The sequence below is a fragment of the Quercus lobata genome, chromosome 7, assembly GCF_001633185.2.
Source record: "Quercus lobata isolate SW786 chromosome 7, ValleyOak3.0 Primary Assembly, whole genome shotgun sequence".
Lineage (NCBI taxonomy): Eukaryota > Viridiplantae > Streptophyta > Magnoliopsida > Fagales > Fagaceae > Quercus > Quercus lobata.
The window spans coordinates 30,431,763-30,493,076 of NC_044910.1; the positions used below are offsets into that span (position 1 = coordinate 30,431,763).

The 61,314-nt window shown below is 37.0% G+C and overlaps 5 protein-coding genes, 1 long non-coding RNA gene and 1 pseudogene across 7 annotated transcripts in view; 3 read left to right on the top strand and 4 right to left on the bottom strand.

Moving 5' to 3' along the window:
• LOC115951888 (KH domain-containing protein HEN4-like) overlaps positions 1 to 2,050 on the top strand; it is a 2,984-nt gene extending 934 nt beyond the window's left edge. The window contains exons 1-2 of the mRNA XM_031069015.1: positions 1 to 282; positions 1,404 to 2,050. The exon at positions 1 to 282 is cut by the window's left edge and continues 934 nt beyond it. Of these exons, the coding sequence (XP_030924875.1) occupies position 282; positions 1,404 to 2,050 (648 nt within the window). The 5' untranslated portion in view covers positions 1 to 281. The remainder of the gene's footprint in view (positions 283 to 1,403) is intronic.
• A 12,507-nt stretch (positions 2,051 to 14,557) lies between these two features.
• LOC115951889 lies at positions 14,558 to 16,517 on the bottom strand (annotated as a pseudogene).
• A 1,594-nt stretch (positions 16,518 to 18,111) lies between these two features.
• On the bottom strand, positions 18,112 to 19,944 carry LOC115954027 (serine/threonine-protein phosphatase 7 long form homolog). The gene is made up of 4 exons (XM_031071880.1): positions 19,753 to 19,944; positions 18,863 to 19,641; positions 18,651 to 18,754; positions 18,112 to 18,492 (listed from the first exon to the last, which is right to left on the bottom strand). Exons 1-2 carry the CDS (start codon positions 19,858 to 19,860, stop codon positions 18,943 to 18,945), a joined length of 807 nt encoding a protein of 268 aa, XP_030927740.1. The 5' UTR covers positions 19,861 to 19,944; the 3' UTR covers positions 18,112 to 18,492; positions 18,651 to 18,754; positions 18,863 to 18,942.
• Positions 19,945 to 28,876: 8,932 nt separating this feature from the next.
• LOC115951890 (protein FAR1-RELATED SEQUENCE 5-like) lies at positions 28,877 to 30,206 on the top strand. The gene is made up of 2 exons (XM_031069016.1): positions 28,877 to 28,898; positions 29,419 to 30,206. Exons 1-2 carry the CDS (start codon positions 28,877 to 28,879, stop codon positions 30,204 to 30,206), a joined length of 810 nt encoding a protein of 269 aa, XP_030924876.1.
• A 9,882-nt stretch (positions 30,207 to 40,088) lies between these two features.
• LOC115952861 (protein argonaute 2-like) lies at positions 40,089 to 46,516 on the top strand. The gene is made up of 3 exons (XM_031070193.1): positions 40,089 to 40,605; positions 42,086 to 43,262; positions 44,757 to 46,516. The coding sequence occupies exons 1-3, from the start codon at positions 40,089 to 40,091 to the stop codon at positions 46,210 to 46,212; spliced, it is 3,150 nt and encodes a 1,049-aa protein (XP_030926053.1). The 3' UTR covers positions 46,213 to 46,516.
• Positions 46,517 to 47,853: 1,337 nt separating this feature from the next.
• LOC115953600 lies at positions 47,854 to 56,405 on the bottom strand. 2 transcript variants are annotated; one of them, XR_004083749.1, is made up of 3 exons: positions 56,231 to 56,405; positions 52,014 to 52,078; positions 47,854 to 48,035 (listed from the first exon to the last, which is right to left on the bottom strand). It is a non-coding gene; the product is annotated as an uncharacterized LOC115953600 (long non-coding RNA). The 2 variants fall into 2 exon arrangements; XR_004083748.1 differs by lacking the exon at positions 47,854 to 48,035 and adding an exon at positions 48,044 to 48,121.
• LOC115953599 (transcription termination factor MTERF4, chloroplastic-like) lies at positions 54,435 to 56,390 on the bottom strand. The gene has a single exon (XM_031071334.1). The coding sequence runs from the start codon at positions 56,166 to 56,168 to the stop codon at positions 54,633 to 54,635; it is 1,536 nt and encodes a 511-aa protein (XP_030927194.1). The 5' UTR covers positions 56,169 to 56,390; the 3' UTR covers positions 54,435 to 54,632.
• Positions 56,406 to 61,314: the final 4,909 nt, after the last annotated feature.

Sequence of the window (61,314 nt, forward strand, 5' to 3'; positions counted from 1 at the left end):
CTCTAAGTGTTTTTCTGCTGCTTTACATGTTGATTAATTAGTACATATAAGCTCTTTCTAATTATTTTTCTACCACATTACCTGTTAATTAATTAGTACATATAGGCTCTTTCTAATTGTTTTTCTACTGCTTTACCTGTCGATTAATGAGTACAAATAGGCTCTTTCCAACTATATTATCTTTTTGCAAGTGGTTGACTTCATTGTTCAGAAGCTTTATGCATTGAGAAAACCCAAAACAAATATCCAGATCCTTCAACAGAGTGTTCTTTTAAAGTACAAGTGAGTAGAATCTAAATACAGTGCTTAATAGGTCTAATGGGACATTAGAATTTTATATGGTTTTATCATATTTACTTTCAGCACTTATCAAAAAAAAAAAATCATATTTACTTTCATCCTTTTGTTTTTTTTTTGGGTTTTTGTTCTTCCTCCCTGTGTTGCTATTTATATGGATGATTTGTTAATTGATGTGAGAGCTGCTTGATTTTTCCTTTCTTTCTAAAGGAGATGGTGATGGGTTGATTTGATCTTTCCATGGTCTGATTAGTATCTAGCTTGTGTGTTCGCCATAATCAAATGGTTATGCTTTTTATTTTGTTTGACTTATGACTGGAACATCTTTTTATTACTAAAAGTTTCTTATTTTGTTTAATATTATACTAAGGTGCTTCGTGTGATACATCCTTTTCCATTGATTGTTGTCGATTCAAAACAATACTCTCTCCATCCCATATTATTGGTCTTGTGTAGAAACTCCAACTTTTTAAAGGAACCTCATTTAATACATTGTCTTTCAAATAAAAAGTGCATGTTTCCAACTACCCCCTTAATTTAAACTCTAGCGAAAGAGGGATATTGACTTTTTAAATAAAGTAAGGTCAAGTGAGGAAAGTTATCAATAGTGTCCATAGATTTTTCAAAGTTGATTATATTTTGGGACATCTCAAAATGGAATAAAGGACCAACAATATGGGATGGAATACACTATAGTGAGGTAGGGTAGCCATTACTTTTACCAAATAAATTGAAAAACCACTTCAGCCTTAACAAAGTGGAATAAGCACACAAGGTTGCTTTACATTTTTGTTTCTTTAAAATGAGGGATATGTAATGCAAGTCCATTTTGTTGGGATGAGCATAGGTATGAGAATCAAAGTGAAGCATTTGGGTGTGTTCTAGATTACTGAGGCCGGACAAATATAAAAATTTTAGAGTTAATTACAACAATTTTCATAAAATATTTTTAGAGGCTTTGGAAATATAAAATATAAAAATTGTAGAGTTAATTACAATAATCATGGGCTTTGATTCAATTAGAGGCTTTGGAAAATCAATGTTTCTTAAATGCGGATTATTTTTAAATTTTATTTGTCTTTGACATTATAACTTTCGAATTTCAGTGAACTGGTCTGCTATAAATTTAGTAGATATGTCTGTTCCATTGACGCCTTCTAAGAGACCACATGATCGAAACCTTACAGAGTCAAATGGGAAAGGAAAGTGGCAAAAGACACACAAACAATCTGTGAAATTCGCTCCTGGGAGTGTTGTCTTACGCTTACTCTGTCCTGCTTCCAAAACTGGTGGTGTCATTGGAAAAGTGGGCAACATCATATCTGAAATCCGTCAAGAAACTGGCGCAAAGGTCAGAGTTGAGGAAACTGTTCCTGGTTGTGATAAGAGGGTAGTTGTTATCTCAGGTTCTGATAAAGAGATTGAGGTGACGACTGAAGCAAGCCAGGAGGATGGCGGTGAAGAGACAAACATGGATGAAAAGAACGATGATGAAAAGGAACATAATGAAAACAACGAAGATAAAGAATTTGATGCTGTGGGAGATGCCAAATCGGATAAGGGAACTTTAGCCGTGCAGAAGGCCCTTTTTCTTGTTTTTGAGAGAATAATTGAAGGAGAACTAGAGACAGATGGAGGGGATGAAGATGATAATAAGTCTTCTTCAATTGTTTTTAGGCTACTTGTACTTTCCAATCAAGTAGGCTGCCTTTTACTTCTAGGGTGGCAGTGTAATCAAGCAAATGTCAGCTGAAAGTGGGGCACAAATACGGATTCTTCCAAGGGACAAACTTCCTCCATGTGCATCTGCTGCTGATGAATTAGTTCAGGTAGTTTTGATGACATTATTTGTTATGTAGTACTATACTATAATTAGTAATCAGGAATACTGCAGATTGTCAGTTACTTGTGCGAAGTTCTAATGATTCTAATTTTATTGGGTTAACATCTAATGCAAAGGCAATGTCTATATTGATAGTAACCATGAGTAATTGAACTCTCTAGAATGGATCTTTGGGGCAAATTGTCTTTTCTGTTTCCCATTAGTGTTTAGATTTACTTGAAAGAATACACATATTAGGACTAGAAACTGCATTAGTGATTTACTGCTATATATCTGTTCATGAATTATAGTTCTTATATTTCAACAAAATCAAATACTTAGTGAAGAGCTGGAAACTTGTTAAAAAATAAAAAAGGACTATCTATGCAGTTAAGTTTTTTGTTATGCTTCAGAGTTCATTGTCTGGTGGTGTTTTGCCCTCAAAATTTACCCAGGTGACCACTAGTTCAAATAGAATGTGATTTTCAATTTTTATTTCAAGGTTGTCACTCCTTTTGGAATAATATGCATCTAGTAAGGCTAAAATAATAGATCTTGCAGCATTTCTTTGCAGTCAGATTTCAATTTTTTGTATAAGTAATAAAACATTTATTGAAAATTAAAATGAACTCCCAAGTACACAAGCAGTAGACTGGGGAAGCCACAAATAACCATTAAAATTGTCCTTCATAAAAGTCAAAATTTAATATAGTGTAATTTAAAATTGTCCTTCATAAAAGTCAAAATTTAATATAGTGTAATTTTTTATTCTATATTGGACTACATTTCTATTAACTAGAGTAATATTCTTTTTTCTTTTCTTTTTTTTTAAAGAAAAACAAAACAAAAAATTAGGCAGAGATTCTTAAAAATTTGGCAGATTAGTACCCGAGTCCACCAAGCTTGGGTACCAATCTGCCTATTTTCAGAATTAGGCAGTCCAAACTCAAGGTGCTTATTCACTACAGGAAAAAAATTTAGGCAGATTAGTACCCGAGTCCATCAAGCTTGGGTACCAATCTGCCTATTTTCATAATTTACTCGAGTACTATTCACAACTGGAAAAAAACTAGGCAGATTAGTACCCGAGTCCACCAAGCTCGGGTACCAATCTACCTATTCTAGAATTAGGTAGTCCAAATTTCACAACAGGAAAAAATTAGGCAGATTTGTACCCGAGTCCACCAACCTCGGGTACCAATCTGCCTATTTTCAAAATTAGGTAGATTTGTGAGGTACTCGAGTCCACCAAACTCGGGTACCAATCTGCCTAATTTTTTAAAACTATCAGATTTGTACCCGACTTTGGTGAACCAAATCTTTTTTTTTTTTTGGATTGATTTTGGTAAATTAAAATTATAATAAATGAATGCTTGGAACCCGAGTTCACTAAAGTCAGGTACATGGGTAATTCTTTTTTTTTTTTTTTTTGAATTGACGAGAATTAATTAGAATGGTTTCGTATCTTCTTTCAGTATTTCTTTTTGGTGTGTCTTTCAGTATTTCAGTATTTATCTGTCATGTGATGATTTACTTTAAAGTTGTAAATCATGAATCAGACCAATAGGAAAGCATTGAAAAGCTTTAGCTGCCCTGATTATCATCACGAATGTGACCGTAATTATTATCATCATCAAAGCCTGATTCAAGAAGCGATAAAAATGGAGAAAAATATCAAATAGAAATCTACCATTGATCAGTCTTGAAGAGCAATCATATTATTTCTTGTATCAAACTTGAGATCCTGGCCTAGTTTGACATTACGCAACATGTACAGCAGCATAAAATCATGTCTTAGTTTTGGTAGTACTAAAAAGGATATAAATCTAAGCACCCATAAAATGCTTTCAAGCCATTCAAGATGAGAGTAGTATGATAACAAAAAGGAGATCAAAGGCAAGGCCCACTAATAATGACAGCCATGCCATAAAAGGAAACTATAACAATATCAGTAGTAAGATGAGCAGTTGGTAGCACTTCCAACTCTTGGCATGCCGACAGTTTCCCTCTTCGACTCTTCATCCACGGTGAAAGTTACACCACACACCTGACCAGAACTGTCCACCCTTGGCACAGGCTTCACCTCATTAAGGGGGTGTTCATAACTCCTTAAGCCTCCAAACGATGTGAAGAAGCATCCTTTGGAAAACAACAGAAACAGATAAATCAGCAACCTAGTAGTCATGCTCATGAAGTAATATCAAACAAATAGACTATAGTATTAGTATCTGGAAGTTCATGCTAATAATTACACAAAATCAAAACAAGTCCTACTTTTTTGAACTTTTTTTAACAATGTGGTAGATAAATGACAGGGAAGATAAATGGGAAAATGAGTTGATTAGAAAGTAGATTTTGAAGCTCATCTCCTTGCTATAGCAATTTGATATCACCCACATACCTAAAGCTCACATAAAAGCTTTTATCCCCCATATTTTAAAACCAAAAATTTTGACATCTGGATCATTAAGAAAAGCAAAAAGAATCCTAAATAACCACTCCATGAGGGCAACCATTTCCCTAACATGTTAAAACTGGCACATATTATTCATGACCAATAATATGACCAATCTATTATATACCAGCCCAGGCCCAATAAAATGCCACATATTATTCATGACCAATCTATGGTAAAATCATATAAAAAATAAAATAAAATAAGAAATCTGCAGTTAGAAAACATTTAGCAAAAGAATTACAAAATTAAATCTACAGTCAAGTAAAATTGAGCAAAAAAAAAAAAAAAAAAAGATATAAGTTAAACAGAAAGTCTATCAAGGCCTTTAAATGCCAACAACAAATAGCTCTTTCATTTCCTAGTAAGTTTTAAAATGAAATAGAAAATACTATAAGGAGAATGCAAAAAAAAAAAAAATAGAGAACACAAAGGGGTTACGTAGTTTGGTCTACCGGCTTACCTCTACAATTTAAAGTCTTTGAGGCTACATCTTTGATATTAGAACTATGCATATTACAATGAATCATAGTAAGGTATAGGCCAAAATGGCCAAATACCATCAATTGTTGAAATATTCTGCAAAAATAGGGACTTCACCATGTTGAATTTGAATACTTATCACTTCATTCACATCATATCCTATTTTTTGTTTCAATCCAATGGATGATATGATTGAAAAACACTTGTAAGAAATGGGCATTAGCATTTTACACATAATGATCCAACACATACAAAATCAACACTAGAAATAATGCAGTCATCAACACCAAGCATAAGAAGAGAAAGTCTTAGTCCCAAAACTTTGGAATTGGGTATGCATCCTCAAGAGACTAATTGGAATGAACCACATGTACACAAGCAACGATGATATTTTAACGATATATGTCATAGTTGGTCCTTAAAATTTTTTCCAATATTTCTTAAGTTATAAAAATACATAATTGAATGGCATATAGCATGCATTTTGTTTCAAGTTGCATTTAGAAGAATGCAACGGTTCAAAATTAGTGTACCTAGTCTGCGCGACCACCACTCGTCGGTACCTCATTCCGCTTAGGGCATGTTCTTCGATTATGCCCCTCTTGGTCACACAACCCACATTGCACCTTCCTCCCCCCCTCCTTCCATGGTGTGGTTCTCGGCCGGTTCCCACCCTCGTCCATCTCATTCCTGATTCGTGTTGAGACAGGGCGACCTTTCTCTCGAATCAATTGGGGGTTAGGGAGGACCCTTCGAGTTTCTTCAGGATCCGGCCATGATAATCTATCTTTCAACGCAGGGAAAACGGGAGCATAGCTCCGAAACAGTGCATCCATGCTATAGCATGGGTCAATGTATTGCTCTGCATCATGTCGATACCTAATACAAACTGCAATGACATGTGAATATGGTATCTTGTACAACTTCCATTTTTGACATGTGCAAGTTCTTTGCAACAAATTAACTCCATGTGTGTGATCCCCATGTCCATCACACCCTACATTATGTGGTGTATCTACTTGATATGATTGTTGTTGCGCGCTCAATCTCGTCACCCTATAATGCTCCGCCTTCGCCTTATTTCTCATGAAGATATCCAAGCCATATTTAGTCCATTTTTGTCCCGAATTTAACTGTGCTATGCTCTTATTACGACGATCATCGAAGTAAGAATTCAATTTGAACCATGTGTATTTCACCATTGCCGTAATGGGCAAGCTACGAGCACCCTTTAGAACACCATTGAAGCACTCGGAGACGTTTGTAGTCATCGCCCCATAACGATAACCCTTGTCAAAACTTAGAGCCCATTTCTCTTTGGGCACATCCTTCAGATATTGGTGCGCATCCCGGTTGACATTCTCTATTAACTCGAAAGTGGCATTGAACTTTCGCTCCTGGGTAGCACTTGCTGCCCTCCATACTAGATTCTTTAAAGTTTCGTTGTTCCATCTAGTGTTGACGTTACTACATAGATGACGAAGGCAGTAAAGATGTTCTGCCATAGGAGGCCGCAGGGAAAATTCTCGATTAGTGTCTCTAAAGATAGCTTGTATCCCAAGGTGTCTGTTAGATATGATACACAGGTGTCTCCGGTCGGTAACATACGTTCTTATACAAGCCAAGAACCAACCCCAAGTCTCTGTACTCTCGCTCTCAACAACGGCAAAGGCTACTGGATAAATCTTATTATTAGCATTTGTCGCCATTGCAATCATCAATTTCCCTTTATATTTTCCATAGAGGTGGGTTGCATCAATGCTAATCACAGGCCTACACTTCTTGAACCCAACAATACATGGACGAAACGCCCAAAATACGAACTTGAATGTACAGCTTCCCTGTTCATAATTATCGTCCACTATTAACTTATACTCTGTACCCGGACTTGCATCCTTAAGTCCTGCCAAAAAACGCGGCAACTCTACATAAGACTCCTTAAAATCCCCGTATATAGCTGCAACAGCCTTATGTTTGGCATCCCATACCTTGTATGTGAACCATAATGATTACATTAGAAATGAATACAAGTTAAATAAAAAAACTTGAAGAAAACAAATCAAGACTTGTAACGCTATAATATTTCTTCGCTCCGCATTCCTTTCTTCCTTTTCTTTTTTCAATTTCAATTTTCATAATATAAAGTATTCATGGGTTTTGAGAAAAAAATATCATGATTATACTTCCCAAAAGACTGATGTCTCTACGTTGTATTGAAAATAGAATGCAAGTTAAAGAATAGAATACCTTGTAGTGAGATACTTCGTGTTTTAAGTCTGCCAAAGCAACGTGGCGTAAGTTCTTTATCTTATACGCAGGGTCTTCTCGTATATAGAGCTCAAGTACATATGATAGGAACACCGAATCAATCATCCGACCATCATGAGCATTCTTAATTTTGTCGCACGTGTGGGGGCCCTTGCATTTTGCGATCTTCCACACATTGTCTCCCTTTGAACATATCGCACGGACTGACCATGGACAAGAATCATCCTCGCAACTCACCATAAGCCTCTCTAAGTCTGAATGCTCAATTTTGAAGCTAAAATTCTCTCGCACTGCGTACCAGGTCAACGCATGTCGTACCGCCAATTTAGTCGCGAATACCATCCCTTTAATTGGCTGCTCCCCAGGCGTCCATGGCAATACTTCTGCTAGCATAACCGGTGATGGATCAAACATATTATCCCAACTATTTTTGGTGAACCATTCCGGCATAGGATCAGGATCGGGGCACGTCTCTCTATTCTCTTCTACAACCATATCTTCGATATGATCAACATCCTCATGTTCACCCATGGTATCTAGGAGGTCCTCGAAGTCATCCCTAGTAACATCGATATGGGTTGCATCATCACCAAGTCCGTGATCATCTATATTTTCGGATGTGCCCCTATGCAGCTCATCATTAGCTAAATGCTCTCCTTCATGCACTTGCTGGGGCCCTTCCTCCTCCTCAATCGAGTTCACATGGGCAAATGTCTGCCACGATTCACTACCATACCCATCTTCTGTGTTCTCTACACACCCTTGATAAGATCTTTCTGGTATTGAGTCGATGTGCTCATCTACTCTTCCATCCAAAATAGTATGTTGTAAACCCTCTCTAGCCTCTGCTGTGGCGGGTTCAACAGTGATATAGAGATCTGAAGCAATGAATCCTCGAGCCAACATTTGTGCAACCATTTCCCACATCATCTTCACTTCGGTGCCACTTGATAATTGTAGTGAATTGTAGAAAACCTGCGTGTCTACAACCCGTTGAGGTGCTCGATACACGATGGAAATGTTATGCCTAGAGTGGTCTAACCCCATCACCTTCAATATTCTTCGTTGCAAGTTCGTAAGCCCTATCCCACGTTTCACCTTAACATATTTTTGCTTTTGGTTTAAGCCTTGGTATGACAACCCATGCAACTCATGATAATACATCTCCCCGTCGTAGTACAAATAGAAAAAGTGAAAATCCATCAACGACCTGTAATTAACAATATAACAGTTGTCATCATCTATAACCACTTAAATAAATATGGCGTATGATAAAAATAATTTCTATTCAAACTCAACCTCCTCAACTTTGTGTATAGAGATATACATAATTTTCAATCGTTTAACCACATATCTATAATTTATAATAGATTTAATTACAATACTTGGCTGCCAGCAAATTGTTAAAAAAAACTGTATTTTATTTAATATTTAGATAACTTGTAAATTATAGAATAAACAATATACAATGACATAGTATTCTTTTACATCTAAATAAATAAATACATAGAAACATAAAATATGAAATGAATTCTTCAAAGCATAGGCAAATATAATGACAATGACACGAATTTTTTTCTTCTTCTTGAGTTTTTTGTTATTCAGATATATGGTTTATGTTAATTGTGGCCCCCCCAAACCAATTTTGATATTGTATATACGTTCATTTTTTTTACCAATACCACTATTCACAGCACTTGCCTTTCTTGCTTATCTCATAAATAGCTTAACCCATAAATGAATGATGAAATCCTATTATTTCATAATTTTTTTACAATTTTAAAATCTGAATTTTTGTTGTAAACTTAAATTTTAAATATCTAGAAGGATAGAGAAATAAATGCTGAATGGGGCATATTTTAAGAAGCAATCAGACAGTAAGATATATACACAACTTTACAAGTATTTGCTATATTTTTAATATTTTTTCATTTCACAAAATAAAATAAAAAACTTATAGATGATTTTTTTTTTCTTCATTCATTTTAACGAATCAAAGTACATGTCTAAACTTTATGTATTATTCTTCTAAAGCATATAATAATTTATGGATTTACTATCTCTCTTTCAACTATTAGTAATTATGAATTGGTTTTTTTTTTTCTTTATTTAAAAAAATATATATACTTCTAATTGCAATTGTTTCTTTATAATTTATTTTGTTACAATATAGTTGTGCTCCATTTGTTTTGACAAAAAAGTTTTATATATATATATATATATATATATAAATCAGCAGTTGTATATGTGAACATGGTATCTTGCAAAAAACTCAACTCATGAATTGTGGTCATGCAAAAATAATCTCATACGAACCACACATGTAAACACAATGTAACAAAACATTTAACTATATTACCTCTATGTACACAGCAGGCAGGACCCAAAGGTTAAATGGTTTGTCTTCAATGGAAAAACACTGACACTAAGATCCACAGATGGTGACCCAACAGTAGCTTTTGCTTCAGTATTCTTTCACATGGGCATTCTGACTCTTCACATGGACTTGGCAAGTGCAAGAGTCATCTCATAAATTCTAGAAGTAAGCTGGTGAGGGTGGTTGTTAACGTAGACCATTCACTCTATACCATTAAGTTAGAAGTTGGCTTCACTCTATACCATTAACTTAGTAGTAGTTGGCTGGCTTCACTCTATACCATTAAGTTGGTAGTTGGCGTCAGACAAGTGGGCAGGAGCTTTGTAAGGCTGAAATATTAAGAAAAAAATTATTTCCTATAACAAATATTTCCAATTGTAACAAATAGAATAATTGTGTGTAGATTGTAAGTGTCACTCTGTCATAAATTTATATTAGAGTAATGTTACAACCACAAACTATTTTACAATTTTTACAAAATGTTAATATGGTCAACTTCTTATTGGTTTTTATTTATTAATATCAATTTTTTCATTTACTAATAATCACTCACCACATCAGCAGTTTGTAAAAAATTTTGAAAAATAGTTTGTATCTCTAGCATTATTCTTTATATTATATGTGTATGAGTGTATGTAATATTGAGTGTGTGCATTATTTTTTGTTATAATGTTATTTGTGTAAATAATAATGTGTGTGCATTATTCTTTATAAATATAAGAGAAATGTTTTGTCACTACTTTCATGGAAAATATAACAATTGCTTTAAGGGTATCCGTTAACATGACCCTAAATATAATATAACTTTATATGATTTAGTAATTACGAAATAAAGAAGGTTTGTTACATGTGTGTTTATTGTTACCATATTATAATAATTTTTTGTTATAAAGTCAGGAAAATTGAAGAAAAAAAATTTGTAAAATCAGTGATTGTTCAAGTATTTTATTGGTTAAGTAGACACGTAATGTGTTATTTATGTATGAATGATTGTGGTTGTGTGCGTCAATAATTAATACAAAACCAATGAGTTCAGCTTATCCATTCAGTTTAAATATTTTTATAAAAATGAAGACAAATAAATAATAACAACTGCATAAAAATAAAAATATTAGATAAACTTAACAAAATAAAATTGTCATAGCTACCCACAATGACAATTAATACTCATAATGAACTATCATATAACAATTCAAAATTTTAAAACTTGTACAAAGAAATTATAATTTTTTTTTTTTGTACATGTGTACATATTCAAGTAAATTTTTTATTAATTCTCAAAGTCTCGTCAACCCAAAAAAAAAAAATTTACCCAAGGTACGGGTTTGGTGGGCCTGTAGTTTTTGAAATTAGGCAGAGTGGTACCCGAGCCTAGGAAACTCGGGTACCAATCTGCCTAATTTCAAAATGCCCCCAGCTACTGGGCCAGCGTAATTTTCAATTTAGGCAGATTGGTACCCGAGTTTCATGGGCTCGGGTAACAATCTGCCAAATTTGAAAATTACGCTGGCCCACTCCTGGAAACTTTAAAAAAAATTTTAAAAACTTGTTGCTTGAGAAATGACACAAAAAAAAAAAAAAGTATAATAAAACTGTTTTGTATTATGGGTTTGGTTAACGGATACCCTTAGGATATTTGTTAATTGACAGTATTAGGAAAACTTTAATATCGCTTTCATGAGAAATATAAAAAAAACTGTTAAAAAATTAGATATTTTTTCTTTTCTAATAAAAAGTTTTTACAAATATTTTCTAAACTAATACTATTAAAGCACCCATTAACTTTTCCGTTGTATTTTAATGTTTCATAGTTGAATTTAATCTAATTTCATCAATTAATGACTAATGTTTATTATTATTAATCCTCTCTCTCTCTCAAAATGGGTAGGCATTAGTTGTCATTCTGAGAAGAGATTAAATTGGGTCAGGAGCTAGCGTAAAATGTGTGTTTTACGCCAGCTAATCCTGACCTGACACGTCGGCAAATAATAAAAAAAATATTTTTTGTCTGTCCCTTTCCTCTTCCCATCTCCCTCACTTTTTTAGAAACATTGAAGGCATGAAACGACGTTGAAGGAGCCACTTCTTCATATCTCCCTCTGTTTTGCAAAATCCTCTGAAAGCCTGCAAATTTTATAAAATTTTCAAGTGGGTTTCCTTTATTTCCTCAACCCATTTTAGGAAAATTAAGGCTTTTGCATTTGTTTACTGCTGATATAGTTCTGGTGTGTGTTTTTCTTGTTCCAATCAGAAAGAGCAAATGGGTCTTTGCAAGAAAGTTTCTTGCTTTTTGTTAATGGATGGGTCTGCGGATCTATGGATTTGGAAAAACCTCATTTTTGAAAGCTTAAAACTTGTTTTGGTGAAGTGGGTTTTTATAAATTTTTTTGAATATTAATTGGCATTGGAGAGAAAGAAAAATCAAGGCTTGCTTTGTTGAAGGAGAGAAATGATTCAGTTGTTGTTCTTGGTTTTGTTTGCTGAGGGTGTTATGTGGCTCCTTCAACGTTGTTTCAAGCCTTCAATGTTTCTGGACAAGTGAGGGAGATGGGAAGAGGAGAGAGGGAGGGAAAAAATGTTTTTTTATTATTTGCTGACGTGTCAGGTCAGGATTGGCTAGCGTAAATCAGGCCTTTTAAGCCAGCTCCTGATCTAATTTAATCTCTTCTGAGAAACAAATATTGATATTTATGTCAATTTATTATTTCCTTCAAAGGCTGGAATAATGTACGAAAGATCTCTAATGAGGAAAGTCGAGGTTTCAGCTTTAAGTTAAGGTTGTTTTTCACCCAGGTAGTGGGCCAGCGTAGGCAGATTGGTACCCGAGTTTCCTGGGCTCGGGTACTAGTCTGCATAATGACCTAGGAGTGGCCCAGCGTAATTTTGATGTCATGCAAATTGGTACTCGAGTCCAGGAAACTCGAGTACCAATCTGCCTAAGTTCAAGATCACCCAGGTACTGGGCCAGCGTAATCTTGAAGTTAGGCAGATTGGTACCTGAGTTTCATGGGCTCGGGTACCAATCTGCCTAATTTGAAAATTACGCTGGCTTACCTGGGTCATTCTGAAATTAGGCAGATTGGTACCCGAGCTTCCTGGGCTCGGGTACCAATCTGCCTAATTTCAAAAAACAGGCAGATTCGTACCTTGGGTAAATTTTTTTTATTTTTTTAGTTTTTTGGTATTGACGAGAATTTGAGAATTAATAAAAAACGTTGAATATGTGTGTAATTTGAGAATTAATGAAAAACGATAGCAAGATTAACTAGGCAAGAGTCTGGGTTTATATAGATATCTGATAAAAAAAAAAACTAAGTTTTTGTGTTTGTCTAGCTTTTATTTTGGGAGTTTATTTATTTAAAGGTGAAGAAGAACAAAATGAAACTCCCTTCAAAAATAAAATGAACCACCCTTCAAAAATAAAAGGAACCATGAATTTGATAGCCCTACCTCTTGCATTGCTCTTACGTAGGGTTATTCTTTTGTTTATACAAAGTTACATGCCAATGTTGCCAAGGCATTATACCAATCAATTTACGCTTATAATTATCATTAACCATAAACGAATTAGGCACAAAAGCACCAAAAATCTATGTAATATGCTTATAATTTACGCTTATAATTGCCACTTCCTGATGACACGACTTGATCTATGTAATATGCAACAAAAATCACCACCAACCATTCAACAACCATGATGATCAACACCTCCTTCATCCCATTCACGCTATTACTCAAATCTCCCCACCGCATCCCATGAGTCCCCAAAGAGTTTCCAGTGAAGGAAGCTTGTGAAAACTCATATAACCCACGATATAGAGAGAAGCCAGGATGTAACTCCATCACAATAATCCATGCACCTACAGCCAAAAAATAAGTTTCATAATGAGTAGACTAGATTGAAAAATCAATAGAGTAAAACAAGTGCATTCACAAGCTAACATCAAAGTATGACTTCTAAGGTACCAACAAGCTGAGAGAGATATATTTCTGGGAGAATCATATTTCTGGGAGAACAGTGCTCAGCTATGATGCTCTTTTTTCACTAAGAAACAAGCCTAATAATCCAAGTCTTTTCTTTCTTTTTCTTTGTTTTTTTAATTAAATCATGTCATTGAAAATATACAATAGGTGTTGCAACTCATGTATACAAGAAGGTTTTTTTTCCCCCCTCTTTCCTTTTACTTTTGATAAAAGGGGCAAAAATTTTCATAACCAAGTTAACTATGAGGTATAACAGAGACCCAGTTTTCTCCAAACCTTTGCATTCAATCAAGTAACTTTGGTTTCTGACCTTTTTTTATTGGTAAGTTATATGTGTACCCCGTGGACCTTAAAGCCACGATCTTACCCTCCACCTTGCTCTTGCAAGGGAATCAGGTGCCATTTGAGCATTATACAACAATATTGACTAGAACACATACCTTAAAACTCAAAGGATCCTTTGAGATAGCTACGATCATAGATTCCTCTCCTTCAAAGATAAGTGCAGGGCCTGGAGAGCATTTTTGTAATAAATATTTTTGCACACCAAACAGTAAACTTGAATTATATAACATACAACTTCAAGAATAACAGACCAAAAGTAGAACATAAAATAATACCAGAGAAATAAAGCCCCTCTTTTCCAGTGATTTTTGCTACGGAACCATTTGGTGCAAGATTTCCATATAATATTTGGATATGGCCTGTTTTCTTTATGGGGTTTTCCACAGGTCTTATTATATCCTGCATAAAATAAAATAAAAAAGAAAAGCAAAGGAATAACAGCATAAAATGTTTTTCTTCAAAATTCAAATACATTTCATTTATCAATAGTAAAAGCAACAAGACATTGCAATCATTAGCTCTCATAAATAAATAAAATATCAAAGCCATCAAACCTGCCCAATGGCCAAGGGAGGGAAACTTGCGGCATTTTCAGCCAGAGTCTTCCCGGTAACTAGAAAAAGAAAATAACTTTATGTTAATAATAAGATCACTATAACAAAGTACATATTCTCATGACTGCAAAAACCCAAATATATGTACCAGTCAGACAATCCCCATCTAAAAATCCAAGCTCCAAAAGGTAGCGAATGACTCCAAGTGTTCCTCCAATCTATCAATACAATCGTTAAACCAAACATAGATAAACTAATTAAACCAAACCGTATATTAAAAAAAAAATTATCTTCACAAAAAACCAAAAAAGAAGTCTCTTCTGCCATCTTTAATAGAAGCAGTGAATTAAAAGCACAAGACAAGATATTTTTTGAAAAGCCAACCTTGTGTACATCCTCCATGACATATTTTCACTAGGCTTAAGATTTGCAAGAAATGGAACCTCATCACTGACCTTCTGAAAATCATCAAGAGTTAAGTCCAGACCAACAGACCTGCCAAGAATATTGCCATGAGAAACTTCAATGTCATGCAATCAATACCAGCACTGGAAAGTTGGTACCAAAGACTCTCCTCACCTTGCAATAGCAATCAAGTGTAAAACAGCATTTGTAGAGCCACCTAGTGCCATGACAATAACCATTGCATTACGTAAGGATTTTGGAGTGATAATATCTCGTGGTTTCAAGTCCATTTTTAGTAATTCCAAAAGGTATTTTCCAGCTAAACGGCATTCATCCAACTTCAATGGATCTTCAGCAGGTGTCGAAGAGCTTTGAGGGGAAAATAAATAAATAAGAAGATAAGAACAACTATGCTAACTGATGCCAGTTCAAGTGATCAAGCAGAGACAAATTTCCACCTGTAAGGAATAGACATCCCCATAGCTTCAATAGTAGAGGCCATGGTATTGGCTGTATACATACCACCGCAAGCACCTGCCCCAGGGCAGGAGTTACGGATTACATTCTTCCTCTGCTCTTCAGTCATGGATCCACTTACATATTCTCCATAGCACTATAGAAATTAAGATGAGAAATGAAAAGGTTGCATTATTTGGATAACAAAGAACGAGTTACAGCCTTTACATGTCACATGTTATATTTATTTTTCATAAGCTATGGCTATACATATACGCACAATCACATAGTACAAATGGATATAGGTATTTAACAAATTAATTAAATGACCTCAAAATCCAATCAAATAGTGCATAAAGCTACTTAAGCCATCAATATTTAATTATTAAGTTCTAGATTTCCAAAGAAGCTTTTGATAATGGAGCAGCATATGTCATGCATTACAAAGGCACCTTCCTAAGCACGGACATGTATATCACACATATACACCCAGTCAACCACGGCTACAAGAGTTACGGTCCCTCCCTACAAGAGTTAAATTTTTTTTCTTTTAGAATAATAATCATCAAACAAAAAGATATATTAAATGACATGCCTGGTGAATGTTTCAGTCAAAATATTAATAATAAAAAAATGTTAAAACCGCATTATTTGCTAAGAGACAAAAATAAAAATTGAACTAAATTTGACAATTTGAAATAAAAGTTAAAGGACAAAATTGAATTTTAACTTAATAATGCAATAATGTTAGAAGAAATGCGATTAGTGAAGCTTGAAACTCACGTTCTTGTCACAACCAGGAATGGAGATATTGGCATCGTACCACTGTGCATTCATCACAGTCTCAATACTATCAGCAATGAGGTCTCTGGATTGAAGGCTAAACGACATGCCTCTGGTCCCCATGGAGATACCATCAGTGACACCAATGGTGTTGAACCTGAACGGTACCAACCCAGCTTGTCGTACACCTTCTTTGACAGCTTCGGAGAGTTTAAGGAGAAAAAAAATAGGAATCATATCTAAAGCATAGACAGGGCAGAAAACCAGACAACAAAAAGCACAGCACATTTTAACATTAGGACAGACAAACTTAATTTCACATTAGGATGGAAGAAGATATCACATGCAAAATGAAATTAAGAGATAAATAAAAAATATAGCACAAATTCACAATATCAACTACACTAAAAAAAAAAAAAAAAAAAAAAAAAAACACTTGATCCTGACTAACTACGACCAGCTACATAAATCCAATTATTATTCCATTGGCTAAATTCAAAAAATGTATCTACCATCCTAGTGTGGTTGAAGTGATATGTCTGCCCCCAAGGCACATATTTTTTTTTCTTGAGAAAGAGACCAGGAACTTTAATAAATCAAGGCTGAAAATCAGCTAATACAGCAGAAAATGTAAAACCAAGAGGATCTAAGTGCAAGACACTAACCTTTGTACTTCTGAGATAATTGTTGCCATAAGTTAGGACCTTTTGGCTTTCTGTATTGTTGCAATATACTACCCTTGAGAAGCCAGGTCCTCCAATCAGTGAGTGTTCAGGTTGAATTGATTCTTTTCCATGTCTGAAGGGACAGAAGCTGCGTAAATGCAGCTTCTTTCTTGTACCGCCAGCCAGTTTCTAAGATATCATCTCCACCCCTAATTGTTTAAATACTTCTATTCCCAAACCATAGAACAATTGTGAAACTATAGAGCAAATAATTTCTGGGAATTCACCTTTCTAAGGAAGCTTATCCAGTAACAAACTTTCTAAACTCAATTCCCAATTACTAATAACAAGTCCTGCCCCCTCACAATTTAGACTCAATTCCCAATGTCTGGATGAACTCGGTATGCACAAACTCAGGGGGACAGCAACAGGGGTGGGTCGCCCAGGAGTGGGCATGAACCTCATCTCATCTCTACCATCTACAACTGCGGGGGCAGGGCTGCCAGTCAGTGGAGGAGACGTATGGGTGGTGGGCAACGAAGATGTACTAGGGGATGTGGGTGGGCAAGTACCATCGCTCCTCATGGATGGGAACCCAGATGTGTCTCCATGGGCAAACGTATGGGATGGACCCGCATCATCGTGTGCCATGGAGCCTATGTTATAAGTAGTGTCCAAACACATCTCATCTGTTGTCTGACTTGCTTCCTCCATGGTGTGGTCATGCACGGGTCTGTGGCGCCGAGTAGATGTGGGCATGGGTGTGTGACGCCGACTAGATGTGGGCACGGGTGTGTGACGCAAACCAGATGTAGGACGCTGAGCAGATGTGGGACGTCGACTAGATGTGGGCACGGGTGTGTGACGCTAACCAGATGTGAGAGGCCGACTAGATGAATGACGTTGACTAGATTGACGGCCTCCATGCCCTTGACGTCCACCTGCTTGCCGACCACGCTGTACAACCGGTTCACTTGTGTTGCCCACATCACGTGCATGGTCCAAGGTCAACCGACCAATCTCTTCAATAGCTTGCAAGGCATTAATAGAGTCGGTGTAGATCTCAGACCCTGGTTCGCACTTCGCTATAATGCTCAACTGCGATTCAACCTATCACAAATATACAAGAGTAGTGTTAGTAGGTTGAACTAAACTATGCGAAGCAAGGTACATTTATAACGAAACAGTCTTTGTAAATTTACCAAAATGTCCCAGTACAAAGTCTCTTTTGTAATATGGCGAACAGTGCGGGGACGAAACCACACCATATACTCGTCATTGTAGCTCATCTCCCCATGAAAGGCCGGTGCATCGGCAATTTTGGCATGCGCAGCCCATTTAGCAAAATGCGGGGCATGTACTTTGGCCCAATCTTCATGGTGCTTGCCTTGGAGGGTGATCTTGTGCAGTTCAATTGAAGTATCAATATCGACTGGTATGCCTTACTTCATCCCAAACTGTCGGAGAACACGTTCAGGATGATGGCCTTCAACCACCCAAAAATGTATGAGCGGCACAATAGACCTCCATATGTGTTGGCCTGCCGTACAATATGCGTGTAGAGAACGCAAATAATTTCTGTACGGCTCCCAGACAATCTACAATGATTCAACAGATGCAAACAACCATATTAACAATATAATTAGAAAAAATGTGTAACGATTGTGAACAATACATGTAACTCTGAAATAAAAAAGGTTTATTCATTCCAAAGTGAATTGTAAGTACAAAAACTACATGCCAAAGCGGTTCCCACTTGTAAGACATGATACCTGATTTGGCCGTAACGAAGTAAGCGACACACGATAGGCACGTAGGACGTGCACTGAATGTTCAATTGTTATCTTAGCCCCTTTCCATCTAGCAAACAACACAGACATTACCTTCATATTAGTTACTTACATAATTCTCATGCAAACAAAGTTAATGAGGAAATGTAAAACGGTAACTATCTAAGATGCTACTTACCTGACAGCAAGTGGACCTGGAGGCAGTGCCTGGTGTGGATGCCTCATCATAGGACATATGTGGGGAAACCTCGCCCACGCCTACAACTGCACCAATAGCAGTGCACCGCCGATCTGCTTGGCTGTCTTCTCTGATGCCTTACAGAGGTGTCTATAGAGCCAACTTAGTGCTGCACTACCCCAACTATACTTCTTTCCGTTGATGATTGGATCGAAAAATTGCAGATACCTAATTGAGATCCGTTCTCCAGACTTGTCCATAAATAGCGTACCACTTAACAACTCCACTATGTAAAAACGAGCATACTTCTGCACAAGTGCCTCAGGGGCGTCAACCGAGAGAGGGTTGCTAAACCGATCCTCAAGCCATTTGGCTTTTATGCTCGCCCCTTCCAGCACTCCAGTGTTCTTCTTACGACCAAGTTCTCTATCTGGCGGTATATACCCTAGCAATCTAAGGCAGACATCACGCCAACTGCCCGTCGAGGGTATACATTCCACCAACGGCAAGCCATCTATAGGTACCCCCATTATAACCTCCATATCTTGTAGTGTGATGGTCATCTCACCGTGGGGCAAGTGAAATGAGTGCGTCTCCGGCCGCCATCTCTCCACCAACGCTGTGATCAATGCATGGTCAATGTCCATATTTGGGACCCGAAGTAGCCCATCTAACCCCGCATCAGTGATATAAGCGACAATTCGTGGATCTAACCCATCTACCCTACCTTCAAGCAGACCTTTATCTCGGTGACGACAAGTCAATACACCTGGCACTTCCTGCAAATAGAGCAGCGTAGTATTAATAATAATTACAGTACCACATAATAATTACGCTTCAAAGTTAAATTCCAAAAATCTTTCGACTACATATATTGAACAAGTGCATACCTTGCCTTCCAAATGCACATCCCAAAGCAAACTTGAACGATGCTCATCCTGCCTCATCAACAAAGTCTGTATAGCGGGTCCTGCTCCATGTGGGTCCATATCTGGCATTTGGAGACAACAGCAAGACAGTCTTATTTATTTATTTTTAATTATAAATAAATTTGTCTGAAAATGGCAATAATATATATCTAATACAGCCTTCATTGATTTCAATAAAAAAATTTGAATTAAACTTGAGAAAGTGAGAGGGAGACTCAGAAAGGGATGAGAGTCTAGAGGCTAATGCTAATACAGCCTCCATATGTGATATGTTTCAACTTTCAAGCTTAATGCAAAAAAGTGAAACATTAGAAGTGCAACAATGAATTCTATTTGTGTGTAAGAGTTTAGAGGCTATATATCTTAAAACACTGCCACATGAATTTGTTCTATATATAGGTGTTACTTTAATAAGCCTATATTAGGTTATAATAAATATTGCTAAACTATTGCTAAATATTGCCAATTAATAATAAATATTAACTTTTACCATTTCCTAATGTTGGTATGACCCCTTTGAAATCTATTTAATGTGTGCCTAATGCATCAGTTAAGAAAAGCCAAAAGTAAAAACTATAGTTTCACACTTTGAAACATGGCATAAGATTACACAGATAATTCCTAATTTCCTATTAATCACTAAATAGTATGATATGTTGCCTGTATGGTGTATATATGTGTATCATGAAGATCCCTTTTTATTTCCTTAATCTTTGCATTTAAAAAAAAATACTAATTACTTGTGGAGAAAACAGTAAAATATATTTCATGTCCATTCAATTAGTTCACATTTGTCAAAAGATTTTTTTTTTTTTTAAACACCATTTTTTTTCCATCTATTTGTTTTGCATTTATCAGCAATATTTTGACTTTCATTCCATTCTAACCAGAATATTCCGTTCTAGTACATAAATAGGTACACTATATACCTAATATTTTTGTCTTTGTCAAAAGTCAGAAGCTTAAATTGGCCATTTGGACAAAATTTTGGCATGAAATGAGATCTAACTTTGTGGATTAGAGTTTGAGGTTTGGAAACACCTCATTTAAGAGGACCTTTGTTGTAATGCAAGTAACAATGAAAGACAAAGACTAGAATGACTACAATTTCTAAGAAACTAAGTACCGATATCTAAGTTATTTCCAATGCAATTGATTTGAAGTAATCTAATTCGAAATAAATTGGCTTGAAGTGAAATATAAGTAAACAAACTAATTCAAACTGATTCAATTCAAAGTAAACTACATAAACCATATACTAGTCATCATTCTAAAACCAAACTAATTGAAAGCAAGCACAGCAACTAGATACAAGAATCTAACTTAATTAAACTTGATCACAAAGTTCACGGAAAGCACTTACAAACATAAATTCTTCACTACTCCTAAGAACTACAATATCTCCTACAAAACTAAGTACAAATGATCTCAACAAATTTTTTAGTGTATTCGCGGTGTTATTTTCTGTAGAATATGCCTCTATTAATAGTTAAGATTTTAGCGGTTATTATCATTTATCAGTTTATGCCTTCCATGTGTTTCCTTGCTAATTGTTAATGACACTTTCCAAATTTTCAACTATTCTCAGTAAACCTCTTACAACTTCTTTGAGGCAATTATTCCAAAGTTAACTGCATCAATGCCATGTGTCGCTTTTGCAGATGTGTGTTTCTAAAATTGCTCAAGGCCCTTAACTACGTTGAGGGAATTGCTCCACCCTGCCCTCAACTATTCGAGTATTACTAGATTAACTCCACTTGTCAACATCCTAGCATTACTCCTAGTTTTCAATTATTTTTACTGGGGGCACCACATCACCTACACCTTTTCAGTTGTGCGTTTCTTACTGTGCCTCTATTTCATCCCACAAAGAATTATTTTAACCCCAACAGAAACCATTACAAACAACATTTAACTCCATGGCAATTGTCATTTAAGCCCAAGAAGAGAAACACGTGAAATGAACAATTGTCGGTCTCTCACCTAACTGCCAAGGGCCTCAAGTATAAATAGAGGACTCGTTTTCAAGAAAAAGAAACCTAACAAACTTGCTTATACATAATGCAATGATCATTCTCTTTGTTAAGAGTCTTGAAAGCTGATTATAGAGATGTTTTGATGGGATTCAAGGCTGCTATGATGGGTTTCTTCAAGACTTGACTGGTGGCAATAATTGTGGATGGATGGGTATGGATTCGATGGGTATAGAGAGAAAATTTTAATAAATAAAAATAAAAACCAAAAAAATAGTAATTTACTAGAAAAAAAAATTAATATAATTTTTATGTGCTCAAAATAGCATAGTTTACAGGATGTAGTTTAATACTGTATGTCAAAACTACATTGTTTTCAGCTTAGTAGGAATTTAACAACGGCCCCAACAACGGGTATTGACAAAGGGACGCATATCAAAGCGTATTATACTTTTCGGATCCAAAATCTAAATGTTTAAACTTTAAGCTTTAGAGACAAAACAAAATGACCACGTACTTTAAGAAACAAAGTGCAATTTAATCAAATAGAAACATTCCTCATCTCTCTATAACATTTGAGACAAGTAAAGAATATTTCCATTCCTTCCATCGCATATAATCAGCCCTACCAGGAAATTAGAATGGGGCAGAACCATGTCAAATTTTGTTAATTTGCAACAAACTCCTAAAGTATTATTCTCACTGTTTCGATATCACTCATAGCGTTTTATGAGACAGCATGAACAAAACATTTATGTTATATAGGGACGAACTGCTCTAATATATGTCAAATAAAAATTTTATATTTTATAGAATCTTATACTAACAATTGAATTACTTTTCAACACCATTCTCTAGGTTAGAGAGTTTCCAAATACGAATTGAACAACTCTTCTTGTTTGAGCTTACTAAGTTGGTAATCCAGAGTTCAGCATTTCAGCTCCAGTACATGGTTATGACTTAAGAGACAAATATGGCCCTACCTCACAAATCACAATTCACGTGTCTGCTTCCAAAAAAAAATAAATAAAAGTGTTATCTTACATCATTAGCATCATTAGAATCTTAGTAAAACTAGAGTCAAAGCTTGGATCCAATGCACTAGAGCACTGGACCCAATCCCAGTCTGTAAAACTATATGCATTTTTAAATTTAAACACTACTAAAATCAAGTGAAAATTAACACAAATCACACATAGGTCACTTCCTAGTCAGGGTGAAGATCAATATAAGTTGGCTTACTGATCAATATAGCTCATAATTTTGAAACCAAAAATCTACGATCAAGTATACCCAATGCTCCAATCTGGCTCCGGAGAATGGTTCTGTAACTACAAAATAACATTTACAGCATCTCCTCTACAAATACCCACAAAGACCCACATATACCCACAAATACCCACAAATACCCAATGCTCAAACAAATATTGAGATAAGGAGACATAGCTGGTGAATCCAAACTGAAGATGCAGACCGACAGTGAGAGTGAGAGCGAGCGCGAGACTGAGAGGGAGACCGAGACTGAGAGGGAGACAGCGAGCGAGAAGGAGACTGAGAATGAGAGCGAGCGCGAGATTGAGAGGGAGATTGAGACCGTGAGGAAGATGATAGCGAGATTGAAAAAGTGATAGCGAGATTAAGAGGGAGATTGAGAAAGTGATAGCTGAGATTGAGAGGGAGATAGCGAGATTGAGAGGCAGATTGAGAAAGTTTAAGTTTTAAGTGTGGGTAACAGTCTAACAGATGGTTTGGTTTGTGGTTAACAGTGGGACAACGGGCTAGAACAGTACTCGAGCTTCATGAGCTCAGGTACCAAGCTATTTTTTTTAATTAAGCTTTCCATGCCAGGCGGCCAGGTGGATTAAAAAAATATGGTACTCGAGCTCACCAAGCTCGAGTACCAGAAAAAGTGGTAGATTGCTATATTGTTCGGAAACAGTGTTGCTCAGCAAAATATTTCCAAAATTAATGGTAATGGGCCATTTTGCCCTGCATATCAATACATAAAAGATCAACACAAGCCCAAAAAGTGACAGATGCAAAAAGTATGCCATACATAAAATAAAGTCTTTACAAAAAAGGGCCCAAAAAACAAAAGGGCATTTAAACACTGTCTGAAAATTAGACTAAATATACAATAAAATTATTCAAAAAGTAAAAAGCTAAGTCAAAACGGTCGGGGCGTCCTGAGGGTTCTCGTCATTTTTGTTTTGAACGTCTTGAGTAAAAAGGTTCTCAACATTTACAGGCTCAGTGGACGGGATGAAAGGGGTGACGGAAGGGTCCGTAGCAGGTTGAGCAAGGATGACACTATCAACTTTGGATCAGGCTTCGATTCTGTGGAGTCGTTGGTTTTATCAAAGATAGTGTCATCAGCAGGTGTTGATGACAAGGGATCATCCATAGTGACCTTGGATAAATCCAAGTTAGGGTAGATGGACTGGATCTATTTAAGGCAATCCTCAAACCCACCACCATAGTAGACGACGCAGGAATCAATGAATGGCTGTGAAGTCTTAAATTCCTTCACAGCGTCAACCCTGACTGTTTCCACCTACTCAAGAAGGGTCGTCAGCTCTTTCTCTACCGCCACTTTAGCTTTTTGCTCCTTCTTCTTCTAACGACCCTCCTCCTTCAGCTTTTCCCTTAGCTCCTTCACCTCCTGATTGAGAGTACGAAAGGCACCCTTGTTCTGCTCTTGCTCATTGGTCAGGTTCTTAACCCACTTATGTAAACGAGTAATCACCCCTTATTTGGTGACGCCCCTATCCTGTAATGCCTTCATACGGACCAACGCCTACAAAACAGAACAACAAAAAGTAAGGAAAGGAAGAAAGGAATAAACATACCCGGGTAAGGTCAAAAAGGCCTAATGCCCTCAGCTCCTCCGTTGTTTGTTCAACACAAAGGTCCACATCCTTATCCTTGATGATTGTCTCAATCACCTCAACGACGTAGTCCTTGTGAGTGAGAAGACGACGATCCGGTCCTTGAGTGACGGGGCCTGATGTCGTCATTAGTCCCTTACCTACCCCGTGGCTTGGCTTAAGAGGCAACGACTTCTTAGGGAGCTTATCCCTGGGGGTAACAGACGCCTTCTTGGGAGGATGGTCGTCCTTCCCATCAGCCTTCCTCTTGGGAGCTCTCTTTCCGACAACCTTAGGGGCTAACGAGGACACCACCTCCCCTTTCGTTTTCTTCTCTTCTTCTTTCCTTCAAGTAACAGCTACCCTTACCTACACCCTCTGCCTCGCTGCCTCCATTTTTGCAAAGAACAAATGATGAGTATTAGACCAAAAGACGACAAAAAGAAAAATGATGAAAGAAAATAAGTTACTTATGCCGACGAGAATAAGTGTTTAACCTACGAGCTGCAAGCATCAACTCCGAACCTCCATAATACATGTGCAGTGTGTCAAGGGTGATCAAGTCCCTACACTTCTATTATGTTCGGACAAACACTAGCTGAAAAAAGAAAACGACAACATTAAAACACTTAACAAGTGAATGGGAAAGTTAAAGTAAAAACTGACGGTGCTAAACCTGAATCCATGACAATACCCCAAGTATTGTCAAAACCATGGGCATTGTAGCCCACTCTTCTGGACGGCATTCTCAATCCATCCTCTGAACGAAGAAGTATCTACCCTTCTAATTCTTGTTAGAGTCGGGCATGTCGGACATCAACCTTAACACTTTCTTCCATGCAGCGAAGTGGTATATTCCTTGGGATGAGACGATGTGTTGGGGTCGGTAGCAGTAAAAGAACTCGTCCAATGAAAGCTAACGGTTCCCACCACTTAGACGACCCCACAAAATCTCAGCTTCTATAAAGATCCTCCAAGCATTTGGAGCAATCTGGCTGACGGATAATCCAAGAAAATTAGCCAACTGACGGTGTAATGCTATCAGTGGCAATCTTAGTCCTGCTGCAAACATGGCATCATAGATGCCAACATCCACAGTCTTCCTCGAGTAGCACTTCTCGAATTTTCCAAGGAGACAGATTGGGATGTGATTAGGGATTTGGTAACAATCCCTTAAATTCTTGAAGATGTTGGCCGCCATCGTTGGTTTAAAGTCATTGATGGTCCACATTTTGGGGAGGATAAATGGATGGGTGTGCCCATCTCTAGGGCTTCTTGAGCTTTCGCCTTCGAGGGTTCTCTCGTCAACCTCACCCTCATTCCTGTCATCCTCTCCCTTCTCTCCTCCCTCATCACCTTCATCCTCACCCTCATCTACCTCCTCTTCTTCACCTTCTTCTACATCACAACTTTCCACTTCCTCGTCAAGAGAGTGGGCTGACGCTTCCCTCTCTGACGACCAGGAAAGGCCCTCCTCGGGCTCATAACCTAATTGGAAGACCCCATCATAACCCGCTCCTTCACGTACTGACGACTGCTCACTCATCACTTCTCTAGACATCTATCTACCTACAAGCAACGGAGGTATTCTAACCTAAGTTGATGGCCTCTCTAAAAGAATTAAACGATTAACTAGGAAAACAAAGATGAAAGACAAAAGGAAATAAGAGAAAAGATGACTAACCAAGTAGATGGTTCCTTGAGAGATGACGGCCTAAGAAAAGAATGGTAACAAAAGCAACAAGGTCAACAAGATGACGGAAGCAAAGTTCTCAAAGTGACTAACTCTCTCTCTAAAGATCAACAACGATGAAATAGGAGAAATGAGGAAGGAAGTGAGATATATATAGGATGAATGACGCACAGAAGATGAAGCGACACCCTCGTTCAGAAACGGGGCTAATCCGCTTCAACCACGTGTTCAAGCATTTATTAATGGCTGCTTGAGAAATCAATCAATAAATGTCTTGTTTCTCAAAAAATGTATATATATATATATAATAAAAAGAGCTACAAGTCAAACTTCACAACCCGTTACCTAGAACAGACGAGATTATAAAGTAGAGGGCAACTAATAAGGGTAATTCTAGAAGTCTAAGCAAAGGGGACAGACTTGTTGTATCTAATGACTTTAATGCACCCATAAATGACTCCACAAAGCTGACAGTCCATCTTAAGGCTGACGAGTGCACTTCAAGATTATCTATGCATGGACGAGACGACCAGAAAGCATAGACGGAATAAGTAATTGATGGGATGAAGCTAACGGGGGTGAAAGGAATTCTTAATAGTCCAGCATGTCTTTTACTTGGGCTCCACGTATGAATATACCTTGCACCCCACAATAGACCTTAATCAAGAAGACTCCTATAAAGAAAGGATTCTACAAAATACGCGAATTTAAAAGAATCTCTCCCACAAAGAAATATCTTCTTAGCCAAGGAACTAGTGTCAACCCTATGCTACTATAAAAACCCCAAAACCCTTACAAACCAAGGTACGCATAATTTTACCCTAGCTCTAGCATTCTAGAGTTGTGAAAGTTCTCTAACTTGACCTTCGGAGGGTATTTGGCCGGTACCACACCGGTGCTCTCTATAAGGTCTTCTCTTTTTTCTATGTTGAGCAAGTGTCATTTCGAGCACGCAAGGATCGTGTAACTTATTAGTGATTTCCGGCATTATCAAGGACTAAATTGTATACAATGAAAGAAAAGTTTAAGAGCATTTATATTTGGTATACTAAAAAAATTTTAGTATTTAGTATTTTCAAAAGCTATTTGATCTATTTTAATATATCAATTAACAGTACACTTTACATTTAATTTTCTATTTTAACGTACAAACCCATTCAAATAATATAAATAATTTCAACTGATTAAAAAAAGAACCCCCACAAACACCATACCCATAACCATGGAACACCCATTCCCATAACTAAACAACGATTCTTATTGCCAAACATCCATACCCACTACCATAGAATACCCACACACACCAATCATACAAGCAAATCACCAATCGCACAACCAACCACTAAAACCACTAGCCACAACAACTAGTCAACCACAACAAATGACTCAAATTCACTCTTGACTTCCTCCTTTTCCAATCCCCACACCTAGTCATGTCCTCATTTGGATTGATTTATCTATGGGCCAATTTGACTAAGTCATCCAAGTCGAACAAGTCACTCATGGTCTATATATCCCTTGACTCGTGAGTTCCACCCCCCCCCCCCCCAAATTAAGATCAGCATGGTCACGACACAACTCAACTCAAATCATCAAATGAAAGAAACAGATTCAAGAGCGAAGAAAGGAGAGATTATTGTTTTATTAAAATAAAAGAGAGAGAGGTTGAACAGTTGAATAAAAAAATTATTTTAAGTTTTAGCAATATGCTATAGTATCTACTATTAGTAGCAGTTTACTGTAGCAGATTGACAAATTTTTTTAGATAAGACAGATTTTTGTTATTTGAGGTGCTAAAATAAAATTTTTAGTGATTTAACAACACCAATGTGAATGCTTTAAGGGGCTGAAGCTTGAAGATGAATTGTTGGGATTAGTAAAGGCTAAGTAAATAATGTTAGATATATTGTTGAGATAATGGTAAGAGGTTAAGAGTGCGCACATTTTGTTGGTGCAAACACCATAATAATGGAAATAACACAAATAGAAATTGAATAATACCTCTGAATATTATTATTTTGAATATAAAAAAAATTACACAATACTGTTTGGATTGAAGCACGACACTCGTTCTCTTTAAAGAGATTCAAGCTCTTGGTTTACTAAACTTTGTAACCAGTGTAGACTTTCTCTAACTTGTCTCTCCTAGAATACAACAGCCCAACAACTGTCGCATGACTAGAATGGAAAATTATTATGTAGTCCCAGCCAATAAAAGCACGCCAGCACATAACAAGTTACTTACCTCAGCGGAACTGCCAGCACATCATAAAAAATGATGCTCTCCTAACATCTGTTAGATGCCGTAAGTGAAGCCAAATTCAAAATTTTCAGCAAGCCTCATAAAGCACAGTTAAAAGGTTTGGGCCCACGTCAATAAAATAAGTGATAATAGCAAGTGATAATAGTAATATAGGCTATAGGGTTCTCAACTTAAAAGCCATAAAGAATATTGACAGCAAACCCAAATTCTCTGGTAGTAGACAAGTGGCGGACAAAAGAACAAACAAGTTTTTTTTTTTTGGCTTCAAGTAAAAAGCATGGTTGAAATAATGGACTTGGAAAGTGATAAAGGTAAATTTTGTTTTGTCCTATTTTGATTTAATTTATGTTTTGAAAGAATGTTTAATTATTTTTGGTGATATATTTTCTCTCAAATAAAATTATATAAAAATGTATTGCTATATATATATATATATATATATTTTTTTTTTTTTTTTGCTCTTTCCAATATTTATTGTTAATTTTTATTATTATAATATTTTTTTTTCAATGAGTATCTATGATCAACCTAAAAAAATTTAAGAATAAAATTTTGTTGTTACTGTTGTTGTTATCATAGTCAATCTCAACAAAATAATTAAATAAATAAATATTAAAAATTTTGGTATTAAAACTTTGTTGTTATATTGTTGTGCCTAAACATAAGAGTTTTGTGATCAAGTGTACCATAGGCGTTTAAGAAGACATACAAAATTGTAAACATGGTGCATATCGATAAAAAAAAAATTATAAACATGATATAATTAATGTATTATAATTTCCTTATTATTTTTGTTTCTAATATTTATATTTGTCATAAAAATTGTTGTAGTTATTTGCAAACCAGGTGATATTGAAGAAACTGAAGGGTATTGCATGTTTGTAGCAAGGCTAGAAAATAGTGATGAAAATTTGTTGAATAAAGTGGTCCATAATGCAGATGAAGCATATGCTTTATATAATGATTATACATTGCAAATGGGTTTTAGTATTCGAAAAGGAAAGCCTAGATATTGTAATGGGACGAAGAACATAAAGCGTGAATTTCAATGTTCTAAGGAGGGTTTTAAACTAGATGAAGATTTTTGTAAAGAGAAATATTCGAAGAGACTAGAGACTAGAACTGGTTGTAAAGCATTTGTTCATTTCACAGTTGAAAATGGCGTTTGGAGAGTTAGTGCATTTAATCTAGAGCATAATCATGAACTTGCACTACAATCAGAGAGGCATTTGTTAAGATCTGTTCGTCGTATTTCAAAATCTAAGGCAGATGTAATTGATACCATGGTGAATGCAGGTATAAGTACAAAGAATGCTTATTCATATCTAACAAAAGAAGTTGGAGGAAGTGAAAATGTGGGCTTTACCGAAAGAAATTGTTATAATCATGTGAATGTGCAAAAGATGACAATGATTAGTGCTGGAGATGCTCAAAGCTTATTGAATCATTTTAAGTCTAAGCATGCAGAAGATCCCATGTTTTTTTACACAGTTCAAGTAGATCAAGAAAATCGAATGACAAATTTTTTCTGGAGAGATGGGAGATCAAGAGTTGATTATGATTGTTTTGGAGATGCAGTGGTATTTGACACTACATACGTACCAACAAATATAATTTAATTTGTGCTCCATTTGTAGGTGTTAATCACCATTGGCAAAATGTGATGTTTGGATGTGCATTCCTTTTGGATGAGACCACTGATTCATTTAAATGGTTGTTTAAGTCATTCTTAGACTCAATGGGGAATCTATCGCCTATAACAATTTTCACTGACCAGGATCAAACTATGTCAAATGCCATTGAGGAAGTGTTTCCAAATACACATCATCAGCTATGTTTGTGACATATTTCAAAAAATGCTCCTTCCCGCTTAGGAGACTTAAACTCTAACTCAAAGTTTATGTACTTGTTCAACAAGTGTCAAAAATATTGTGATTCAGAATTGGAATTTCAACAGACATGAGATCAAATGACACAAAAATTTGATATTGGAATCATCATTGGCTTAATATGATGTAAAAAATTCGACATAAGTGGAGCACTGCATTCACTAAGGATTTTTTCACAGCTGAATTTAAATCTTCCTCAAGGAATGAGAGCACGAACCATGTTTTGAATAGTATAGCAAATAAATCAATTAGCCTCACTAAGTTTGTAATTGAATATGAAAATGTATTGGCAGGTATGCATTCCTCGAAGTTGGATGAAGATTTTTGATGCAAGCAAGGTGCCCCATAGAAAGCAGTTAAGAAGAGTGGCATTTTGGGTCATGCAGCTCAAGTTTACACTTGTAAGATATTCAATTTATTTGAAAATCAATTTCTTAATAGTCTTACAATGATTTGGGATCAAGTTGATTGCCAAGATAAAATTGGTGTTTTTGAGGTCAAAGAAGAAAATAGTGAAAGAGTATGCATTGTCCGGTTTGATCATCTCAATAGCAATATTTTTTGTTCTTGTAAGAAATTTGAGTCATTGGGGATACTTTGTTTTCATTCATTGCGGGTTTTTAGCATAAAAAATTTAACTAGAATTCCAAGTCAATACATTTTGAAAAGTTGGACAAAAGAGGCTAAGAAGGGGATGATGACTTACAAACAAGACAACCATTCACTTAGTAATGATAAAGAGGCAAAGATAGTATGACGTAATAGCATGATGCGAATAGCTAATATAGTCATATCTAAAAGTCAAGGGGAGGATAGCCTTAAGAGAATTTGCCAAAAATTACTATTAGAACTTGATGAAAAAATTGAAAGGGAGTTATCAAGGATCATGTTTGGTGTAGATGCAAATGATGAAATGCCTTGCTTGCCAAATGAGGTGTCAGTGTTAAATCCCCCATGTGTGAGATAAAAAGGTTTAAGAAATACTAGACTTAAAGGGCACTTTGAGAAGAGCAAGGCAAACACATCTAAAGATGCATCTTCTTCAAATGAGTAACTTTTTATTAAAAACTAAATATACAATTTAACATTTTTGTCATCACTAAATATATTTTGTATATTAAATTATAATTTTGTGTGTGATTTTTTATGTACAATTTCATAGGAAAAAGAAAAAAACAAGCAGTTGAAAAGCATTCAAATGTCTCATTGGGTGACACATACAATACACCACTCTGTCAACCACCTAATCCCTACTCTTGTATAGACTTTACAAGTGCTAACTTATATGGTCAATCTTACTTGCCTTGGACAATGCATTCTCAGGTATTAAGTATAACAATCAGATTATGACCATACATTATATATATAAATATATATATATATATATATATATATATATTTTATGTTAAAATATACTTGATACCTAATTACGAGCTATTTTCTATTTAGGACATGAGCTATGTAAATGTACCATTTACATCTATGTTGCAAGGTACCGATGTTGTAGCCCAACTTAGTCAAGTAAATTAACACAATTCATTCATTCGATACTATGTGAAACTATATGTACAAGGCTTTGTTTTGATATAATGCGTTCTTATATTTTATTCCTTATAGAATTCATCTACTTCCCAAATGAGCTCATTGATTTATAATTCAAAGCAACCAGATTACACATATAGCCAAGAGATAAACTTGGAAATTCTTGTGGCATACTTGTTTTATCAATAGTGTCATTTATTTCTTGCTCTCAAGGATTACTTACTTTATACATTTTATTCATTATTATTTTTTTTAAATTAGGTTGTCAACCACATAGAAAAGTTACAAAAGTAAGACATGGGCAATGGCCTCAGTGAACTAAGTAAAAGAGTTCATAAGGTATTTTTTATTATAGTTGAAGACAAGCAAAACTTATTATTACATTTGTTCTCTACTTTGAACCCGAAATTGCAATGGTGCCAGTAAAAAGCTTGGAAGGTGTTTGCATTTTGGAAGACACTTGCTTGGAGTAGTGGAAGTCTCGGCTTGCTAAAGATGAGGATGAGTAATAGGCTAAGGATGAGGATCAACAAGTTGAACATGAAGGAGCTGTCATTATTGGCTTTGAATGAGATAGATTCATTATTAGAGATAGAAATTATTAATAGCTTATTTCCTAGACTTTCTACAATGTAGAAAATAGGATTGGGTTGTTTGTTAGGTGTATGAGTTTAATTTTATTCAACCTCTTTCTTATAGCAAGAAGATTGTCCACCTGTTTCTTAGTTTTTTCCTTATAGCAAGAAGTAATCAAATGACTGTTGCATTACATTAATTTTTAATAATCGAATACTCTAATAATCAATGTGCTTCTCTCTTTGTCTTGTTTTTCTTAAGGGTAACAATGCTTGTTTCCTCTCTTATCTAAGATAGTTTTTTTTTCCCCCATGCAACTACCATCATTGATTCTTAGTCCTCTCAAGGATTGATTCTTGTGTATTTTGGCTTGCTCAAGTTTGTTATTTTGTGCTTTGCTTATTTTCACTCTTTTGGTGTGTAGCAATAGAGTGAACCAGCTATAACTGAGCTATTCAAGGGTTTGGGAGGTGCTCTCATGCTATCAAGAACTTGACTTATAGGATTTTAACATTGAACGTACTTGGCTACCTATGTATTCAAATCTACTCAACCAAATTCAATACCTCTAGCTTGGTCATCTATTACAGGATGTCAAAGATGGGGCAAAGTTATGTTGTAGTGTTGAGTTTGAACTTGTACCCAAAAAAGGCAATACAAGTGCTTATGTGTTAGCAAAGATGTACCCCTCACAGTAGAGATAGTGTAGAAATCTAGATGTAGAATGCTCCATATTTCCTTTTACAACATATACTTGATTACATTTGTCAATCAATACTAGATTATATTTGTCAATCAATAACTTCTATTGTATTCATTCCAAAAAAAACAAAAAAGATTACACCTTTGCAAAGTTGAACAATTTTGATGTTTTCATTACAATCAAAATTTGATCTAAAAGAAAAGGAGACAAGAAAGGAATTTGATTCGAAAATGAACAAAATTTATTTAAATGTACACTTTGATTATAGGGCCATAGTAACAAAAGTCTTATTGAAATACACTTTGACTACAAGGCTATAATAGTATGATAGTTTCACATTTGATGTATCTCTTGCTTCTTAACTATACATTCCATCCAAAATCTGCAATTTTTTGTTTGTAAGCTCCAGTGGCTCTTAGCTTGATTACTTCAAGCTCTTATGGCTCATGTTATACAACATGCCCCATCATTTTCTTGGTATGATATCTCTTTGTTATGCAAGTTTTTTTGGTATCATAGCTCTAAAATCCACTGAAGCTCTAAAATCCATTGAAGCTTCTAGCTGCTGCAAAATCAAATGCTAGGCAACATAAGAGAGGTTAACTAAATGGCCCTCACATCCAAGTGGCAATAATTGTGGATGGGCGAAAAGACCACATCCATAAATATATAAAGAACACTTTGAAATACAATAATAACAAGCCACCAATCATATATTTACCACCTCTTTAACATCAAAATAAGCCTAAAAGAAAAAAACAAAATCAATCTAAGTACCATGTGTTGTCCTCACCACACATCTTTCCACTCAAACTATGTTGCAAGATGCTGTATCATCTAATGGAGAAACAAAAAGCATGATCATAGCACTAATCTTGATCGGTGCACGTAAAATTGCACCTTAGATCTAGAAACTAAAATGACTTACGAATCAAAGTTACATGTTTATGACTCAAGAGATTACATGATAACAATAACATGTCCAAGAATGAGCCTTGATGATTAAACTAAGCTTTTCTCATGGAAATAAACAAGTTTTATGAAAGGTCTATACCCAAATTCTATAAAATGAAAAACAAAAAAATTTCATTGGAGCATTTTATCAAACAATTGGAGTACAAAAAGAATGAGCCCAAGTTGTGAAAACCAGCAAATACTTCACTCAAAGAAACTAAAAATTTTACAATCCAACATATTTATGTGTTTATTGGTCTGTCTTAGAAAGTTGGACAAGGTCTGTACAGCAAGGGTGCGGGTAATGAGATCTATCTAAATTGTGGTATCAAGTGACCAAGAGCTAGCTCATTGTGCCTAAGAAACAACTCACATTACATGTACAAGTACATATCAAAACAAAACAGTAACCGCAAGACCCAAAAGGGAAAAAATTGCAAATCCAAATCACATTACAACCTAAACCCCAAACAGTATATTCAATCACAAAGATATGCAATTCAAATCATTAATAATGATTTTCTTGTAATGTATATATGAGATTTCTACAAATTTAAAAAAAAAAAAAAAAAAATTGCACTTACCAATGGGGCCTATAGCTATGAATTAGATGAAGGAAAAACGCATAGAGAAAGAGTCTGGAGAGGTCTTGAGTTGGACCACAGGGCAAGATGTTGTTGAGACTTAGGACTTGGAAAAGAAGCCGGACCACACTTGGGCAGCATCGGTATGAAACGGAACATTAAATTCCTTGCAAATTTTGCCGACTTCCTCCATCGGTTGAATCACTCCGATCTCGTTATTAACCGCCATAACCGAAACAAGCCCGTATCGGGCCGAATAGTGGATCGAAGCTGATCCAAGTCGATGATCCTATCGGACTTCACCGGCAAGTAGGTGACTTCAAAGCCCTCTTGCTAGAGGTGACGGCAGGAATCGAGGATGCACTTGTGCTCAATCTGGGTGGTGATGATGTGGCGCTTCTTGTCCTTGTAGAAGTGCAAGACTCCCTTGACGGAGATGAGAGAGGGAGAGTGGAACAGATCATGGTGCTTAAGATGCCGTTCATGGTGCTTGATGACTGCCGTTCATGGAGCTTCTTTTCTTTATGGGCGTCTGAATTTGTTTAAATAAATTAAATTTGAAATTTCAATGTGCACAGACTTACGGCGTCTAACAGATGTTAGGAGAGCCTGCTGAGGTATGCAACTTGTTATGTGCTGGCGTGCTTTTATTGGCTGGAAGTACAAGGTCAGCATGTTAACCTTGTAGTCCGGCATGTCGAACACCAACCTTAACACTTTCTTCTGTGTAGCGAAGTGGTATATTCCTTGGGACGAGACGATGTGCTGAGGTCGATAGTAGTAAAAGAACTCGTCCAACGAAAGCTGACGGTTCCCACCACTTAGACGACCCCATAAAATCTCAACTCCTATAAAGATGCTCCAAGCATTTGGAGTAATCTAGCTGACAGATAATCCAAGAAAATTAGCAACTGATGGTGTAATGCTATTAGTGGCAATCTTAGTCCTGCTGCGAACATGGCATCATACATGCAAACATCCACAGTCTTCCCCGAGTAGCACTTCTCGAATTTTCCAAGGAGACAGATTGGGATGTGATCAGGGATTTGGCAATGATCCCTTAAATTCTTGAAGATGTTGGCCTCCATCGTTGGTTTAAAGTCATTGACGGTCCACATTTTGGGGAGGATAAATGGATGGGTATGCCCATCTCTAGGGCTTCTTGAGCTTTCACCTTCGAGGGTTCTCTCGTCAACCTTGCCCTCATCCCCATCATCCTTTCCCTTCTCTTCTCCCTCATCACCTTCATCCTTACCCTCATTTACCTCATCTTCTTCACCTTCTTCTACATCACAACTTTCCACTCCCTCGTTAGGAGAGTGGGCTGACACTTCCCTCTCTGACGACCAGGAAAGGCCCTCCTCGAGCTCATGACCTGATTGGAAGACCTCATCATAGCCCGCTCTCTCACGAACTAACGATTGCTCACTCATCGCTTCTCTAGACATCTATCTACCTACAAGCAACAGAGGTATTCTAAGAACCTAAGTTGATGGCCTCTCTAAAAGAGTTAAACGATTAACTAGGAAAACAAAGATGAAAGACAAAAGGAAATAAGAGAAAAGATGACTTACCAAGTAGACGGTTCCTTGAGAGATGATAGCCTGAGAAAAGAATGGTAACAAAAGCAACAAAGTCAACAAGATGACAGAAGCGAAGTTCTCAAAGTGACTAACTCTCTCTCTGAAGATCAACAGCGATGAAATAGGAGAAATGAGGAAGGAAGTGAGATATATATATAGGATGAATGACGCACAGAAGATGAAGTGACACCCTCGTTCAGAAACGAGGCCAATCCGTTTCAACCATGTGTTCAAGCATTTAATAATGGCTACTCTAGAAATCAATCAATAAATGTCTTGTTTCTCGAAAAATGTATATATAATAATAATAATAATAATAGCTACAAATCAAACTTCACAACCCGTTAGCTAGAACTGACGGGGTTATGGAGTAGAGGACAGCTGATAAGGGTAATTCTTGAAGTCTAAGCTAAGGGGACAGACTTGTTGTATCTAACGACTTTAATGTACCCATAAATGACTCCACAAAGCTAACGGTTCATCTTAAGGTTGACGAGTGCACTTCAAGATCATCTATGCATGGACGAGATGACCAGAAAGCATAGACGAAATAAGTAATTGATGGGATGAAGCTGACGGGGGTGAAAGGAATACTTAACGGTCCAACATGTCTTTTACTTGGGCTCCACGTATGAATATACCTTGCACCCCACGATAAACCCTAATCAAGAAGACTCCTATAAGGAAAGGATTTCGCAAAATACGCAAATTAAAGAGAATCTCTCCCACAAAGAAATATCTTCTTAGCCAAGGAACTAGTGTCAACCCTATGCTACTATAAAAACCCCCAAAACCCTCATAAACTAAGTTACGCATAATTTTACCCTAACTCTAGCATTCTGGAGTTGCGAAAGTTCTCTAATTTGACCTTCGGAGGGTATTTGGCCGGAACCACATTGGTGCTCTCTATAAGGTCTTCTCTTCTTCTTTTTTTGTGCAGGTGTCGTTTCGAGCACGCGAGGATCGTGTAGCTTACTAGTGATTTTTGGCATCATCAAGGACTAAATTGTATACAATGAAAGAAAAGTTTAAGAGCATTTATATTTGGTGTGCTAAAATTTTTTTAGCATTTAGTATTTTCAAAAGCTATTTGATCTATTTTAATATATCGATTAACAATACACTTTACATTTAATTTTCTATTTTAGCATACAAACCCATTAAAATAATATAAATAATTTCAACTGATTAAAAAAAGAATCCCCATAAACACCATACCCACAACCATGGAACACCCATTCCCATAACCAAACAACAATTCTTATTGCCAAACATCCATACCCACTACCATAGAATACCCACACACACCAATCATACAAGCAAATCACCAATCGCACAACCAACCACTAAAACCACTAGCCACAACAACTAGTCAACCACAACAGATGACTCAAATTCACTCTTGACTTCCTCCTTTTCCGATCCCCACACCTAGTCATGTCCTCATTTGGATTGATTTATCTACGGGCCAATTTGAATAAGTCATCCAATTCGAACAAGTCACTCATGGTCTATATATCCTTTGACTCGTGAGTTCCACCCCACCCCAATTAGGTTCAGCATGGTCACGACACAGCTCAACTCAAATCATCAAATGAGAGGGACAGATTCAAGAGCGAAGAAAGGAGAGATGATTGTTTTATTAAAATAAGAGAGAGAGAGAGAGAGAGAGAGAGAGAGAGAGAGAGAGAGAGAGAGGTTGAACAGTTGAATAAAAAATTTATTTTAAGTTTTAGCAATATGCTATAGTATCTACTATTAGTAGCAATTTACTGTAGTAGATTGACAAATTTTTTTAGATAAGACAGATTTTTGCTATTTGAGATGCTAAAATAAAATTTTTAGTGATTTAACAACACCAATGTGAATGCTTTAAGGGGCTGAAGCTTGAAGATGAATTGCTGGGATTAGTAAAGGCTAAGTAAATAATGTTAGATATATTGTTGTGATAATGGTAAGAGGTTAAGAGTGCGCACATTTTGTTGGTGCAAACACAATAATAATGGAAATAATACAAATAGAAATTAAATAATACCTCTGAATATTATTATTTTGAAGATAAAAAAAATTACATAACATTATTTGGATTGAGGCACGACACTTGTTCTCTTTAAAGAGATTCAAGCCCTTTGTTGACTAAATTTTGTAACCAATGCAGACCTTCTCTAACTTATTTCTCCTTGAATATAACTGCCCAACAATTGTCGCATGACTAGAATAACATCTACACAAAATGTTCAAGCCCAAATTAATGAGTCTATTTATAGGCTCAATAGGCCTCATGAAATTATTACCCAAATTAATCAGATTAATTATGTCCATAATTATGATGTAGTAGGTGTTACAAGATTAATTGATGTACATAAATTTGATGGCTTGGAATTACACAATTAAATGGATGAGATAAGGAGTTCAGAGGCCTAACAGCTAATCCATTAAATGAGTGAATGACTCTTCAGTTTTCCATAATAAAAGTGTCATTTACTCATTAATGAATATAGAAATAATTATGAATATATCTAGCTCAACATTTGCTCCAATACATATCATCCTATTAATCACCACAATTAAAAAGAATAAAAGAGTCTCTCTCATTTTTAATGTGGGATTAAACATTCCACTAACCCCTTATTTTCTATATTAACTCACATACCTTTACATTTATATTGTCATATTATTCATTTTAATTAAATTAATATTAAAATGCTCCTAACACATTTTCATGTGGCTTGAAAGTTGTTGAGAGCGTACTATGAAAGGTTTGGTTTTGAGTAGATGGGGATGGTTGTGATGCTCGTTTTTGTTTAACCATGCTAGATTAATGCTGATTTTTCGCTTTGGTTTTGTTTTGATTTTAATGTTGTTTGCTTTTCAAGATAATTTTGTATTTTTTTTTTAAAGAAAATGAGAAAGGGTTACTTTGCATGCTAGAATAGGGGTGAAAAAAAGGAGGAGGAAAGAATAGAAAACTAAAAAGTAAGCTAAAAGAGTGTGAACTATCAACTATGAATAGAGATTTTTCTCCCCCCAAAAAAAAAAACATGAACAGAGATGATGTCTCAAAATGTTACCTAATGTTAAAAATGAAAGCATTTAATACGCGCCTCTGGTGGAAGGAAAAGAAAAGAAAGAAAAGGGAAAAGATAGGCAGCAGGTGTGGGGTGTGGGTCCCACAGAGACATGTTGTGACAAATGTTATTGTTAGCACCTCCAACTTTCCGCCCCATATTCATCGGTTACAACGAAGCTTCTGGAAATTCCTAGAATTAGAACTCTGGATTTCCCCCACCGACTCCAACTCCAACTCCTCTTTTTCTTTATCTATTTCAAATATCTCTTTCGTGTCCTTTTGTCTTTCACCTTTTGACCACGCGCACGCGTTAAGTAAACAAAACAGTTGTAGTTTGAAATTTTGGAATCCAAAATGTCTTTTCCCTTGCTACGAAGCAAATGCCAAAATGGTAATTCCGTCTTTTTCTCAATTTTAATTATTATAATAGACTGCAGTCTTAAACGCATAGACTCATTTCATTTCACTTCTCTTTTGTTAAAAGGAGAGGAAACCTCTAAATCAAAATCAAAATCAAAGCAGTCTTGTTTGGTTGTGATTGTTTAGTGAGTGGGGTAAGCGAAGCGAGTTTTTGAGTCCGAAGTTCGCTCCCGAGATCCAATGGAAAGAGAAGCTGGTGGTGGTGGTTGGTACAGAGGAAGAGGAAGAGGAAGGGAAAGAGGAAGAGGTAGAGGCGGAGGAGATAGAGGTGGAAGAGGTGGTGCTAGGGGAAGTGCTGCTGGAGAAGGAGCTGGTAGAAGAGGAGGGAGGGGTCCTCCTTGGCATGGTGCAACTCAGGTGTGGTCGGAACAACAACAACAACAACAACAATCACCACAACCAAGACAACCACAGCCACAGCCACAGCCACAGCCACCGCCACATGTGGGTGTTGGTGGTGGTGGTCCTCCGGGGAGTCAATGGGTGGGTCCCACGTCTGAGGGGTCGAGCTGGGCCAGCAAGGTTGGTGGTGCTAGTGGTAGTGGTAGTGCTAGTAGTGGAGGAAGAGTAGTGAGAGGCCAGGGTGATAATAAGTGGGTGGAAGTGGGACGCGCTGCCCCATCTATTCCTTCTCAGCCTCGGCCTCAACCTCAGCCTCAGCCTCAGCCTCAGCCTCAGCCTCCTCCTCCTGTCGCTGGTATTAGATCTGGGTTTCTTCTCTTTTCTGCTTTTCTTTTCTTTTCTTTTCTTTCTTTTTTTTTTTTTTTTTGGTGCGAATAAATTTGGGAAAACCATTTTGGAAAATTATGGTGCTAAAGTTGTTTCTCTGTAGCAAAGAATTTTTTTTTCTAGAATCAAATTCTATTAGGAGGCGATGCCCTTGAAGATAAGCAAAGTATATAATATAGTAATGGGTGTTTCACAATATTGGTGTGTTACTAATATGAGAGTGATGATGATACCAATAATACAAATTTTACTTACTTGTCAACATTTAAACATATAATAACAAAACAAAAAAAGTAATTAAAACACCAATTTCATTCCTTCACACTTTAGTTTGTAATTTTTTTTAAAGAAAAATAAAAGCTTTAGCATTTTCCTAACTATTTTATCAGTGTACTGGATGTGCTGTCCTTGTCAGTGTATTACATTGATGTTTTATCTGGAAGTTATGAATTATTATTTAAAGTGTCATATGAGGAAAAAGTTCCATGAAGTGTATGATTGTGTATTGGGTTTTGGGGTTCATAGACCTTTTTTGTTTGCCTTACTGAATTATCATTTATCAATATGATATTACATTTGTAAAAATGGTCACCTTGGTTAATTTATTTCTTATACTTAGTTTAATATATCGATGATTCACATTGACCATAATTCCTTAAGGTTTACTTCCTTTAAAAGCCGAGAAGTTATAATCATATTTAGATTGGATTTATGGTGAAAATGTGTAGTGCAGTCTACTGTTTATGGTTCTACTATTACTCCTATTATTATTTTTTAAAGTTTACTATTATAGTTATTATAAATATTCAAATTTCTACAGATTCCTTGTCTTTATGATTTTTTTTTTCTTGAATTTGAGTACTTTAGAAGCTTTTCTAAACTTAGAAGGAAACTATTCGAGTGATAGAAACGTGCATTATGGTTAGACTCTTTCAACTGTTCTCAACTTCACTGAAAAGATCATTAATGGAAAGATGTTGTCTTTTCCCATATTGATCTGCATGCTGTGCTAAAAAAAAATTAAGTTAAAAAGTCAGCTTAATTACATTATTATTATTCCTTGCCATCATTGCCTTCATCTTTTGTTGGACCATTTGCCATACCGTCACTTGCAGCTATGTGGACCTTTGTTAAGCATGTCTGTGTTTATTTGTCTGAGGCAGCCTATGCTTTGCTCTAGTGCGTGATCTATTTTGGAGAGAGCTGTTTCTATTGTTGTTATTGCTCTCTCTCTTAGAGAGGTTTTGATGCGTGGGGCTTAAGCACCCCCCCCCCCCTCCTTCCTCCTTCAGAAAAGAAAGAAAATTGTACAGTCTTCTTCTGTATATGGTCAATTTCTTGATCTCATGTGCCAACAGAAATGCTTTCTATTGCAGAAAACAGAGCAATTTGAATTCAATATTTTTTTAGCAGCCACAGTGATTAACAATATTTTCCCCCCTCTACAGATCTTGTTGTTGAAAAATTGAAATTAAAAGAAATTTCAGAAGATTCAGACAAGATTGTCCCTGTAAAACGACCTGATAAAGGTGGCGTGCTTGCTATACGGACTGTTGGACTTCGTGTCAATCATTTTCCTGTCAAATTCAACCCAAATACTATTATAATGCACTATGATGTTGATGTCAAACCTGCAGTGCCCCCCAAGAATGGTCGACCTGTGAAAATATCAAAATCTGTTCTTTCAGTAATTAGAAACAAATTATCTTCTGATGATCCTGCACAATTTCCCTTGTCAAGGACTGTATATGATGGTGAGAAGAACATATTCAGCGCCGTACCATTGCCCACTGGAAAAATTGATGTGGAAGTCCCTATGGGAGAAGACATGAAGGGTGGTTCATATGTAGTTACCATAAATCATGTGAATGAGCTTAAGTTTGGCAAGTTGAAGGATTACTTAAATGGGCAGCTCTTGTCAATCCCCCGAGATGTATTACAAGGAATGGATGTTGTAATGAAGGAGAATCCATCTAGGCACATGATCCCTTTTGGGCGGAGTTTTTTCCCTAGAGAACCTAGGGAAGGAGATGATCTTGGGTGGGGCATCACAGCATCTAGAGGATTTCAACATAGCCTAAAGTCCACATCCCAGGGTCTAGCAATGTGTCTGGACTACTCAGTTCTGGCATTTCGGCAGAAAATGTCAGTTCTTGATTTCCTCAGGGAGCATATTCCAAACTTTAAAATAGATAATTTCCGAAGGTTCTGGAGAGATGTAGAGGATGCATTGGGGGGACTAAAAGTTACCGTGACTCACCGGAAAACCAAACAAAAGTACGTAATTCGGGGGTTAACGAGGGAGAATACACGAGAAGTATCATTCATTGAAGAAGACCCAGAAAGCCAGAATCCACCTAGGCGAGTTAGAATTGTTGACTATTTCAGGGAGAAATATGGCATTGATATCATGTACAAGGATATTCCCTGCTTGGATTTAGGAAAAGCCAATAAAAAAAATGCTGTACCAATGGAGTTCTGTGTCTTAGTTGAGGGGCAAAGGTATCCAAAGGAGCATTTGGATAGAAATGCGGGTATCATGTTGAAGAACTTATCACTAGTACCACCAAGGGTTAGGGAGAGAGAGATACGCAGCATGGTACACTCAGAAAATGGACCTTGTGGGTATGTGCATTCAAACTTCATTCTTTTAATTTTGATAGCATGTAATTAGCATGGAGCTTCCATTGTTGCTTTATATGTTGATGCATTTAAACAACAAATTAGGGTGCATGAGTGACATCAGTATTAGTAGGTGTTTGTTTCACTATGTTTACACTTAATAAATGCTAAAATGATATAAATTTTGCACTTTTTTCATTTGGAGAATAGAGAAAATTGTTAGTAGCCTACTATTTGCCATAGTTTAGCCATAAGAAGGGCTAAAACTTCACAGATTGTGCACTTGGCTTTTATGTTGTAATTAATCCCTAACCCGTGCAATGGGCGGAAAACTTTTAGATTGTATGTTAACATGTTAGGTTTAAATATTTCTCTAAATTTCAACTATTTGAAAGCTGAATTGGCTCTAATATAAGATGAGAATTGTAGTTTAAACATTTCTCATGAAAAACCTTCCAAAATTTTATATATAAGATCCTTATAAATGAGAAACAAACAAAATTTTATATATAAGATCCTTATAAATGATAAACAAACAAATATTATAAATTAATATATTTCAATCATCATAATGTGCTATTACATTTGGTTTAATAAGTATTACAAAAAATTTAGTCAATTACACTTATATCTTGAAGCTTTATCAATGCTTTTCAAGAATCTATTTCCTCCTTTTCTTAGGCTCTTCTCTTTCCTCAACTTCTCAAGCTACTTAACTCTTCACTAAGTTTTTTATAGGCATTTGATATCTTAATTTAAAACGCAAATAGTCCAGTATCAGATTCTTCCCAGAACTAAATTGCCAATAATGATGCAGCAAAAAACAAGTAGAGACTAAAGTAGAAAACCGATAAAAACTTATCACTGCTAACCTTCAATTGATGAACATGGGCATCTAATACAACAAAACTTATCTACTCAAACGTCACTTCCACGTCTCACAAATGTGAGTAAAGGATGAGGTCATGAGTCAAAGCCTGCCACATACATCAAGCATGCATAATTTGCTGATAAAAAAAAATTAAGATTGTGTTTTTTACTATGAACTCATGCTGCCACCTTTAATTATTACTAAGCAGTGACTTGAGCATCATTATTATTTTCTTTTTGACATTGATTCAATCACTACTCCAACTATGATAGGCATGTGTGATGATTGAAGTGTGAGTAATGTAGAGCTAAATGGATCATTTACAAAAGTAACCTGCTATATCTGGACTAATAATGTGGGACAGATAAACCTTGTATCTCCTATATCTTGCTGATCTTCTGATAGATGAAAATAGAAGAGCTTGAGACATTTGGCCGAGTGCTGGCTTATAAAAAAAACTGTTTTATATTCAATATCTTACGATTTTAAGATTCAGGATTCATTAGTTGACATGGATTTCCTTACATTAATTGATTGCATCAAATCGCTTGATGCAGTTTGAATAATGCTGTGATGATTTTATTTATTTATTTAATATTGTTAGATTTGTTATGTTCCTTTGGCAGTGGAGGAATGGCTCAAAATTTTGGAATGGAAGTAAACACAAGCATGACAAGAGTTAGAGGACGTGTTCTTGGGCCACCTGTGTTGAAGCTAGGTGCTCAGAATGGCAAAGTGATGAAGGTAACAGTTGACAGAGAGAAATGCCAGTGGAATCTTGTTGAAAAATCAGTCGTGGAAGGCAAAAGAATTGACCGATGGGGTGTTATTGACTTCAGCTCTAGTGATTATAAATCGAGGCTGAATCCTGATTTTTTCATTCCAAAGCTTATCAATCGGTGCATAAACCTTGGGATCCACATGGAGGAGCCTCTCGTATATAAGTGCACTTCAATGAATAAACTCTCAAGGGTTGATGTGTTGCTTGAACTACTTGAAAGTGTTAGCGAAGAGGCTTATAAGGAAGGTAAAGGCCATTTACAAATTCTTCTTTGTGTGATGTCTAGGAGGGATCCTGGTTACAAAAATTTGAAGTGGATCTCTGAGACCAAGGTTGGTATAGTGACGCAGTGTTGTCTGTCCACCTGCAGAGCGAATGACCAGTATTTTGCAAATCTTGCTACCAAGATGAATGCCAAGCTTGGAGGCAGCAATGTAGAGCTTAATGACCCACTCCCCCATTTTGGAGGCAAAGGCCATGTAATGTTCGTGGGGGCTGATGTTAATCATCCCGGTGCTAGGAATCTTACAAGTCCATCCATTGCGGCTGTTGTTGCTACCATGAACTGGCCTGCCGCAAATCGCTATGCAGCACGTGTCTACCCACAACTCCATCGGAAGGAGAGGATTGTGGATTTTGGAAATATGTGTTTGGAGCTTGTTCAATCATATGCTCAGCTAAATAATGTCTTGCCAGACCATATTGTGGTCTTTCGTGATGGAGTAAGTGAGGGCCAATTTGAAATGGTTCTCAATGAGGAGTTGCTAGATCTGAAGATGGCACTGCAAAAAATCAAGTACTCCCCAGCCATCACACTTATTGTAGCCCAAAAACGACACCAGACTCGTCTATTTCTGGAGAACGAGAGGGATGGGGGTTCCACTGGCAATGTGTCTCCTGGCACAGTTGTGGACACAACAATTGTTCACCCATTTGAGTTTGATTTCTATCTTTGTAGCCACTATGGAAGCCTTGGGACAAGCAAGCCCACACACTACTATGTCCTCTGGGACGAGTATGGATTTACTTCTGATGAATTGCAGAAGCTCATATACCACATGTGCTTCACCTTTGCTCGGTGCACTAAACCTGTATCACTGGTCCCACCGGTGTACTATGCAGACCTTGTTGCCTATAGAGGGCGACTATACTATGAGGCAGTGGTGGAAGGGCAATCTCCAGCATCAGCAACATCCTCTTCTTCATCATCAACATCATCATCTCTGTTTTCAGCAGCATCACCTGATCCAAATTTCTTCAAGTTGCATGCAGACCTGGAAAATATAATGTTTTTTGTCTAAACTGCCGTATCATGGCCTCACCTCATGTTCTCTTTCTCTTTTCACAAAGGGGGTGAGGAGATAAACAACTTTTCTTGACAATGCCCGACGCCCTCCTTTCCTATGTGAACTATTAAAGGAGTTTGTGCGTGAATCTAATGGGTTCATTTTTTATTTTATTTTATTTTTCTAATTAAAGGTAATGGAGTTTGAACTCAGCAAATGGGTTACAATTCTCAGTCTGTCATATCTTCCGTTTCCTCTAAAGACCGATGGTTTGTTTGGATGATTTATAGTAATAATTTGGTTATGTTCTAGTCTTAATCTGTCATCTCTGTGTTTCCTATTAGTTGTCATGGTTTGTGCAGTGGAACGTCACTCATCTGTACGAATAGACAGGGATTGAATTTTTGTGGTTTTCATATTTGGTTTTTAAAATTGTTTGGGTTTTTGGAGTCGGTGTGGATGTAGTATGTCTTCTTTAACGTGTTTTTTTTTTTTTTTTCTCTTCTTCTCTTACGTGTAATGTGACAAGTGAAAGATCGCATTGCAATGGTTTGACGTGTGTGTATGAATAAAACTATGATGTTTGGCATCATTGTGATTATGTGATTGACAATGTAAGTCATCAATATACCACAGTTCATTATTAAGGACAATTCAAGTCCACAACATGCTCCTATAAAACAATTATAAGTTATAACGATGCTCATCAATTACATAGGCGTGTTGAGAAAAGCATTGGATAACTTAAGCACAGATCTTTTTACAATTCTTATGACAGTATAAAACATGAAAGAGCTTCGCAAAGGATAGCAATCTCATGTGGAAAAGACAACCAAGACATAGGTCAAAGCACTCGAGGTGGAGATAACTTTCCTTGGAAACATTTTCAATGTTAAAAATCCCTCTTTTAAATCATTCACAATCACTAATGTAGGTTTTCCATTACATTTATTGAAAAAAAAAAAAAAAATTCAGACTTTCTCTAGGCAAAGAGTGCACTCATGTTTGTTTAACCCTTGACCTCAACATCCACATTGTTAAGAGAGGAGATGCCATTTGGTCCAAAGATCATTGGCAAAATTAAATAACAGATTCTTTAGCTTCTTCATACTAATTGCAAATTCCACCAAGTAGTATAAGTTCAGCCAACATTTGGAAACACAATGAGTCAATAAAAACACCTGTTAAACAAATCGTATCGTGCCTCTGATTGACTGCTTTTATTGAGATAGTGATATTGATTACTGCTTTTTTGTAGCACATGGGTTACTATACAGTAGTAGACTTTGATGACAGTAAACTTTTAAAAAACAAGTGTATATATCATTTTGGGTTTAACTAATAAAATTATTTGGCTCCCCGGCCATCAACAGAAGCAAGTAATTCTATTAGACAAAGTGGTTTTTGCATTTATATCCTCTCATGTTTCCTGTTTCCATTGACATATTCATACACAAAATCTTAAACTCAATGTGTTATACCATGGTGGCTTTATATCACCCACCACGTTGTTTTATTTATTTACTTTCAATTTTATTAATGTATCAATTATTCACTGTTGTTATCACTAATAGTATTTACTTCATAGTCAATATATAAGTTTTTATTGGAAAATGTCCCGAGTATGGTCATTGGATATACGATTCACAGATGGAGTAAACTTGGTCAACCATTAATTGATCAATGAATAACTAAACATGGAATGAAGATGAAAAAAATATAAGCACCGTTTTATCGTCATTGCTTCAATAGGCATTTCCAATTGCTCCTTGAGAAACAGCTCGAAGCATTCCATCAATTGAAAGAATCAAAGTCACATTGCCATCTTATTCAAGTGCCTGCAAATGGCAATAGCGTTGCTTGAACCACCTTGTCATGCAATTTTCTCAAACATGTGGACATTGCCTCTAAAATTTTCCAGCACCTACAAAATGAAGCTATTCAAAAGCATTTTGGGGGGGGGGGGGGGGGGAGGTGGTGGGTTGGAGGACCATATCACAGAAAATGCTGAAACATACAAGTGAAAACTGAACATGAAATTGTGCCATTGATAGGAAAAGAAAAAGGCATGCAACAAGAGATCCAACAATGTAAAAGAATAAGGAATGCTTTAAATCCAATTCAGAACACAATGAAACCACCTAGTTTTAGATTATAAGAGTAAAGAACAAACTTTTTTTTCTCTTTAGGTACTTACCTGGCATTAACGTTATAAAATAGATGTGATGATCATTTAAAGTCAATTATATTTAGGTCATGACTTCCCTCTATCAGGAATCCTGAAAATTCAAAGCAATGATGCTGCCACTAGAGAGGTACCAAAAATAACAATCTCCTAACAACTAGAAAGCAGAATTCTTAAGGCAGATCCTTCAACATTGGATTTTCCTCTCTCCACATTTATTTCATTTGTTGAAATTTCAAGAAAAACACATATATGCTCAACCCATTACAGTGCATTAACGAGGGTCAATCAAAGCTGCAGGAGCTGCAAGTTCACGAGCCCATCAAAAACAAGACACAATTATGAGAAGTTAATTAACTCTGATCAAAACAAGGTCATGATCAAAAACATACCCAACTTTCACCTTTGGATCCCATTCTGGCTCCTAATCAGCCCCTGGCTCCATGTGATATGCTTCTTATGAATTTAGAGCAGGACCAACTAGTCCTCTCATAGAATCCCATTTATTTGAGTCTCTGCATCATCCTACTGCAACCTCATTTTACATCCTAAACATTTAAACAAAGTGAATGTGTCTGAAAATTCCCATATTCCATTGCCACTCACCTAGGATCCAAGCAATGGTTTTCTAAGGCTACTGTTCTCATCAAGTTGCCCCATCAAGACATCCCCTACATATAGCAATAACAACTCCCATCCTAATATAATCTCCCCCTCACAAATCCCAAACAAGATCTGTTATTCCACAAGGAATTATCCTATGTAGAACCAAGGCAACCATATAGCTTTGCAATGAAGAACAAAAATACTAAACACCTAACCTTTTTTTTAATTGATCAGCACTATTATAGTATAGTAACCAACAACAAAAAAACACTCACACATGTTTTTTTTAAGTAAATAATTTTATTAATAAAAACTCAAACATGTAAACTTTGAGGATCTGCTTTTGAGGATAGTCACCTAAACAAATTGTTATTTAGCTATATATATATATATATAATGTTTCTAGATTTCACTTTTAAGGATCTGCTTTTTCCTAAAAAAATTTCACTCATTTGGCATTTAAGACTAGCATATCCAGCATCTTGCAGTTATAAAAATGCTTAGCAACAGCCGTAACCAGTACCTGGTTTATTCTACAAGCATCCAGACTATAAGTTTTAACTGATTCTCTAAGAGAGAGATAGATGATCAACAATAAATCAAGAAAAAGGAAAGCAGAGGTCTCAGAGCCAGAAAAGAACAACAAAAGGAAATGTTCTACCTGTCTAAAGCCTCTTCAAAACAATCAGTGATAACACCAAAATAATAGTTGGCGTATCCTGAAGATGTTAAAGCACATTTGTGTAGCCCCCATGCTATGCATGCATCAAGAAGACAAAACACAGAGAACGTGGACAATCCACATTGATAGCAATCTTGCAAGTACATCTAATCATCATCTAAAAGCAGTGTCTGAAGACGGGCAAAGATGCACAAGAGGCAAGTTAGAATGTCCAAAGAGAACACTTGAGAGATCCTACCATGGAAAAAATTATAAGAAAAATTCCACCCCAAGAACCATCTTCTTATCATTGTTAAGAGATTAATATATATGGCACCACTCCCTCCATTCCTCATCCCACTCTCAAAATGCCAAGAGACTACTCTTTTTTTTTAATCGATAATAAGAGTTTTATTGATGAAAAAGAACAATGTGTTTACGATTGTAAACTCACTGCCCTTGAAACAAATACAATCAAATCATAAGGAAAGTCTAATAGAGATAAGGAAATCAGACAAGGAACTACAATGCGTAAGACCCTAAATACGAGACCACTCAAACAATGTCCTAGCAAGCAAGTTCTTCAACATAGCTATAGGTCTCTCAATGTCAACAAAAGTTCGGGCATTGCGTTCCTTCCATACTAACGACATAAGGCATGCTGGTACCATATTCCAAACATTTGAAGAGTAAGTTCCCAACCAATTCCTCCAAGCAAAAAGAAGAGAAACAATAGTATCCGGCATCACCCACTAAACCCCAAACATAATAAGGACCTCACTCCACAAAGCATATGCAAACTTACAATGAAGCAAAAGGTGATCCACAGTTTCCTCATCACACCTACATACACAACACCAATTAACAAGGGGCAAGTTATTCTTAACAAGGTTATCTATTGTAAGAATCCCACCCCTAGCAGCAGTCCATAAAAAGAAAGATACCCTTTTAGGTACCTTTACACACCAAATGCTCTACCAAGGGAAAGAAACAGAAGGGGCTTTCAATAAAGCAATATAAAAGGATCGCACATCAAAAACACCATTGCGATTCAACTGCCAAATCAAGATATCCTCACCCTCCCCACTAGGTATCCTGGCAGAGACATTCTCATAGAAAGAATAAAATCTCCGCAACTCCCATTTATTAAAGTTGCGACGGAAAAGGAAGTTCCAACTCCTACCTCCCCCGTTTAGTGCAAAAATAACCATGTCAGAAATCAGAGCTTCCTGATCCACGACACAGACAAACAATTCCGGGTATAATTCTTTCAAAGATATAGGACCACTCCAAGGGTCGTGCCAGAACCGAATACGATTGCCCTCTCCCGCTGCATACACCACATGACCGAAAAAATTGCTCTGCACCTTTCCTAATATTCTTCCATAACCCACAACCATGAGTCCCTCTCACAACTCTAGTGCACCAACCTCCACTACCCTCTCCATATTTGGTGGCTATTACCTGACGCCATAAATGGGTAGCTTCCTTCCCCTACCGCCAAAGCCACTCATCCACCAAAACAGAGCTCTCTCAAATGAAGAGCTTACCATGGACAGGTTGGCCTAAAATTGTTAAAACAAAACATAGCTTGGACTTTGCCCTACCACTACCCTATAAATTCAATTGGAAAAAGGAGGAACAAATAAACCAGGTTTTTCTTTTTTGGGTGGGGGAAGGGGGTGGTGTTAGGCAGTGCCACCCTTTTGTCTTGTTTGAGTCATCAAAAACTAAGAAATGATATGACAATGAAACAGATTGGAGTGTTTGTTGAACAATGGAAGTTCAACGAATCAACTATTACAACAAAGAGAAACCTGGTCTCAGAATTTACGCTTTGTTTCACGTATTAAATTGTTCCATTCTCAAAATTCCTAGTTGCCTCATAAAGTCACTAACCTTCTGTACAGGAGGCATTCTTAGCCCCCATGCTAGAAAAGATATTTGGGTCTAGCCATGAGTTCACGCTTTTGTATCTTCTTAATTCCATTTCTTTTAACCAAGTTTGATTGTTGATGACAAATAAATGGAAACAGAGGAAAGAAAAGCGCACAAAAATCTATTCATCATGTAGTAAAAAGTAGTCACAGCAATAATAAATTTGAAAACGTGCAGATATCTCTTATTCTCTCAGAATAATGAGTGGTAAATATGTCCAAAATGTGCTTGGAGTATCTGCCAATGGTTATTTCTCACTGCATAAAACAGCATATACAAATACAAAACATGAAAAATTCAAAACAAAATCCATAAAACAGCTTTATTTGCATCTAGGCCCATCTTAAAATATCTGATATTCTATTATGAGTAATATTTATCAAAACTGATTATTAAAAAAATAAAAAGATCAAAACAGTATTAAACCTTTGCTTAAAATTCACCATTCCTCCACATCAGCAGCTCCTTTCACATAATAATTTTCAATTTACCTAAAAGAAAATGTATTGTGTTATTGGTTTTCTTGAAAGAAAATTTCAAGCCAAAAATTCATGAACCGGCAGCGCAAACAAATCAAGTAGTACCAGTACAGTTTTGAAACTAACAAATATAAAGAAATGTAAATAAATGACATTAGACTATACAATAGCATCCAAAACAGCAGAAAAAGAGTGAAAAATCAAAAGAAAAAAAAAAATGATGTGAAGACTAACCTAGTGAAAAATAGCAACCAGGTGTATGGGAGAAAAAAAAATCATTAAATATCAAAGAAACTCATATTTAGACAATTAACCACCCCATGTAGGCACTTATTAAACCTAGAACAACATCTGCCTCAGCAAATAAAAGACTGGAGGAAGCATATATATTGGAACAGAACTTGCACCAGAATATTCAATAATGATTACTTTGATAGGTGCCTTAACAGACTAGTCAGGATTGGTTACATGTATTCTTTTCTTTTCTAGCATTATATTCTATCCATAGCCTAATAGCTTGAGCTTAAAAAAAAAAAGTACACCTACGTATAAAAAAAAAAAAAAAATCATCAAGACTTATTATCTTTTACAACAAGCGAGCAAATCCATAATTCAAATTAGAAACTCAGGAAATAAGAGATAGCTACTAAATTGAAGAATTTTCTATTCAAATTATTTCTAACCACAACTCGATAAGCCTAACATCCATAACATAATAATCAATAATTTAAGAACTAAACCTCTTAAGAAAGATGAAAAATTAAGATAAAAATATAAAGAAAAGAAAAATAAATCAGGTGAATTAAGGAACAAAAATGGAGAGAGAGAGAGAGAGAGAGAGAGAGACGGGTATCCTGGTTGCAGGTAATACGGAACCAAGTGCAGGGGTTGACAAGAGTTAGAAGCACTGGTTGTGATGCACGGAAAGATGCTGTTTGTGGAATAGATAGTTGATGACTTGTAATCGAATCTGTTTCCGAGTTATTAAAGGCACAGAACAATTGTTCTATTGTTGCATTAATGAATTTTGGGAATCTGGAGCTAGGCTGTGCTTTGGAGTCTGTTATGTGGCTTCAGGCTGTTTTTTGGATTTTGCATAATGCATTTTTTCTGCCAAAAAAAAAAGAACTATTGATTCACTAGGAAAAAAGAAGAGAATTATTTTATGAAACTAGAAAGAAAACTCTTGAAAACTTTTATTTTATATAAACATTCTATCAGTCATATGCCTTTGTCCAAAAGAGCTTTCAACTTACATGGTCCAGTACTAGATAAAAGAGAATCTCTAATAGATGAACTTGAACAGCAGCCGGCAGAATAGGTAAACACCAAAAGGCAAAAACTGTTTTAATGACTAAAATCATCCAAACCAATTCCTCCATACTGTCAGAAGATCAATCACCCACTACAGTGTCACCCACCAAACAAAGAAAAAGCATAACTCCATAGAGCATGTGCCAGGTCACAGTGTAATAGCAAATGATCCACAATCTCCCTATTACACCTACACATACAATATCAATCTACTAATTTGATTCCAAAACTAATTATCTTTGAAACTTAGCAACTACATAGAGAAATTTAGGCCTTTTTTTTTTTTTTTATATATAACAAAGAGCAACATTAGATCAAAATCAATATTCCAAAAAAAATAAATAAATGATCACCATGCAAAAGAACAGATGAAGCCCCAAAGGCCAAAACTTCAGCTTTCTCTCAAGTTTGCTTTCCATTGCTGGGATATACAGGCTGTCATCCAATTAATGAGAGAAATGCAATTCTAACTCTTACCGTGTCCAAAAATGCAATTCAAACAAACCTCAAGAATATCACAATTTCAGGAAGAAAACAAAGTGAGACAGCCTTGCAACTGGTACCAAGCATCAAAAATCCATTTGGTCAATAATTATACTTTTCTAGACCACACAGAAGTGAGATCTTTGTTCACTAGGTACTACCTTCTCTTTTCAGTATTTTGGATGATTATTGAAAATTTGGCAGTTTTGCTCATATCAAATATGACCCGGGAAAGATCAAGCCAACTGACTTGCATTTGATATAGCATCAACACATAAAAGAAAATGCCAAAAGTTCTGGTTGCTGCTTTTTATTATAAGTTACAAAACTGCAGAGCCCTAAATCATCTGGTATTGCCTGCACCTTTGTCAGTCGCAGCCATCTTCCATGGATAACAAAATCTATGAGATATGGACCCCTAATGCTACTGCTTTGGTTTAAAATGCTAACCATAAATGGATAATTGTTAATATATTAGTTAATCGTGAAATAGCTATCAGGATTTGTATGTCGCCATGTAGAGCAACCTTTAAAACTAAATAAACCCTAACAGGATTTGTATGTAACCATGTAGAGAAATCTTTAAAACTAAATAAAATCCCTAACAGTATTAATCATACACAATGAATTCAGAGAAGAACATAAACTGTATATAACTCAAAAACAACAGAAACTAAGAATCATATTTCATTTAAAAAAAAAAAAAAACCATAAACAAAATTCAATCTAAATGAATACCATATTCATTTAAATTTGAGTTATTGATTAACTAGAGAGATACAGTGCGTCTGAAAAGTACTTCATCCTCACTCTCATCTTCCTCATCTGACACAATCTCATTCCCTGGTAGTTCTAACTTTCCACCCATACAAAATGTTGGGCCTATACTCTCTGTTTCAATATAATCACCCTGCAATCTCTCTTCAAATCTCTGATCACTGCAGTTGAGGAGCCAATTCAAGGAACACCGGATTCCCTTGCTCTTTAACCTCTGGTACCTGGGTTTAATCCTGGACTCCAAGCTATACGTAAAATATTCTGGAAATTCCATGAGTTCTTTCAGAGGTCTCCCCATCTCACTCTTGAAAAAGTAATAACTGTTCTTCATGAGCTCAACTCGCGATGCAACTATTTGAGGACATTTCACAACCATCTTGGCCACATCCTCAGAGGGCAATGCCCGTGCCAAGAGGAACTCAACAGGTTTCATAATCACATGTTGGTGAAGGCTAACTATTTGCGGCATCTTCTCTATCACTTGTGCAAACCCTTGGGGATCGATCTTGAGCTTCAAATTGAAAAAGTATTGCTGCGAAGACAACTTAGCTTTCAAAGGCAGGCCAAGGATTTGCGGGTACTGAGCAATAACAGAAGCAAGTGCTTCCTTCCTAATCCCGAAACTTAGCAAACATCCCACATTGGGTTTAACAGTCTCTTCAAGATCATAACCAAGTATATACGCGCGCTTCTCCAACATCCTAGCTAGAATTGTCTTGGGCAAACCCAAAGAAACCAAATAATCCACGAGCGGTTTAATCATAGTCCCAACTCTCATCCCCAACAAATAAGGATACTGTGTAACCATGGGACCAATATCTCTAGGACGCACACCAATACTAACAAGATAGGCAACAGAAGTACTCATTGTCCCTTCAAGCTTAAACCCAAGAAGCTCAGGATACTTGCCCAAAACATAGCCTATATCCTGCTTCTCAACATCTAGGCCACGAAGGAACTTAACAACGGGGGCAAGCTCAACGACAACGCTAGCGTGCAATACTTGAGGGTAGTTGTTAACAAACTCTCCTAGTTTAGACCTGGGAATCCCAATTTTCTCCAAGTAACCCAAGACAGGAATGATATTCTTGCGCACACTACAGGCTAGCATTAATGGGTATTGGTTAATATCATCAATGGTCAATCCTAGCTTTTGTAAGAACTCGACACGCTCCCTCATGACGTCGACGGTGGAGGGGAGCTCGAGTTGTTCGAGTTCATCGGAAATTATGCCTAAAGTTTTGAGGTAATCACAAATGATGACACGAGAAACGAGCCTTTCTTTACGGCCCTGGATGACACCCCAGGTGACAGAAGGCATTTCGTATTCGGGGAATTTGGAGGACTGAGTTGAAAAAGAGTGAATAATTTGGTAGGGTTGTGGAGGACATGGACATGGACATGGACATGATGGGTAGTTTTGGGTGAAATGAGGGATTTGTGTTGCTGGGTTTGGGTTTGGGATTGGGAAGATGATTTTTTTGATGGGTTTAGTGGTTCTTCTGAGGAGTATAGATATAGAGGTCATTGCCAATTGCCAAACTACCAAAAGAGAACTAGGAATCGAAAAAGGGGAAGATTAAGATTTACCTGAATGAGTCAATTTTCAATGACTTCACAGCAACAGCAACCGATTCCGACTGGGTTTGAGCAACTGGTCTATATTGTTTCGTCAAGCAAAGCAGCCGATGCAGGCCGCAGCATTATATTTATTAGGATTAGGATTTGGGGGTTTTAGCATATACTAGTTATTAAACCCCAGGTCATCAGATTATATACATACACACATATGGAGGCATGACTAGCTTACTCTACTAATTTAAAGTAATTCTTTCTAAATATTTGTCATGTTTCACAATTTTTCTTTTCTTTTCTTTTCTTTTTGAGAATCATGTTTCACTAAACTTAAAAACATAAGACAAAATAATGTCATCAAATTTTCTCAAAAAAAAATATAATAATAATGTCATCAAATTGCAATTAAGTCTTTGCCAAATAAAATTTTATTACATGCCTTCAAATTCTACGACCAACATGTCTCAAACTCGAAAGTTGTATTTTATGCATATTGCATAATGCATATTCTATTAGCTGGTGACCAGTCTCATCCATGATCATGGACTTATAAAAGGTCTTATTTAAAAGGTCCAGCATCAATCTAATGATAAAATTTCCCTATTTTCATTATGCTCCTCATTTTAAAAAAACGGCACAATCATGGACTTATAAAAGGTAATATTGTTTAGAATTATGAAATCGATCCGGTGAAAAATTGAAAATGACTTGTCCAAATATTACATGGAGGCAAAAAAAAAAAAAAACATTCAATTTTTACTAGACTTCACCAATTCACTTGTGTAAGGACACGATTCCTGCGCGGCCCAGTGACATTTTCGGGTTCACGCGGGAGAGATCCCTCACAATACGATTTGTAGAGAGTGGGCTTGAAAAGCTTGGGCTTGGTCACGGGGGGATGGTCCGGTCTGGATTTCAGAAAGATCCCTGTGGAAAATGGACTGGGCCTAAACGTTTAAAGCCCCGCCATACTGCCACCTCTGAGAATGGGATCCTCGGACTTGATCCGAGGACCCTTGTGGTCCTTTCCGGCTGTCCAACGGAGGACTTTCTCTGTTCTGTGCATGGATCGTTCCGGCGATCTTCCTCATGAAGTCTCCTTTTTTTTCTCTCCCCCTTGCTAGATTCACTTACTTCTTCTTTTATACTAGTGTGCGTTCGATGTCCTTCGTCCACGTGTAGGGTCAGTCTTTACAAATACTGACATTGGTCCCATCAGTCTAATCCCGGAATTGTTGGGGATGACTTGATAAAGCTGTAGAGTACGGTTCTGCCAGGCATTGGGCCTTATCCAGAAGGGTATTTAGGGTAATCGCCCCAAGGTATTTTGGATTTCCTTACGAATTTATCCTTTATTCTGGGCGGATTATGGGCCTGCCGAGGACTAGACTGTCCTCGGCTGCCTCCCAAAAATTGGTCCGTGCTCGGCGTCATGGAGCTTGGGCCACAGTTCTCCTCGGATTGGGCCCTCGGACTTTCTAAGGGCAAATGGGCCTGGTCCACGAATTGCTGGGCCCCACAATAGCCCCTCAAAACCCTTCTATCCGAATTCCGGATTGGAAAGGAGGGTTTTGGCAAACCCGGGCCCTTAATATGGCCTATTTAGCTTAATCCCGCATTTATGTGAGCTGTTTCTCAGGAAGTCAGGCGGTTTTTGAGGGATTCCTTTTAATCCGCTCGGAATCTGCTCCTGCCGCTTGGATGTCCCAGACGCGCCCTTAATGAATTCCCCTTAATGAGGCTCATTTATGTCCAGCGGCTCATTTGATAAGGTGGAGAAGTGGAACGGACGCCTCTTTTTTCTTCAGATTCTTTGGGAAGGTTGAATGCATTTAATGCCATCCGTTCTGCTCTTCCTATAAGAAGGCAAGCAGGAGGCCATCACTTTCGTACTAACTCCCTTCTATTCTTCTGAGATCGCACCAAATGATGAAGAAATCATGCCCCTCTAGACACCATATTCTGATAAAGCTTGAAATGGCTCGATCAGGGCAAGGGTGGCGCAGACTTAAGATCTGTCTCGCCTTTCTTTCAGCCAAAATCCGAAGCAGGGACTCGTCGTGTCGAACTCTCGGCGCGACTGAGTCGAGAACAACCAAGACCAGCACCACCCGGCTCCTCATGAGCATACCTAATATGGCACCAACGTGTTAGGAGTCAGGGCTGAGGCAGGGGCTAAGTGCTTCTGCTTCTCCCTCTTTTGCTCCTTGGTGCCCTCCTTCCGCTTCCTCTTATAGTCCTTCCCAGCCCAGTTCCGTCCTGGTGCTTCCCTTTTCCTCTTTTGCTCCTTTTCTTTCTTTTCGTCCCTTCTCTCTCTTCTCCTCCTTCTTTACTCATGTCCCCACTTCCTCCCTCATTCTCCTCCATTTCTCCATTGATTTCTTCCTTACTATGTCCTTCTCCTTCAATTCTTCTTCCTTACTCCTTCAATTCTTCTTCTCTTGTCCTTGCATCCTTTCCGAAAAGTTCTTGTCCATGATTATGACAATGTTGATGGGGCATAGAGACTGAAGAAGACCTTGAGATGAAGTTTTAGAAGAAGCCGTGACTGTTACTTCTCTGTACTGCGAGTGTTTATCGTTGCTTCAGCAGTTCTCTCTTTTGTATAGGCTTGTTTTGAGCCCTTTTTCGTACATTGTATAATCTCTTATATAATAAAAGTGTTTATTGATTTCATTTTGCATATTCCGTTTATGTTTTTGTATATTGGTAAACGCTGCTCGGCTCAATGAGAAAGTATCTAAAACCGATGACAACTAAGACAAAAATACTTGATAATAAAAAGATGTTGCCATAACTTTAATATAAGTGTTTGGCCCAATAAGGCCGACCAGTGAAAAGTAATAATTACCATGCTGGCCGAGGAGAGAACTGGAGGCTTTGATGCCGTGAGTTTTTGGGTCCGAGACATACCAGGCCTTTGATTCTATACAAACTCGTATAATAAATAATTTTTATACTCGGTTTCCCAATAGGCATTGCAGTCCGAGGACTCATGCAGAGCCTTGGTTCAGGTCCATAACTTGTAAAATAATAATTTTTTATACCTGGTTTCCCCATAGGCTTGAGTCCGAGACCATGGCAAGGCCTTCGGTCTTTCATTTGTCATAACTTGTAAGTAATAAATTTTTAATAAGTTGGGGTTTCCCCATAAGCTGAGTCGAGGACCATGGCAAGGCTTGGGTTCATTCCATGACTTGTATACATAATAATTTTATCCTTGGTTTCCCCATAGCTGAGTCAGAGCCATTGCAAGGCCTGGTTCTGTTTTTATTCTCCCCCTTAGTGATGCCGTACGCGGCCGGGCAGGAGGGTTGTCCTCGGCATTAGTTGATTACCCGGCGTGGGCCGTAGTCCGTGGGCATCTGTAGCAAGGCACATGGGCCGCGAATTTACTAGCCACCTGATCATGAAATATTTCCATAATCTTTGGCCCGCGGTACTTCTGGTGTCCCGATGTTTCGAGGTGCACCTCGACGAGGCTCCTTTAGTCTTGTCGTTGCAGAGGTTTGTTGGAAGTCGAGCTGGAGACGTTTTGTCTGTAGCGTTCCTCGGGAAGCTGCGCTAATTAAATGCCACCACCCTATCTCCTCAAATAAATAAGAGAGCAAGTTTCTTTGCCTAGGCACCAGCTCCTTAGTCTCATCCTTCAGCTTCCTCCCGCAGCAAGTCATGTTTGAGACGAGGGTCGGGGAAGAAAAATTCTCTCCGCCGCAAAGGCGCCACGTTCTCCTCAAGCTCAAAAGAGTGATATACGGGCAACGAAGGCATAGATTCAAAGAAATATTCCCTTATGACAGAGGGGAGAGGGTGTTTCCCACGCTTTTAGTCAAAATCCGAAGCAGGTTCTGGTCATGCCAGATTTTTGGTATGTCCGAAGAAGGAATTTCCACGCAATCAGCACTGTTCTACAGCACCGGCAAATTCTGCGGAGGCTTCCCAACTTTCGGCTCCCTGCATGCTTCCTTTGTAGATGGTGTTAGCCTGAGGTCAGGTTCTTTTACTGCCTGAGTTTCGGGCACGTGAAAGCGTTGAGGATGAAACGAGGTCTTGAGGCAGTAGCCAACCTCTCCTCTGTGCTACCTGCATCCTCCCCACTGCGGCGTGAGGCTCAAGTTGGGCTCCTTTGCTGCCGGAGCTATGGGCATGCGAAAGCATGGGGGAAAGGACAAGGCCTCGAAGCAGTAGCCCACGTCTCGTCTGTGCTACCTCCTCGGCCTTCTCTTGCTTCCTTGTAACTTTCCTTTCTATCATGTAGCAAGTTTTATCACAAGTTGATTTCAGCTTTTTGTTGTATGCTGTACTGTTTCTTTGTTTTAATAAGAAAGGAAATTTTGCCTACTTATTTTGAATACTACTCTTTTTGCAACATTACTTTGTGGAAGGTGTGCTCCCTGTGTCTGTTTCTTCAATGATACTTAGAGCAGGAAGTTTTGAAACATAATCCAATCAGTTCTAATGTACCAACACTACCAAACCTTACGGCGATAACTCATAGCAGGTTTAACTCAGGAAACTAGCAAAAATAACAATTGAATATTCTGTGATAAGTATGAGAGTACCGTCCAAGGAGTTGACGGAGGGTAAAGAACTCAAATTGTTTCTCAGGTGACGTATTGCCCTAAGTCGCATCGATTCCTTTGGTGCTGCAGATCTAAGAGCAGACTTGCGAATCCCCGCAGTTTGGGAACTGTCCCAATGGCGAGTGGGGAGCTTTCCTCAGATGAATCCAAATTCTACGTAATGTAGTTTTTCCTTACGAGTAGTTGGTTTTCTCATAGGTTTGAGTCCGAAACTTGTGATGTTTATCTCTTGTACTTGGTTTCCCCACAGGCTTGAGTCCGTGGACCATGCAAGGCCTTGGTTCTGTCCAAGACTTTTGGTTTTCATCTCTTGTACTTGGTTTCCCCATAGGTTTGAGTCCGAGGACCATGCAAGATCTTGGTTCTGTCCAAAACTTACGAGATTTATATTTTTTTTGTGTTTGGTTTCCCCACAGGCTTGAGTCCGTGGACCATGCAAGGCCTTGGTTCTGTCTAAAACTTTTGGTTTTCATCTCTTGTACTTGGTTTCCCCATAGGTTTGAGTCCGAGGACCAT

Excerpts from the sequence above, each read along its gene's own strand:
- LOC115954027 (XM_031071880.1), bottom strand. The coding sequence starts at position 19,860 with ATGCCAGATATGGACCCACATGGAGCAGGACCCGCTATACAGACTTTG. Across the intron at positions 19,642-19,752 it reads ATGTGCATTTGGAAGGCAAG|GAAGTGCCAGGTGTATTGAC; the intron begins GTATGCACTTGT and ends CTCTATTTGCAG.
- LOC115951890 (XM_031069016.1), top strand. The coding sequence starts at position 28,877 with ATGGACTTGGAAAGTGATAAAG. Across the intron at positions 28,899-29,418 it reads GGACTTGGAAAGTGATAAAG|TTATTTGCAAACCAGGTGAT; the intron begins GTAAATTTTGTT and ends AAATTGTTGTAG.
- LOC115952861 (XM_031070193.1), top strand. The coding sequence starts at position 40,089 with ATGGAAAGAGAAGCTGGTGGTGGTGGTTGGTACAGAGGAAGAGGAAGA. Across the intron at positions 40,606-42,085 it reads GCCTCCTCCTCCTGTCGCTG|ATCTTGTTGTTGAAAAATTG; the intron begins GTATTAGATCTG and ends CCCCCTCTACAG. Across the intron at positions 43,263-44,756 it reads TCAGAAAATGGACCTTGTGG|TGGAGGAATGGCTCAAAATT; the intron begins GTATGTGCATTC and ends TTCCTTTGGCAG.
- LOC115953599 (XM_031071334.1), bottom strand. The coding sequence starts at position 56,168 with ATGACCTCTATATCTATACTCCTCAGAAGAACCACTAAACCCATCAAA.